The sequence below is a fragment of the Acromyrmex echinatior genome, unplaced genomic scaffold (genome assembly GCF_024713525.1).
Source record: "Acromyrmex echinatior isolate Ae372 unplaced genomic scaffold, ASM2471352v2 Scaffold31, whole genome shotgun sequence".
NCBI lineage: Eukaryota > Metazoa > Arthropoda > Insecta > Hymenoptera > Formicidae > Acromyrmex > Acromyrmex echinatior.
In genome coordinates, this window is record NW_028259065.1 from 8970 (window position 1) to 81058 (window position 72089).

Sequence of the window (72089 nt, forward strand, 5' to 3'; positions counted from 1 at the left end):
TATATTGTATATTAATACGTTATTATATATATATATATATATATATATATATATATTATATATATATATATATACTTTTTTTATATTTTTATTGTACTATATTATTGTATTGTTTATTATATTAATTCAATATTGTAATTATGTTTTTTATTACAAATAATTTTTTTGTAAGAATACTGGTGAGTTTTCTGCAGTTTCCCTTATCTTTTGCAACAAATTAGTATCTATATGATGAATCGGCTGCAGTCGTAATAAAAGGCAAAATTTATTATTATTCATGAACACACTATGTATTTTTAATAAAAACCTTCCTTTTTTTCCTACAACTTTCTTAACATCGTTATTAAGGGTCTTATAATACCATGAAATGTGTACGTTAGTTAAGACTGCTTAGCTTTACGGATGCGCACAAAGTTTCTTAGAGCAGACGAATTCTTGTCACTTCCCATCACTGACTGCGCATCACGGTGATCATCTCATTCCTATTTAATATTGACGAACAACAAGTGTGCAACGATTCGCCACACCATGTCATCTGTGCCTCTTGTTGCAAAGCTCCTGATCCCTTTAACTGCTGCCAAAAATTTGTCAAATATATAGGGTGGTCCAAAAGTCTGGATACACCTAAATATCTTATATAAACGATCTATTTTAGAAAAAAAAGTTTCTTACAATAGTTGTAAGGCTAAAAAAACGTATTCAATGAGAGTAGCATGACTTTGATCTGATCTTGACAACGCCATTCTAAGTTAAATAACGTTGAATGCGTTTTTAAAGCCTTATTAAAACTTTTGTAAGAAACATTTTTTTTCTAAAATGCATCGTTTATGAGATATTTGGATATATCTACACTTTTGCAAGGATGTATCTACCAACTCTATACGCATGCGAAATAAGATCCACACCTGTCCATACATCTAGAATTCCTCTAGTAAATCAAAATAAAGTCTCATGGAGCCAACGTACGGTGTACCACCGTATGACGTAAAGAAACTAGGCTAATCAGGCTTTACGTCCGTTTTTGTTACCCTAGTATAAATTCATGCTGATTTTTTTTAGCATTCCAGCGTTACGTACACACGCGCATATACGTGTATAGAATTACGCATATAGAATTTAGAAAACGATTCAGTTTCTAACCTAATAGAAAAATATTGTGAACAAGAATTAAATATCATGTTGTCTGAAGTTAAATACGTATATCGCAAGCTGATTTGAAGGTAAATGCGAACAGAAATTGGCTCACGAATAAAAAATTGTTTCTGTATATGATGAAACAATCTGCAACAGTTTTTCAAATGTTTCTGGTGTTACTCGAAAATAATTGGAAAATTTTTCTGTCTTCGAAAATCATTTCTTGCAGATTATTGCTAACCCCTTGTGCTATTCGTTTTTCAATAGTAAAAATTGGTCTAACCTAAAATTTTTGAGCATTGCGTCTAATTGCAGAATCTCTTTTGTTCTTTTCAGCTACTCTCAATAATTCAAATATTATATATTATATATTTGAACTAATTTTCGTCTTTCGAATAGTTTCTTTACACGAAGTACTTTCTGAGCATTTATAAATTCTCAAATATTTTATTAAATGGATTATTTCAGAGTTCAACATTTTAGTTGAGATTATGCACATTTGTTTTTACTTCATGTGATGTATGTATTAAAACGTCACGCTTAAAATTTCATCGAGTATCCCATGGGGCATATTTACGCCAGCGTAATGATAAACCAATTACACGCCTTCCTACAAAGTTTATTTCCAAAATGGATATTCAAGGGATCTTGTGATTGACTTATTGATCAGTACGCTGGCGTAAATATGCTCCTGAAACACACGATGTTTGTGCTGGCGTAACGAAAACGGGCATAAAGCTTGTGATTGGCCTAGTTTTTTTATGCCGTACGCTGATTTTACGGGACTTCACCTTCAGAGTATATCCATATAAACTTGCATAGCCACATAAACGTATGCATAAAAAAAAATCCAATCGAATTTCTCTTATAAAGATGCACGTAAATTGTGATTGGATAATTTTCTGTATGCGTACGTTTATGCGACTATGCGAATTTATGTGGATATATCCTTAGGACACTTCTCTTGCACGTATGCGCATCCGAGATTAATATGGGAACATGAGTATGAGATAAAGACTGGGTTTCAAAATTCACTGCCAACGCTGAAAATCTAATTTAACGTAACAATTTACGTTAGGCATGCTATTCATTTTCTAGCAGTGAATTTTGGAACATTACCAAAGTAAGAAACCAACAAATCATTTTTTCTACCTTACTATAGCTCTTTCTTTGTCTTACTATCGCTTTCGTTCCCAGAATATGGTGGACTCATAAAAAAATCATCGATGATTTAACTTATAGGTTCTGCGCACATTAGAAGCATATTAGAATAAAGAATTAGGAATAATGAATAAACGATTGAGAGGATTCTGATAGCCTACAACGCTAATTGGCTAAAGTAAAATAAAATGGATGGGTCCAGTTAGCGCACGGTACGATAGCACATATCCACAAACATCGGCCGATTCCTAGTAAATTTTCATTACTTTAACAATGAGAATATTTTATTTTAAATTAATCAATTACGTGGGCTATTGGAATCCTCCTAATAAATTATTCTTATTAGTAAAGTAGTGAAAAGTTATTAGGAACCGGCCGATATTTATGGATGTGTGCTATCACACCATGCACTAACAGGACCCTCTCTAAACGATTTTAATCTATCAGAAATCAGATACATCAGAATTTTAGGTTTCTGATAGCTTGGAATTGTTTATTCCTTATTCTTAATTCCTTATATCTTCTATTGTGTGCAGATTCTTACTAGAGAAACTCTATTCGTATCCAATCATAAATATACTTGAAGCAATGGTCACGTTCAGAAGATTCAACTATTGTGGAGTGAATCTATGAGAGTTCGGTGCTATTGTTGTTTTCTTCTAGATCATTTAGATCATCGAATAGTAGCGAGCGCTCAGGGATCCGCTCCAAAACAATTCAGTCTGCTAAACGCGACCAACAACAATGAGGCTGGTCATTAGACCTGTTGACATCTCTTTTTTTTTATATGCGATCACGTTTAATTTGTACATAATGGCGAATTCGATTGGAAGCTAGTGTGCACTAGTTAAAACCATTGTACACTGATTTAATTATAAAAGTGTACTTTAGTATACTAGATTATATAAAAAAGTGAAATGTAAACATTTCAAACCATAAAATACATATTTTACCTAATAGATAAATGTAGGGGTGTTTCTCTTCAGGAGTGTTTCAGGATTTAATTACTTTTTATATTTATGTGCGAACACATCTTTATGTTATTTTGGTTGCGTTCAGAAAAGAAAATTAATCAATTAGTGCTTAGCGATTCTTTAATATGATTGCCATTCCTTCTTTGCTAAATCTAAGTGTAGGAATCAATCTATGTGGAGCTCCGTCACACAGCTGCACCAGCGGGAAGAACATTCCGGGAAGTCCTTCTCCCTACCACCATCAACTCATCCCACGACAGAAGCTCAACTTCCTACTCCTACCGCATCAGCATCTAACGAAAATATGAGTGAAAAATCTGTGCAGTATAAAGAAGTGCATTCCGCGCACTACTGAATAATAAGGAGAGTGAGTGAACAACCATTATTAAATAAATAACGAGTAAAATCTATCTTCGAATAAATTGTAATAGTATTACCCTAGATTAATTACAATGGGTATAACACCACATTAAGTGAAAGCGTTAGATTAAGAAATTACACTGTAGATTTATCGACTGATTAAACGTCGAACATGATCCAACGTTTTATTTTTAGGGGGAAAGATGTCACGTTCGTAGCTATCTTAAAAATTTGTCCAAAAAATATTTTCCAAAAATTCACAAGTATATTCATCACTGGCGAGCTGAGTAACACACCCGGATACCGAACTGCCAGAGGCGCATCTGACGCCTCTTCCATTCCCGCCACTGCTTATGGCATGAGCTGATGGTGGGGCACTTTTTGGAATGCCCATGGGCAATATAAATCAGTAGATATAGAGTCAGACAGTTAATTATTTTTCGACCGCCGCGCCGGTCCAAAATCTAAATTTCCAAATCTAAATGTGCGACCCTTTTCAATTTCTAGTAATAAGTTCCGATTCAAACTCCAATCTTAATTCGGCCTCTATCTGACCCGGTAATTCTAGTATAAGATCCATTTTTATTATAAGATCCGAATCTAACTATTAGTTAATGCAAGTAACTTCACTCTTGTGTAATCTAACGAACAAATACATACATATTGGGTCATCTAAAAAGTATCCGCGATTTTTGTCACTAGATGGTGTTGACCATCAACACCATCTAGTGACAAAAATCCGCGGATACTTTTTAGATGACCCAATATATTATATTTGTACTTGGTTTAAATGAACGTACATGTGCATATCTCTTTTAACACCCCACCTTACCTCTTAAAAAGCATTCGTAATATCAAGTTAGTTGAACGCGATCGTATTTACTAATTATTCGCGAAATGGATGTGTGCTGCAAACCAGCGCTAGACCAATTCGCACAGAGAAACCAGGAGGCTGTGCCAATCAGATCCACGAATTCGCATCCCGAGCGCAGCACAGATCGTAACCATTATCCAGGATCTCCGATGACTAAATTGGAGCTGGATAACGTAAGATAAGCGAAATATCATATAAATCCTTTCTCTAGGAAATCAAATCGCAACTAATCGCATAAAGGATATGCCCCATACTTTCCCGCTCGCGCCCATCTATTGACGCTCAAATTTTGGCGATGAACCGACGCTCTACGATTATTTAGTGCATGCTGCGTATCGTTATTCTTTTGGCACAGGGAAAGCGGTATAATCAAGTGCCCGGAATGTTGCAATATCAGGGGGTGTTAAAACATTACATCCATTTAGGCTTTCGGCGATCGTTTCGAATTCTGTAGTGTATATTCCGTACTAATGGCTACTCTGCGTACCCTCGCAATTTGTTCAGAGTACTAGAGAAATTTATCGCGTGTCTAGGCAGAACGGAGGAGCAGCTCCCGTGGAACTATCCGGAATCTATTATCGGAATATCCAGCGCCCGCCTCTAACCAATTACGGAGCTGGACAAATTTAATTAGGCCTCTCCCTCGGTACATAAATCGCGAAAATTTAACCTAACATAAAGTCTCGGGTTAGTTCGAAACCGGAGAACTGGCCGAACTCCCCCTCGGACGTAACAATGGAATGACTGTGATTGGTCAGTTTCATAACTACGAATGTTAAATCCAATTATAACTGCGCACAATAGAACAAATATTAGGAGCAAGAATAAAAAATTTAATCTATCAGATACTAGTTATATCGGAATACACAGATTCTGATAAGTTGAAATTTTAATATTTATTTCTATTCCTAATATTTCTTTTATTGTGCACTAGGCCTAAGGGTGTCGTATTTATTATTTAGTATTTAAACTATGCATTTCTCTTAAACCAGTTCTACATTAGTTGCAAGTTAATCGCAAGTTTGTTGCGACAGCCAATATGACGCATTAATTTCAAAATGCAAGTTTCAGATTGACTGTCGCAACAAATTTGCGATCAGTTTGCAATTAATGTAAAATCGGCTTTATAAAGAAAATGCACGTAAATGGTGATTGTATAATTTTCTTTATGTGTACGTTTATGCAACTATGCGAATTTATGTGGACATATCCTTAGGCATCCGAGATTAATATGGGAACATGAGTATGAGATAAAGACTATATTTCAAAATTCATTGCAACGCTGAAAATCTACAGTTTATGTTACGCATACAATTCATTTTCTGGCAGTGAATTTTGGAACACAGCCAAAGTAAGAAAGCAACAAGCCATTTTCTCTGTCTCATTATAGCTTTTTCTTTATTTTACTATAGCTTTTGTTTCCTGAATATGATAACAAATAAAAAATTATCGATGGTTTAACTCTTAGGTCCTGCGCACAATGGAAGATTACATTACGACTTAGAAGAAGAGATACATATTTGTTATAGATAATCAGAGAATTATATTTGACATTTATCATAAAAAGACGTTCTCGGGAAGATTCCTTAATTGCCATTCAAATCATCCTCTTTACCACAAAGAAGGCACTATAATCAGCTTCATAGACAAAATCATCCTCTTATCACATTCACGGTTCCAACAAAAAAATTTGATAGATACAATTCATATTTTCTTAATCTCTATAATTGAACAAAGATTAAAGTTCCATATGCATAATAAACATATTACATGTAATTTACAAGTTAAAGACAAATATTTCATGATTCCATACGTCAAATCTATTTTGGAAAGTTTCTTTCCTATTTCCAGTATGTTCCATTGTAAACTAGCCTTTTCTATCCCTAACACACTAAAAGGTCTTATTAAAAAAGATAAAGATAAGTTTGATTTTCGAAACCAGAACGTAGTTTATAAGATTTCCTGTGACAATTGTGAGGTGAGCTATGTTGGTCAGACTAAAAAAAGAAAATTAAGTACGAGATTACACAAACATATCTCTGACATTAAAAAGAATACTGGTTCTCCTACTATTATAACTGATTATTGTATCAATTTCAATCACAATTTTAGATGGAACGAAATGAAAATTTTAGATTGCGAGTATTCGTTTAACAAAAGATTAGTATCTGAAATGATTCACATCAAAAGACAGAAACAAGGTCTTTTAATAAAAAGAATGATACTAAATCGTTATCTGAAATTTACTCACAGATTATTCAATCTCTTTCTCCGTCTTAATAGCATTCTTCCTCTTTTTACATCCTCGCTGCCCACTTTCTCTTTCCTCTACTTTATTTTCTCCCTCTTATGTTCCTCTTCCTTTCTAGTTTACCACTTCAACCTTCTTATCTTGATATACGGATTTTATATTGTCTCTGAGCATCTTAGAGTAATGACTATATTTTCAATCTCATTGCATTGCCTAAGAATAGACGATGTTTATATTATATTGACACACAATTAGAAAGTATTTATTTTCATTTGATTTAGCTCTTATTAAATTAAAGATATATGATTTGATTTTGACTGTTCACACAATTACAATTCGTTTTAATGACTTTAATGTACATTTCTCATAATATTAGATTACTTTTTACTTTTTTGTATTCCTTGCTTCTTAGTTTGTATTTCTCTTATTAGATTCTATTACTTATTCCGATTACAATTTTATATTATATTTGTACTTTTTAACAATCTACATACACAATTCAGAGTAATACATGGTTATCGATTACAACATTCCTGTACAACATTTATTTTACATTGAGCAAGATTGATTATTAATATTGCGATCGAGAGTGAATTTTAATTTTTATATATCTAAGCTATGTAATATTTCCACTGTTTTTGTTTACAATGATCCAACAGGGATCGAAACGTTTGTTTTATTTTGTTTGTTACCGGCAAATTAAAGTTTATATTTTAACTAGATGACATATTTATTTATTAACGATTAAAAAATTTTTATTTTATAATGATTAATCTTTGGCTCGTAGCCCTTTGTCTTTATGTTTTTTAAAATAATTTGATAAAAAGTTACTAATTCGTACGTATATCAAGTGCACGATGTAAATTAGACCGATATGTCCAGCCTTCAAAACTCTCTCTCTTTCTACAAATTTTCTGCAAGAGTTGTATCTCCCCATTCATAAATTTTGTTAATTAATAGTTAACAACATTATAATTAAAACTATTTCCCTATAAGCACAATGTAAATGGCAAACACTTCGTCGCCATGTTTGTTAGCCATATATACTAGGTGGGGTGAAAAGTAACCTCCTTGGGAATGAAAAAAATTTTTTTCTTATGCAGAATCTCGCCCAAAATATGGCGTGTTCGCTCAGTACTAATCTTTGTAGCATCTGCTAGCTCGCGCACCTTCACTTTCCGGTCAGCCAACACCATTTCATGTATTTTTTTGACATTTTCCTCGGTAACCGCATCGGAGGGCCTGTCGCTGCGGACTTCATCGGTAGTGGAGTTGCGGCCACCACGAAACTCTCGAAACCAATATTTGACGGTGTAATCTGACGGAGTATTAGCCACATAATATTTATCCAACTTTTCTTTTGTTTCCTTCGCCGTTTTGCCTCTCAAAAAATAATGTTTTATGAGAGAACGAAAATCGTTTTCGCAAACACGTCAACAACAATCAGCTCTCAAAACAAAACTAAGGGCAGTATCGCACTGCTACTTGGCATGTCTGCAACTTTTTTGCAGTAGTGGCGCATTCTGGCGGTCAAGAAGGTTACTTTTCACCCCATCTAGTATTGGCTCCGTCCTCATATCAGATCATCAATACATACAATACCTAATTTTTTAAATTCCATTGTTGACCCATTTATAAAATCTGATGGGTGATTTTTGAAGATGTTTTAATGCTGAATTCGAATCCGCAGCCCATATTTCTCCATCACATCACGTTTATAAATCTAAAAATGTCTAAAATAAACCCTTTTAGAACTTCAACTTCATTAAAATATCTGAGGAATCTAATATGATGGGGAAAGGCTATTTAGTCTTAGCAAAAACCTTTAGGATTACATACTACCATTTTTTGATGAAAAATAAAAAATTTTTTTGTAGACTTGTGTTACTGATATACTTAATTACACATTTTAGAAAACAAGTTTGTAATAACAGAATTTTAAAGTATTAAAAAAAACCCTGCACTATAAATATACAAGGTGCTTCCCAAAATTTTCCGAACTTTTTTTTTCAAATTCAAATTGTTTATTCAAAGTAGTCCCCGTCGGACTCAATACAACGTTTGGCACGATCTAAAAGCATTTCAAATGAGTGTTTTATGTCGTTCAAAGGCACGTCCTTCAGAATAGTGGTACAAGCCCTTTGGATGTCTTCTACGTCCACATACCGCTTTCCTTTCATGGACAAATGCATTTTGCCGAATAGGTAGAAGTCACAAGGTGCCATATCAGGCGAATACGGGGAATGGTTGATTGTTAAAATGTGATTTTTAGTCAAAAAATCAGTGACAAGTGTCGAACGGTGAGATGGCGCATTATCGTGTAACAAGCGCCAACTTCCTCCTTCGCGATATTCTGGCCGAATACGACGAATGCGGTGCACCAAACGCTTCAAAACGCTTACATAGAATACAGCATTAACTGTTTGGCCTGCTGGAACGAATTCTTTGTGCACAATACCCTTGGAATCATAAAAACAAATGAGCATTGTCTTCACTTTCTGGGTTTTGGGTCGTTTCGCGCCTTCCATTCCGCGCTTTGACGCTTGGTTTCTGGATCGTATTGAAAACACCACGTCTCGTCACCAGTAACAATGCTATAAAGGAAGTTTTGGTCCTTTTTTGCTTCCTTAATAATGTCCTTTGAATGTTGAATTCGATGCATTTTTTGGTCGTCAGTCAACTTGTGTGGAACAAATCGTGCACAGACTTTTTGTAGGCCCAAATGTTCGGTCAAAATGCGATAAATCGTTGATTTGGGGATGTTCAATTCCATTTCCATGTATCTCACTGAAGATTTTGGCTCATGCTTGATGAAATTACGCACAACTTCGATGGAATTTTCGTTAATTGTCGATTTTGGGCGACCTGTATGTGCGTCGTCATTTATGTCCTCACGACCGTTCTTGAATCGCGTATACCACTCATAAACACTGGCACGGGCTACACAATTATCACCATAAACTTGTTTCATCAAATTATGGGTTTCGGTAAATGTTTTACCAAGTTTAAAACAAAACTTAATATTGGCTCTTTGTTCGAAGTTCATTCTCGTACCGATATATACAACATACTGACACTTGAGACGCCATAACTTCGTTTCCACTGAACCAAATGTCATGAAATTTTTACTGGAAGTCAGCTAGGGATGTACCTTTCAAACGCGCAATCGAACACACGGATGGCGCCACCCGACCTATCCCTATTGAAAAAGTTCGGAAAATTTTGGGAAGCACCTTGTATATATAATCTTTTATGAAATAGAGTCACGGTAAAATCAAATGGTTTTTATTATATGTTATAGCTTATGCTCTGTTAAACAAAACATATAAGTTTTAGGCAAAAAAATGAATAGTTTTCGTGTTCAATTTATCCACAGTCGCTGACATCTCACCATAAAATACTGAATTATTTTTAAACAGCTGATCTAAAATAGGTAAAATAACATTGTTTTAAAAAGATTTCAACAAGACCTATAAGAAAATGAAAGAAAAAGTAGAGTCTCACTTAAAAAATCCGAGAACTCGCGCACGCACACACACACACACACACACACACACACACACACACACACACACACACACACATCCGACATGTATTGATCTTGGATTACATTACAGAATATTCTGTAACAAAGTATTTTATACATGTATACATATTTGGATATTTTATATATATGATAATATGTAATTACATGTGGAATATTATTATATGGCATCACATATAATCATATAAGGAACATAAAATATTCTGGGACGGCAAAATATCTGGAAAACTATAAGTTTTATAAAAAAATGTTTTAGATAAAAGTTGTAGAGTTTAAGAAGGCCTAGCCGCTGACTTTATCAGTTTGACTTTAGGTGGCGTCAAGATAGGACAAAGTTAATTAAGATTTTTTAATTGAGGCCCCCTTACTTTTTCTTTCATTTTCTTATAGTTCTTGAGATCTTTTCAAAACACTGTAATTTTATCCATTTTAGATCAGCCGTTTAGAAGTTATTGAGTATTTTATGGTGAGATGTCAGCGATTGTAAGTGAATCGAACACAAAAACTGTTCATTTTTTTGTGCTCAAACTTATATGTTTAGTTTAGCAGGTCATAAGCTATATGAGAAACTATTGGATTTCATCGGGACCCAATTTCAGGATTAGTACGGGATCTTTTATTTATTGTTTAATTTATATATATAATAAATATTATATTCCATTAAGTTTCGGTAATCATTACTGGTTTACTATTTTGGTTTACTAATTATTACTTTCAAGTTAAAACTATAAAGAAATGTATCGTGAAATGATTTTATTAAAATTCTGTATTTATTAGGTGTTGGAATTAATTCGTAGCGTTTTTTAATGAAAGAATGTTATTTATTTCACATGAGCATTAAAAAATACATTAATGAAAGTACTTCCCATCACTTGTAAAACGCTACGAATTAATTCCAACACCTAATAATATTAAAATGTTTTGATATTATCAATATTTCTATACGTATCAGTAACATTTTATTATATTCCTTAAACAGGTTTAAATTATTGTGCGGCGAATAGCATCTGATTTACGAAGAAAGAAAGGAAAAACGATATTTTTAGTGATATTCGCATTATATCAAAGACATTATCGACTTCAATGATAATGAAGCGATTGATGTTATTGGGTTTTCTAATCATCATAGTATCATGCCACGAGCCGTTTCAAGTAATTTTTGAATGGAAGTCGATTGACTTCCAATGGCCATCGGACGAAGAGCGGCAATATGCTGTAATGCGAGGCGATTACATACCAGCAAATAATTTCATCACTACTGTGAAATTTTGGAAGGATAAAATGTATCTGACATTACCACGATGGAAAGACGGCGTGCCAGTGACGTTAGGGATGACATCGGCGAAACCAATTAACGGCATTACATCGCCTAAATTGGAGGCCTTCCCCACCTGGGATATGCAGAAATTGGGTGACTGCACGGCATTTCAACTGGTCCATGGCATGGAAATAGATCCTAAAGGTCGCATATGGATACTTGACACTGGTCGACCCACATCTCTCAGAGAATTCAAAGCCAACTGCTCGCCGCGTCTTGTCATTCTTGATCTCGAGAACAATGATAAGATCATTCGTACTTATCAGTTCCCTGAGCATGTAGCTCGCCGCAAAACTGCGTACCTTAATGATATTGTTCTCGATCACGAGGATGGCGGTATGGCATATATTACCGACACTGATATTACTGATCCTGGCATTATTGTGTACTCTTTAAGAGACAACAATTCTTGGAAAATCCGACACGATTCTATGAAAGCAAAATCGGAGGCGGTTGGATTCATGGTAGCAAAGACGCATGTAATCAATCCAGTGCACGTGGATGGCATAGCGCTTTCACCAGCAAGCAGTCGCAACAGGTGAGGTAGACCTTCCGATTACTAACTCCTTTCGCGTAAGATTTCCTTTTTCAAAGTCATTGAAATGTATCTGTTGTAATTTTTTTACATTTTTCATCCTTATTCTAATAACACATTTGCAAAATTAAATTGTTGCATGCTTTGTCTCTTATTCATATCAAATAGCATACAAATACAAAGAATACAGCGCAAGAGGAAAACGTCACTTTATAGAACGATGATACTGTTCTCATAAAATAGAGAATATTACAATATAAAACTTTACAAAATAAATAAGCGGTTGTGATCCGCACGCACGCACGCACACACGCACGCACTCACGCACGCACGCAGAGCCTTGAAATTGTGCAAATTTTCTTCAAATGTTTGTTTTCTTTATGGCATTTCCTTATGGAAATAGCGAAAATAAATCAAAGAACTCATAATATGGGGCTAATAATTTTCTGTCTTGTTTCTTCATGTTTTATTCTTCATGTCTTATTCCTGGTTTTAAAAATAATATGAAAAAACTTAGAAGTATACGGAAATATGAGAAAATATGCGCATATATTATATATACGAAAATTATATATTAGAAGAATTTATTAGTCCTCGTAATATATGATTTTCATTTGGGATGAGACACTCGAAACCCTCGAAGCTTGAAAAAGTTTCCAGTTTTAAAAATTCGAAACTTCGTGCTATTTTTTGCAATTCGAAACTCTTGAAACTTGACGCAGAGATGTTAGTTTTAAGACACAATTGCACATGGAAGGGAGACTCGTGAATCAAGAAGACTGTCGAAATTCTTCATTAACGGGATGAAAAAATTGGTTCATCTTTTGGAAAAATGTATAGCTATATATGAATCTGTGTTGTAAAGTATGCTTTTCTAAGTTGGAAGATAATTGAAGAAACAGATGCAAATAATGATTTATTATCCTAATTCTCAGAAATTCGAGTTTCTCTTTTCCTCCTACGAATACCACTAAGTTGTGGCTATATAAGCGAGACGAATAAAAAGGCCAGCGAAATTATAATTTTTTGACCGATAGTTAAATACAAAGAAGCTCTATCACTTAGGATATCGAACACTGCAAAATATGTTTTTTAATGAGAAAGTACACATATACTTATTATGGTAGTTCATTTTCTTTTTACCCTCCCCCTCCTCTTGCTAAGGAGTCAAATTGCTTGCCCGAAAAGAATGGTTCATTGCTCTTTATAAAAAGAATCAAAAACGCTTGCATAAAACGCTTGATTCATTTCCTTGTATCTGGGAGCGCTTAAACGAAGCGCCTGAGTCATTCTGTCTTGCTTCCAATTCTTACTACTCAATAGACTATTTGCTTTACCATAATCTCATAATTAAGTATTAATTATCTTTGTCTCTCTTAATTCCGCTTACAATATTGAATATCAGTTTTTCATCTCGTGGCAAAAGCATAACTGTTTCCTTTATGACATTTCCAGACAAGATATAGCGAACATGACGCGGGAGATCGCGAGTCAGTTCTTCACCTCTCTAGTTATCCTCTAGGATGTAAACTGATAAAAAATATGCTGTCCGAAAATTGCACGTGGAAAGTTTTTGATTGTGAGATAAATTTTCAATTCTTTCGTTTATCAAAATAAGTTCATATCCTTCCCAGTGAGAATTTCCCAGTCGAATCGACGTCAAATTGGTAATTTCGAAGTCGAATGTTATCAATGTCATAATCTTGAATAATCTCAAGTTTCAGTCGTTGTTGTTCGTTAAAAAGTTTCGTTATTAATAAAAAAGTTTCAAAAATAATGTCTTATTTTTGCATACATACAATTAAGAATTATCCCACACTCTCCCCTGTTTACGTAATGACTGTTCACGCGAAGCGAAGTTCACTCTACTTTCTCCTCTGTCTAGGAGCGCACGACTTTTCATGGCAAGCGATCCTCCTTCCCTGCATCAAACTTTCCATACGCATGAAGTCTACATCCCTTCTTAGAAAGTCAGATGCTTCTAGGCATCAAGGGAAAAGTGGAGTAAAATTCGATTCACGTGGAAAGTCGCCCTTTGGGCGCCCCTTGATAGGGTCAATAAGATGGGATGGAACTCGGTTTGGAAAATCATGGAAAATCATGGAAACATGAAATTTTTTGTAAATATTTACATCTGTACAATACAGAAACATATCTAAATTGTTAGAACATTCTTATCTCCTTTATCTTGTTTTGATATAGAGCATTATGTAAATTATATGACAGAGTATATACGTAAAATATATAGTAAATATATATCTTATGTTCAAAAATTATGTTCTATTTATTAAAAATTGTTATGTTCATAACTTTTTAATGTATAACGATTAAAATCTGTTGGAAGTCATTCAGAGTCATAACCTTGACAACATATATATTAGGTGTTGGAATTAATTCGTAGCGTTTTACAAGTGATGGGAAGTACTTTCATTAATGTATTTTTTAATGCTCATGTGAAATAAATAACATTCTTTCATTAAAAAACGCTACGAATTAATTCCAACACCTAATACGTCAAAGTCATCGGAGTTGGCTGAGGCGAGCCATTGACATATTTATCGAATCAAGAATTTTTAGTATTTCTAGTTACGCAATAATTAATTTCATAATCATATTCAACTTAATAATTATATAAATTATTTATTTCTCAATTAACGTTTTGTCCCTTTAAAATTAAGACTGAGAATACGCTCAATGGTAGCCTCGTGCGTATTCTCATGGGTTTGTCGCTCGCCCTGAGATTTGTCATCTGATCGTATTTCTCTATTTACTTTAAAATAAATGTTCCTACCTTCTTAGATACAATAATTACTGTCAACTTTCTTACGATCCACCACCCGTGTATTTCGCTCTGAATATCGCTCTGAATATTATTTTCCTATCTGGATATCGTTTATTTTCCTATCTGGATTAGACGTTACATGACATTAACAAGTGAGAAAGGATATAATAAAAAGTGATTCTATATTAATATTTAAATGTTTATTATATATATACATATGTTTTAAATAAAGATGTAAGTCCTTCAAACATTTTAAATAAAAAAAATAAGGAGCTTTAACTATGTTATTCTTTAAAATAAAATAAAAATAATAGAATTTCTTGTTATAGTCTCTATAAGAATATTTCAAACTTTGTTTTTCCCTTTTTTGTATACAGTATACAAGTTTGTATAAAGTATACTACAGTATAAAAGTTTGAATAAAGTATACAAATTTGTATAAAAGTTTGAATAAAGAAAGTAAACATAAGAAACTTCATAAAAAATAAAAAATTTGAACAAAGGGAGCTAAATATATGAAATTTCATAAAAAATGTATAATATATGTAAGAGTATATAAAAAATTAAGATTCTGAGAAGAATTAGGACTTCTTTAACTTCTGTCTCTAATTCATCAACCATGTTTTGATGGCAGCAGTTTTATGTTTTAATGTTATTGGGTTTTTTTTAATTAACTCTTGAATGTTGTATAATGATGGCAACTTTTTTTTCGGAATATAACTTCCAAAGGTATCCAATACAATCTTTTTTTCATTACCAAGATATTCTTTTACACTTTCCGTACGATGACGCTAAATAAAATATAGAGAATGTTTAATAAATAGAATAAATAGAAACTATTAAATAATTTCCCAATCGTATTTTTAGTAGATGATGTTTTTGAAGCATCCACAGTTACTTTCTATATAGAAGCTATTTGTTCCGCGAGTTATATCCGTGTCCAGATCCATTATTGGAGTGTCAGCGTTTTGTAAACGTTGCAGTTTGCTTCAGGATGAGAAGCAGCCTGATACAGTAGTTTTCAAGCAAGAACTCGCCCTCTGTATTTTTATGAAGTTATATTAGTAAATAAACATCTTAGTTTTACGTTAAGAACTTACTAGAACGACGTTTCTTTTGAGAGAAATATTTTTCCGATGTCAGTATCACTATCACTTGAATAAGAATTACTCGAAGCTGGAATATTACAATAAGAATATTAGTAATTTTCTAGAATCTAAAATATTATTTTAGTGTGTTAATACCTTTGATACACATAATTGAGTCATTTACGTCTTCAGTGTTGTTTTTTTTCTTAAATTAGGACTTAATTAGGAACACCTCGCTAAAAACCATCGTATATATTAAGGATTAATAATAAGAACTACATAAATTCTAGATCATACAAAATAATTAAAATCATACGTAATTGTGCTATGTCATGATTATCAAGAGATAAATTTTGTTGTACTTTTCTGTCGAGTTTCTTACTTGATCTTCTTTATCTTGCATAGTAATGCTAAATGTTTCTAAAGAAATGTTATATCTAAAGCAGATAAAAATCCAGAAAAACTTGTTGATATTATCAAAACTTATATTAATATAAATTTATTGAAACAATTTTTATTAAGTTTAAAAAATTAATTTATTTATTATATATATATATATTTTATGCATATTTTTCATCTATTTATATACATATATTTATTTTATAAAGTTTTAATTTATCATCATTTTTGTTTGAAAGCTTTTATACAGAATGTCTGACAATTAATGCAAAAGCTCTCGCATAGCGGCAGAATGAACTTTAGTCTCGATTTACCGAATAGAAAAGTCCTCTACCATTTTACAATTTCCGCAATAGTTAACGAGATATTAATTTCTAAATATTGCTGAATAAACGGATAAAATCGACGCATAAAACAATTTTAAAACATCTTTTAATGTTCCTTGTGAAATATTTTGAAGATGTTTCTTAAAGATATCTTAAAATTGTCTTATGTGATTTCAGACATTTTAATTATTGGGTAATTAAAAAAAAATTTTGCGAAAATTGCAAAATGGTAGAGGATTTTTCTACTCACAAGGAAAGGGATCCAATTGTCCCCCTCCGATCATAATAAGCTTTTAATATATTTTTCTCCAAACAAAATAAGAGATTTTTTTCAAAAATAACGTATTTTTTTATAGGTGTGCTAATGCACTTTTAAGGGGTGAAACACCCTTTGAAAAAATCGGTTTTTCTCATTCGGAACGATTATAGCTGAAACTGTAAGATATTTTCTACAATGAAAAAATTTTCTACAATGAAAATTGCATGGATTTATGGTAAGAATACTTTAGAATGGTAATTAAAAAAATTATTTTTTATGAACAAATAATTTTTATTATAAATAATTACAAAATTTCTTTTTAATTATAGTTCTAAAGTATTCTTGAAGCAATTTTCATTCTGGAAATTTTTTTCTCTTATTTTTGTCTAGAGAAAAATATATTGTATTAAAAATTTATTATGATCGGAGGGAGACAGTTGGCTCCTTTTCCTTGTCAGTTTAATCCATTTTGTCTATACGAAAGCTTCGCATTAATTATCAGATACTTTGTATAATATTTTAGATTTTCTATAATTAAATTCTTTAACCCTCAGTTAATGTACGTATTTCACTTACGTCATTATCGTATGGCGGTATAACATATCCTGTCGATGTTAAGTGTTTCTAATTTTTGATAAAATGTAAATCGATTAAAGTAACTATGTATTATAAAACATTTGTTCTAAAGGAAAGCCCCATAAGTTGCCAAAAATTGTAAAAAAAATTAACAATAATTAAAAGTGAATTTTACGAAAGATTATGAAAATTACGAAAAATACTTTTTTCCAATTAATTCAGAGATAAAAATAAAAGAACTAAAGAAATGAACAGTTGAAAATATATAAATTGTAATTTAAAAAAATTTGTCAAAACATTCCCATGCAAGTATTTATTTAAAGTTGCACGATCTTTTATAGAAACAACATTTGATTACTGCTTCTAGGTAGGGAAAAGAATATGTTGAAGAATATACTTAATGTTTTAGATTGATTGTGTTGAAAATCCGAAAGTTATCAGCAATCATGATTGAAATTTAATTAATACATAGTAATATATTATTTGAAACATCTAACTATAACCGTATTTGGCGTTCTTATCATTGTTTGATTTATACATTTTTTCCCCTTCCAAGTCATCTCCTCACATCCCGGTTTCTACAAATGCTGCGCGATTTTCAAACGCTCTACCACTCCAATACGATAACTGAAGATTAAGAATAAAATACTTACTATAACTTGGAGTTACATGGTTTTCAGAAGCAGTATTTACATGATAATCTTCTTCCTCATCATTTAAATTATTTTCCTTTCCACAAGCTTTGCCACTAGCCGATTGTAATAATCTTCGTAGAATCTCTCGATGAACAATTGGCATTCTATAATATTCGCGATGGATTTTTTCCTAGTGTCCCTCGTGTAATAAAATTAACAAAGTTGACAATTTCATTATTCATCAAATTCAAATTGACTTCTAATGTTGCTACATGTAGAGTAGTACCTCGTAAAGTTTCAGATTTATCAGCGCCACATTCGAATACTTACGCATTAGATCACATGCTCGTAGTGTGAATATTCATTATTAATATTTTCACAAGGAGTTCCAAAAACATAAGGATTTTTTTATCTAACGCCGGCTCGTTTTCTGTATTGAAGAATTAATTCTACACATTTCTGCAATTCAGAATCTAATAAAATTGGTACGAGTTTTTCTTTTCACATATCGTAACGTACGTATTCCAATGCTATTTTTTGGCATTCAGATGAAAGTGCATTAAAGCCATCTAAATTTGTCTTTGAATCAATTTTTTCATAACTCTTGTAATCTTTGATAAACATTCTTTCTGTCTCTTCTGGTCTTCGTCTATTAAATAGCTGTATTGATATTAATTACTTTCAGAAAGTTATATCCAATCTTTGAGCGAAACTTTTTGTTAATTATTCTCGAATGCCGTACGTTATATGTAAAAATCTGTCCAATTTTTTAATATCGTCAATAGACGGAAGTATAACGTTTTTTCTTCTTTTTAATTGCTGTTGCATTTCTAAGGCAACTTTATTGACTGTTATATCATATTCATTTTTAACAATTTTAAAAAATTTTCTATCTGTTTTTGTTTTTCAGTATTGTCTTGAAATATTGTCAAAGAAATAACGTTTCTCCTGCAGATTTTAACAATGTGCCTAGTGAAGTTGCTAATGACGGAACTTTGTAAGTCTTTATTAAAATATCAAGATCAGCATTTATGACATCGATGCATATTCCATATTTTGGATGATAAATTGACGATAAATCATCTATCATGACAATGCTGTTTAATTTCTAAAAGAAATCGACCAAGTTATCTCAATCGCTGTTGTATTATGTCATGATGATGTGACGATGGATATTTTAAACAAAGTTTTGTAGACAAAGTTTATTTCCATGTTTCATGATTAATTCATCATAGCAAATAATACGTGTTATTATATCGTCCTTACATCGTGGCAATACTATTTCACGTAACATATTATTAACCTGATTTACGTATCTACCCATGACTTGCCGACTAAAAATAAAACAGAAATTTAGAATCTTTACATTTTTCATTGATGCAATGCTTTGTATGGTATCTTAAATTTAATTTATTAAAGAATCCTTTGCATTTTGGGCAACTGACATAATCCTGCGCAGTATATTAGGTGTTGGAATTAATTCGTAGCGTTTTTTAATGAAAGAATGTTATTTATTTCACATGAGCATTAAAAAATACATTAATGAAAGTACTTCCCATCACTTGTAAAACGCTACGAATTAATTCCAACACCTAATATTTTAATTCTTTAGATCTTCTACAAACTATTAATTTACCAGTATTAACATCAGTATTAACATTGTAATAAAAATTTCCCTCCCTTCCCAGCTTGTCAATCAATCTTTTTCTTTCATTACTTTTTTTGATAAATGAATAAAATTTTTAACTGACTTTTCATTTTTATATTTTCTTTTTAAATGGCGATTAATTTTTGATTGCCATGTTTTGCAAAATATGCAAAAATGTTTCCTAAAAATACGTTTAGAATTTTTTAGAGGAGCTTGTCGAACATACATTTCTTCATGATTTGCCACGAATATTAGTTGTCAATGAAAGATTTAACCCCGAATTATTGGAATTATTGAAAGAAATATTTTTTCTTGGACCATCTGCCAATCTATTGTTTGAGACATTATGTTCATTATGTTCTTCAAATGAATGTTCAAATGGAATATATTCATTGTGTGAGTCACTGTAATCATCATTATTTTGAAAATCTAAAACAATTAAAACATAATTAAAGTCAACATTAATTCAAACTTAAGTGTTTCAATCACATTAAAATTTTAAAAATGTTGATTATTCTTTGATGAAGAATCAACCAACAAATCTTTTTCATATGCTAACTGAGAATCATATAAATTGATTGTTTTGATTTTTTTTTACTGATTCGAGTGTGTCACTCAACATCACTTCATTGCTGAAATTATTATATATATTAATCATATATAAATTAATATATAAAACAAAACGGTTAGTCGTATATTATAAGACAATGTGTTCTCACAAAAATGATTGACTTACCAATCTGACTGAAAAGTTACATTTTTTAATTATTGATCCTCAATATCTTCGCTTTGAGGTATTACTAATATATTGTCATTCTAACACCAATTCAACTCCTCATTTATTAATTCATTTGTAAATGAGATTTGATTTTTCAATAACACGTTATTTAATGATTCCTCTACAATTGACATTTGACTTGTCGTCAACAAACCACTACTGTCACTATTATTAAACAAAACACATAATACTTGCTTAAATCATTATTAATATAAAATTATAAGTATATAATACAGGGTTGTCATAAATTCCTCATCCTAAAATTCCATAACATTTCCATGACATTTTCATTTTCAGACAAAATTTCATGATTTTCCTTGATACTTTCAATAATATTTTGAAATTTTTTATATTTTTATCCTGATTTGGAAACCGTCAAATATTTTATTGAGAGAGCATATTGAACATAACAATGTAAATCACTATTAATATTGATGATACTGTTTTCATTTAATTGTTAAGTTGAATTATAAAACTGCGTAATTGTATATACGCAAATTTATTTAAAGCCAAGAATTTTAACCCTTACCGTATAAGCATGGGTCACAGTGAGCGATTCCCGTTCGTGCAAGTTTCTCGGAAACTTTTGGTAATTATAAATTATATTATACTACATTTTATTATTTTCCAAAATAAAGTTTCAATATTTATTCCAGAAAGTTGAAAGTATGTTAATGAATTTTTTGAGATCTTTAAAAATCATTTTGAATAAATGAAAAAAAACGGATTCTAATGACCCATGTTTGTACAGATAAGGCACGAAATTGTAGCTTGTACGGTCAGGGTTAATTTTTTAGAAAATTTTGCAAAATTCTCTGATTTTTCCTTGATTTCCTTGACCATTTTCAATTTCCCTGAGATTTCCCTGATTTCTATCATTTTTAGTTTTGTCGCAACCCTGTTAACACTAAAACTTTTTATTTATCATTGAAGTCATTCCTTGTACTAAATTAGTTGATAATACCACTATAGAAGTAGAAAATGGATTGCTAATAATTGTAGGTAATTTACGATTTGGAACTTCATCAGATGCATCATATCAGAATTTTCGTTCGACATTTTCTAGAGAACATCAATGACATTATATACATATCTCTTTTGTTTTTAACTTTAAACAACTGATGTTTTAATATATAATTTTGGATAAAATTCATGATAGAAATTAATTTACTTTATATATATAATAGAAAAAAGAAAAGATCCAAGTTTATGTATTATATATATATTGGGTCATTTAAAAAGTATCCGCGATTTTTTGTCACTAGATGTGTGTTGATGGTCATATATCTAGTGACAAAGTACCGCGGATACTTTTTAGATGACCCAATATATTATATATATATATATATATATATGTGCGAGAGCGCACCGCGCGGAAAGATTCGAGTGAGAGAACGGCACAAGGTTGATATGATGCACGACAGTAAAGAGAACTCCGTTTCTTTTAATTTAACAAAAGAATTTTCTTTAATATAATCAGTTACAGAGTCAAAGAATATAATTAATTAAAAATTAGATTAACAAAATATCAAATGCGGTCACCTTTTCCAAAATTGTATTTGGAATCGCGGTGATGGAAAATCTCGGCGATTTTCTCGGAAAGAGTCGTTTTATCGCGATTTCACTAAGCGGTTAGCGCGGCGATTTAACGAAACGGTGTAGTAGCGAGACTAGGATTCTAAGAACTCGAAGAACTTTTAGAAATAAGAACTCTGAGAAGTCTAAGAATTCTAAGCGGTGTAGACGGTATAAGCGGTGTAGACTATTTTAGCAATCTGCGCAATCTGCTCAATCTGCCCAGAGGACCGGCGAGATCGAAGCATTTATTACTTCCGGTCCGGGCCGTCTTCTTGGGAGAAATCCAATTAAATTTAGCCACAATCGTAATTATCACGTGGCATTGGTTGTACACAATTGATTGGCGCTTTCGATTCTTTTCTAGCGACGTTCAACGTAACAGTCATGTGCGACAGAAAATCCGTACGCGGGATTGGTGACAGCGCGTGACGTATTCGTCGGAGCGCGGCGCTCGCGTGCGCGAATCGAATTGTTCTAGAACTTTCGATGTTCCGTTGCCGGTGCCTGTTTGCGTGTACCGAATTGTTTTGAAAAGGCTAAAGAACAATGAATCTCTGACTTTGATGAGACTTAAAGTCAGGCTCGAGATAAAATCACGAGCTCGCCTTGTGCGTGCGTTCAATAACAATTACTGTCGGTCGACCGAAGAAATTCTTACCTTTTTTTTTGAATTACCGATCTTGAACAATATACATATGTGTATTCAAATATTTCAAATGTTTGTAGCATTTAGGCACAAAAAATTGTAAATAATGTTCTGTTACAAATTATAAATTATCTAAAATTGGCATAAAATAGAAATACTAATTGAATGTTTGATTAATATTTCTATTTAATCTTTTTAATATTAAAAGAAATTAATATTAAATATAAAATTATTCAATATTAAATATTAAAGAAATTATTATTTGATTATTAATTATTAATTAAGTCTAAAAAAAGGCAACTGAACAGTCGAATCTGTGAGATATTGGGATGCTTAATAATATTTTATTTAATAATAATTTAAATCTTCAAATTAAAAAAACTTTTTGCAAAAAATATTAGTCTGAACCGACCTAAAGTAATGTTCTTCGCAATAAATTTTTTTTCAGTGTTTTAGACAATCAATTTAATGATATCAATTTGTGATATCATTATTTTATTTAAATGTTTTATGTTTGACATGTAATTGGCGCGCAATTTATGTAAAATTTATGTATATAAAAGATGTATTTAAGAGTACATTAAGCACCAATATTTAATTTCAACCGTTCTTCCCTTATATAGGGTTGGCCATATTCGACGGAAAGATGTTTTTTTTTCAATCATGGGAAACGTCGTTACTCGATCTAACATCTCTTTCCCATGATTGAAAAAAAAAACATCTTTCCGTCGAATATGGCCAACCCTGTACTTATTTGATTTCTTTACATTGCGTTCTTATTTAAATTATATATAATCAGTTTTTTAAATTATTTCGTATAATTAATATAATTTACTTTTATCTGACAGAATCGTATCTTGGGTTATCATTGAAGATGTATTGTTATTTATGTTGTTACTCATGTTGTTCTTTATGTCACAATATACTTTCAAAGCACTACTCTATACTTTTAAAATACAATTTGTAGATGAACGTTTAACCATTTCATAATTTTTTGAAAAGATAATTGAGATTTCTTCAACTTTCCATTACCTTTCGCAGCATTATAACAGTCTGTAGATAAAAAAGAAATTAAAAGTATATATGTAGTAATATTGTAATATTTCTATTATATGAAACACATAATTGTGCGATACGCGCCGAAGTTCTGTACGTACGCTCCCATGCAAGTTTTACGCGGAATCACTTCTCTTCGCGTTCGGGCGTGGTCGAGAATCATGTACTACTCTTCTCTTAGTTTGAACACTGTTTATTTGGCTCTCGGAATATAGCTTACGGTGATGCAGCGGTGCGATCGTTGCGATGATTGTAATGGCGAATAACGAAGTACAAAAAGTATAAGATGGCTCGGGACGCGCGCGCGAAAAATGCTCGTAGTCTCGCGCACCGAACGGTCACGAACGCGCACGAGCGAGCGCACCAATCATGGCATTCAAATGGAGCGAGAGAATTCGCAGCAAAACATGGCGCCAGGCGCCAAAGACAAAATAAAAATTATTATACTTAACACGCTCCCCCCCCCCCTTGAAAGGGCACACTTTCAACAAAGAGAGCGAAGAACCTTTACTCGTAGTTTCGACAAAATAACGCTCGCTAGGATCATAGAGAGAATAGTGCATACAAATTAATGGCCCTTATTATAAAATAATCTTCATATATAAACTTAAAACGCTTTTATATAAGCAATAGAATTAAATTCTTGTAGAGCATATTCGCAACAACAAACCAAGACGCAAGGTAACATATTTTATAGTTTTATGGGTAGTATCGCTAATCTAGAGAGAAGTCTTACCTCTTGATTGTTTGGATAGTGACGATTCGTACAACACCGTCGGAACCGGCGTGAGTCTCTTGAACGCGCCCTAACAGCCATTGCATCGGAGCTAGGCTTTGCTGTTTTACAAGTACGAGCTGCCAGATTTCAACTGCACCCTTGTTGACCTTCCACTTAAGGAATTCTTGCAAGGACTGGAGATATTCAGTGCTTCATCTTTTCCAAAAATGTTGTCTTATCTAGTCAACTCGTTGCTATCTCGTTAATTTTCGTTCACATCGCATAAGTCCCGGCAAGGAAGGCTATTCATAGCCGTTCCGACCAGAAAGTACCCCGGACTGAGATAGAAGAAGTCATTCGGGTTGTTGCTCAATTGCGTAAGCGGGCGCGAATTCAAGATTGCCTCAATCTCAGCAAGCACTGTCTGCAGCTCCTCAAAAGTTAAGTGGGCCCTGGCAATGATTTGCGACATGTGATATTTAGTCGCCTTCACGGCGGCCTCCGAAGTGAGGTGCATTAGGTGGAATAAAGCTCCAAGCAGTCTCTTGCTTGCAAAGGAATTGTTTTATATCTGCCTGTACTTGCTGAGAGTTGAGAAAGTCTCGAATTTCCTTGAGTTGGTTGTGGACCCCTATAAAGGTAGACCTACAGGGTGGGCCATCTATTGGTACGTTTTTAAAAATGCGATCAAATGAGCATACATTGATATTTTTTATTAATTTTTTTTTTGTTGTGAAGCTAAAAGTATCCGCGTCAAGAATGAAAAACGATTTCGTTCATGTGGCTCCCTCTACTGGCCTTACAGTATGCCATTCGGTCACCCCAATTATTAATGACATTTTGGACTACCTCGGCGCCAATTTCACTCAAAACAGTCGTAATATTGTTTTTCAAAGCTGGAATTGTCTCTGGATTATCCGCATAACATCGGTCTTTAACGGCACCCCACAGGAAAAAGTCCAGCGGTGTCAAATCGCAGCTACGCGCAGGCCAATTGACATCTCCTGAACGGCTGATTATGCGGTTGTTGAACTTGGTGCGCAGAAGGTCGATGGTAAGTCGGCTTGTATGGCATGTGGCGCCATCTTGTTGAAACCAAAGGTCGTCCACATTCATAGTGTCGATTTGAGGCCATAAAAAGTTGATCAACATGGCTCTGTAGCGTTCGCCATTGACGGTAACGGCGTTTCCAGCATCATTTTCGAAGAAAAATGGGCCAATTATGCCACCACTCCAAAATCCACACCAAACTGTGACTCTTGGAGGATGCATTGGTCTCTCTACGATTGTGTGTGGCTGTTCCGAGCCCCAAATCCGGCAATTTTGCTTGTTCACATATCCGCCGAGATGGAAATGAGCTTCGTCCGAAAAGATGATTTTTCGACCAAAATCGACGTCATTATTGAGCTGGTCTATAGCCCACACAGCAAACTGATATCGAAGCGGATGGTCATTTGCTTTCAACTCCTGAGTCATCTGGATCTTGTAGGCGAATAATCCGAGGTCTTTGTGCAGTATTCTCCTCAGGCTGGTGCGACTAATGCTCAGTTGCTGCGATCGGCGTCGAGTTGAAGTCGTCGGATTCTGTCTCACACTTTGGGCCACAGCCTCAATATTCTCGGGTGTGCGCACTGTCCGAGCTCTGGGACCACTTCTGTCATCCACTAACATCCCTTTCTCACGAACTTTCCTCACCAATTTGCGTATAGCTCCTTCGGTGGGTGCTCTATCACGACCCATATTTCTTTTCAAAATTCGTACAGTTTCGGCGACACAGCACTGACTTTGAAAATAAGTTTTTAAAATTTCAAAACGCTCTTCAAGAGAAAACATGTTGTTTCGTGCCGCGGACGGTATGACTAATAAACTGTCAAAATTTCGGGTCTGTAGCTCGTTCGGTGTTGCCATACGACGAAATTCAAAAACGTACCAATAGATGGCCCACCCTGTATTATCAGAATACATATATATTGGCTTACCTTTTCGGGAGATAAGACGCCGAAGTGCACCAATGAATGCGCCCGAAGTGAGGTCACTCACTAGTTCGAGGTAAACCGTCTTTGTGGCAAAGCACACGAAAACAGAGATGTACGCCTTACTGTTACGCGCATTTCGTTCCCTCTCTTATTATAATTGGACCAGCGTAGTCCACTTCGCAGTGTGAAAACGGCCTCGACACTGTGACGCGATTGGCCGGCAAGGAGCCCATTATAGTCTCCGATTAAATTGGTTTGACTTTGAAACATGTTATATTGTACAATTTCGAAGTATCTTGCGCGTACTTGATCGCAATGAAACGCAAAAGCGTTGTCTTACGACGGCCATGATAGCCTGCGTACCGGCATGCATATTACGTATATGTTCATGATTTATTAAATTTTGTTAAATTGTGTTCGCGGGGAAGCAATATCAGGTATCATGTCTCGAATAAATCGGAATTTTTCAGTCTATCCCCCACACGAATCCCAATCTCATCTATAAAGGGAGATAGCGAAAGTAGCTTACTGAATGTGTTGATGAATCTATCCTTGCTCACTGCCTTGTATTCCTCAGGAAATGAGGTTTTCTGTACTACTCTACATGCTATATTTAGTGCGTGCGAAATTTCGTTGTGCGAAACAAAACTGGTTGGCGGGTTCGGACGATGTGTCTTGCTAAATCTAAGACAATAAGCTAAAATGTGACATATTTTATTTAAACTGGAAAACTTGCTTGTCAATTCGTCGACCATGGAGCGTACAAGAGGGATTGCGACTGCAGAGATTCCGCGCTTCCGGAATACCGTCTTTGAGTTGAGTGAACCTACCGCTTAGTCATTGATCTTGAGGAGATTGTAAGAAGGCAGGGCCTCGCCATCAATAACGAAGAGCTTATCAACTCGTGAGGATCGAGTCCGCGCGATAACACGTCCGCAGGATTATCAGTGATGAAATGTGGATCCAACTCTCTATTCTTGTCAGACGCTGTATTTCACCGATTCTATTGGCCACGAAGGCTATCTATTTTCGAGAAGATGCAGTCAACCAATTTAAAGTTATCGTCGAGTCCGATCAGAGGAAGACCTTATTGTGCGATATGTCAAACGAATCTCTAACCCTTTCCAATAGTTGGGCTAGCAATAATGCTGCAGATAACTCTAGCCTCGGGAGAGATATCGCCTTGAGAAGTGCAATGCGGAATTTTGAACAGAGGAGTTCTGAACGATACTCATTGATACCTTCCATTCGAATGTATATGCATGCCCCATAGGCGCGTTGACTGGCATTGAAGAACCTGTGTATTTGAATGTGTGAGAATCCGAAGCAAATTTAACGCATCGAGCAATTTGTAATTCGTTTATCTCCGGTAATTGTGATTTGAATCTTAGTCATCGTGATTGTATGACTTGCGGAACGGATTCATCCCACTGATAGCCCGCTTGCCAAAGCTCTTGAAAGATGATTTTTACCATGAGTATAGCAGGTCCTAAAACTCTCAAGAGGTCGAATTATCTAGCGATTTCTGATAATATTGTGCGCTTAGATAACGCGATTTAGTTTCGTATAAAAAGCCTAACTTGTCTTCTGCTTGATTCCACAAAACTCCCAAGACATGCGGATGTGCGTCGCTGCCAATGATGGTCGAGTCACCCTGCGGGCCTCCGATGTTCTCGGGCAACTGTGGACAATTTGATGCCCATTTACTAAATTCGAACAATCCTAACTGTAATATTTGCGTAACCTTCCTTACTATCAATTCGGCATCAATTCTATCCGCTCCTATGAGTATATCATCCATATAAAAGTCCTGTTTAATGCATCTTGATCCCACTGGGAATGTAGACTCACACTACTCCGCCAAATATATCAAGCATCTCGTTGCCAAATATGAGACGGAAGAAGTGCCGTACGTAATTGTCGTCCGAATTGATATTGTCACGCCATAGTATTTCTTGCCATTTCATCTGTGAAGGATCTACTAAAACTTGTCGGTACATTTTTACTATATCGGCTGAAATACTCGTAGCGTAATGATGTGTACAAAATGGCAGTAAAATGGACATTAAATCCTGCTGAACGACAAGTCCCATTGTGAGAGCGTTGTTGAGGGACACTCCTTTTGCACGACGCGTTGAAGATAACGCGAATCTTGGAAGACTGATCGGAGCCCTTGAAAACACAATGATGCGGCAAGTAGAATCCACCTTCATCGGAATACTCTCAACCTTCATATGTCGTGAGGCCGGATACTCGTTCATAAATTCCGTATATCGTAACCTTAGACTAGGATCACGTTCGAAACGTTTTTTTCAAGATTTTGTAGGCGCCTTAAGGCAATGTCTTTAGAGCTACCTATTTTGCCGATCATATGCTCCTTGAAGGGAAACTTCACCATCAACCTACCATCTTGAATCTGAGACATGTTCAGAAAGTGCTGTTCGCACTGAGTTTCCACCAGGGTATAATCAGTTGGATGCCCAATACAACTTTCCTGACGCCAAAAAAGGCTCAGCTGCTCGTGCGTTAGTTATCATCGCGTGAAAAGACCGCACCTTCTGCGGATTGCCAGATGAAAAGCCGATACGACCAGCTAGAATCCATCCCAAGCGCATCTTTTGTAGAGTTGGGTGTCTGAGGAGGACTTCACCTGCCCTACGCACAACAAATCCCAGAAAATTTCAACACGTAGTAATAAATCGACCCTTGAGGATTTATAGAAATGCGGGTCAGCTAGCTCCAAGTTGCGGGGAATGTCAAAGCTGCCGATCGAGGATGAACGCCGGAAGTTTACTTGTCACCTGCTCGGTCACGATACACTCGATATCCGTGGAATAAGAGTTTAAGCGAGACTGAAGTTTCAAATAGATGCTTTGATTAAACATGGTGATTGCGCTATCCACCCCTGAGATGACTACGTTCGTTGATGTTGACGTTAAACTGAACTCGGTTAAGAATTCTCTAAAAATAAAGTTAGCCTGTGAACCGCAATCTAACAATGCACGACACTCGATATGCCTCCCCTGTTTATTACGAACGTGCACGATAGCGGTCGAAAACAAAGTATATTTATTGTCAGGAAGGCTGGATGCGTGCAAGGCCGCCTGAGACGATGATGATGTAGATTTCACGCAATTTTCCTTGTCAGGATCTTGCGTACCTGTAACGGTCATCATGTGCAGTAATGTATTATGTTTTGCCTTGCAACTCTTACAAGTGCCTGAAGGGCATTTACTAGCTACGTGTGTTGTGGAACGAAGGCAATTAATACAAATTTTACGAACTTCTGAATTTCTACGAGGTATTGGAAGTGCTAAAAACTCCTTGCATTTGTAAATTGAGTGATCGCCTTGACAGAAGCTGCATTTGTAACCGATTGTTGCCGTACATGCTGACTGGCATTTCGCCTATAACGAGTTTCGCGGATTGTTACCTTTAATGGAAACAGTAAGCGACTTGCCCATTGCCTCTAAAACTTGACAACAATGTGTTATGAACTCGATAAGTTGCTTTACAGTGGGAAGCTCTGTACCGGCCAAAGAGGACTGCCACTCCCGCAGAGTGATCGTATCGAGCTTAGCACTCAAAACATTCACAAGAAGGTGAGAAGTTGGGTGCTTTAGTGTCTGTAGGGCACGTATATGCTTGGACGTGCCATTTGCTATCTGTCTCAGCTCACTAAAATTGGACATAGAGGGAAGCTCCATGATGGCTCTAATATGAGTGTTCATGATGACTCTTTTATTGTCGTAACGCTCTATCAGTAGTCGCCAGGCAACTTCATAGTTGAGATCTGAGATTTCCAGCGAGCTGACATCACTGGCCTCACTGGAAAGAGAAGAACGTAAGTACTGAAGTTTTTGAACGTTACTAATCGAAATATAATATTCGAATGAATAATTGAATTAAAGACGTCAAAAAAGGGAAACCACTCGTCATATTTGCCGCTGAAGGTCGGAAAGTTAAGTTTCAGTAGTCGCACGTATACCGCGGAATCATAAGTATCGGAAACATTTGATGGCGATGGAGCGGTGATACGCGTCGTCGACACGGAAATGGCTAGTCGCTCTCTAATCTTCGCTGATAACTCATAATATGCTTTCTCGAACCCTGATCGATCGCTAATTTCGCCTTCGTCTAATGTTTCTATTTGAGATTGAACAGTATTATATTCCGATCAACTTTTTTTTTTTTTTTTTTTTGATAACGGAGGGGAAATGCCTGACGCATACCCCGAGCCTCGGGGAAGAGCCCGGGGTTATGTGGGGCTTGCACTCAATAAAACCCCTCCGAGTGTCCTTACCTGGCCTTGCATGAGGGACTCCCAGGAACGCGTGCAGCATACTTCTGGGAGTCCCTCAGGCCAGTCGGCTTATTGCCGACTTCTATTCCCGCCCGGGGATTTTTATGGCGTCGTCTGAGAGACGACGTGACCCCGGGCGGTGCTTGGCACCTTCGACTTTATTCGGGCGCTGGGGGGACACCACCCCCTGCGCCCGCCGCCCCGGTTGGTGTTGGGGGGCGGGAGTTGGGGATCACGGCCCCCGCCGCGATCCCCAGCCCCCCGAGGGGCGCCAATCAGAAGTTTGGCGCCCCTCATGCTTCGGCGCCGCAAGAGGAAGTCTCGCGGCGCACCCCCCGCGCGCGGCGGCGCAGGGCTCCCCGCCCGGTCGCGCATTCGACGCGGCCGGAGGATGATGAGCTACTGCACCCCGCGCACGCGGAGGGTCATCCTGTTTCCGGCGGCGGATCGACCCTAGGGTCGGCGATCCGCCGCCGCTTCACTGCGCCCCGCGTCCGAGACGCGGGGCCGTCACTGATGATGGTGGCGGCGGAGGTGGAGGGTTCACTGACCCCGACACTCCCGCACACCACCCCACCGTCCTCCTCTTCACTCCTCTCATCTATGGGGGAAGGACGTCGCTGTCGTTCTCGCCCCGTGGGGCGGTCCCGGCGGCGGGTACGCGCGAGGGGTGACCCGGGGCGCGAGCGATCCGGTTGGAGCCGGCGCCCGCGTTGACCCCCAACGCCACCATCCCTCGCATCTCCTTCCCCCCCGTCAGCCCCGCCACCCGGAGGCGGCGGGGGCGGGAGAAGGCCCCGACCTCCCAGTGCCCTCTGCCTCTCAGCTTCCTCCTTCTGCGACATCACCCGATCGCAGAAGGAGGAGAAGGCCCTCCAAGCACTCTCCCTGCCGACTATCTCCTTCACGACAGCCGGCAGGGAGAGATCCTCCCCTATCTCACGGACCAGGACACCGCGCTCGCCCGTCCAAGCCGGGCAGGTCTCCAGCGTATGCTGCGCGGTGTCCCGGTCCCCGTCGCAGTGGTGACAACAAGTGGTCGGCTCCTTACCTATGCGACACAGGTACTCCCCGAAACATCCGTGTCCGGTGAGCACCTGCGTCGCGTGGAACGATAGTCCGCCCCATCCCCTGCCTACCCATTCCTCGAGGCAGGGGAGGATGGCCTCCACGGTCCGAGCGCCCGTTGTCGGCGGGTCGTTTTCGAGAGTGGAGCGCTACTCTTCGAAGACCCGCCGACGGACGTTCCTTCTCAGTCGGTCAGTGGTCCTCGGGGTAACGATCCCCCCCCGAAGCCGAATGGCCTTCACCCCGGCGAAGGTTTCCGCCAGGGCGTCGGCCACGTACTCGGCAGGGGGGATCCCCGCGAGGACCATGGCGGCGGCGTACGACACCGTCCTGTAGGCCCTACAGATGCGCAAGGCCAGCCGCCGTTGCACGCTGTGCAACTTCTGCTTTATTCGGCGGCTGGCCAGGGCCTTCCCACTCCATACCGGGGCCCCGTAAAGGGCCCCGGACAGGACGGCGTGCATATAAGCCCGCCTGACCGACCCGTTCGGACCGTGGAGGTTGGGCATGAGGCCGAGCAGAGCGTCTGCTCGGCGGCCCAACCGCGGGGCTAGCTCGTCGAAGTGTTCGACGAAGCCCCAGCGACCATCCACGGTGAGGCCCAGATATTTGATCGTTGGCCTCACCGGGACGCGGACATCGTCCACCACTATATGTGCCTGAGGGGGCACCCCGCTCTTTCCATCGTGGAAGAAAAGAGCTTCCGATTTAGCGGGGGGCCACCCTCAGGCCCAACTCCTTAATGGAGCCGACCACGCACGCCACTGCGACGTTTGCCGTACTGACGGCTCTCCCCCAGGTCGTGGCCCCGACCACCACCAACGTGTCGTCCGCGTAACAAACGACGTGACAGCCGGGGGGTAGGGCCGGGCGGAGAACGTAGTCGTATGCGACGTTCCAGAGTAGGGGTCCCAACACGGACCCCTGTGGAACGCCGCACGACACGTCCCTCCGCTGCTGAAGTCCCGTTTTGTTATGGAACTCCAGCTGCCTGTCCCGGAAATAGTCCTCTATAATAGCGACCAGGTAGGGGGGCAAGAGGTGATGTCCTCTCATCGCCCCCACTACCCGGCCCCATGGGATGCTATTAAAGGCGTTGGCGATGTCAAGAGATACCGCCAACGCCACCTCCCCTCCCGCGGTCATCTGCTCCGTGAGGGTCCTGACTTGCCTGACGGCGTCGATAGTCGATAGACCCTCCCGGAAGCCATACTGACCGCGGGATAGATTGGGACCATCCCGGGACAGGTGCCGGACGATGCGGGCATCGATGACTCGCTCCAGCAATTTCCCCGCATCGTCCAACAGGCATAACGGCCTATAAGCGGAGGGACTCTCCGCTGGTTTGCCCTCTTTACGGAGGAGGACAAGCCTGGCCCTTTTCCACGGCCTGGGAAATATGCCGTCTCTGAGGCAGCTCGTGAAGAGCCGCCTCAGACGGCTGCCCACTATGGGAGCCGCGGCGAGCCAGACCCTTCCGTGTACACCAGAGGGTCCGGGCGCCCGCGGCCTCCCCTTGAGGCGGGCGAAGGCCATCACCATCTCCTCCCGGGTGATGCCCAGCTCCTCCGTCCATTCGGACGGGGGGCCGACCCTCTCCGGTATTTCCCTTTCCCTATTGGGAAAGAGGGCGGCCACCACATCCTTCAGAAACTGAGCGTCCAGGGTTTCCGTTATCGGGGGGGCCACGGACGAAATTGCTTCGTCACAATTTTATAGGGCCTCCCCCACGGATCCCTGTCAAGGGAGGAGACGAGGTCGCGCCAAGCGTCGGCCTTCGCCCTCCTAATGGCCGCTCTAAGGGCGCTCCTAGCTTCACGGAGCGCCTCGGTCCTCGTCGGTGCCCCGTCGTCTGCGGCGGGTGAACCTCCGTCGGGCAGCTACGGCGGCCTGTCGTAGCTCAGCTATCTCCTGGGACCACCAGTAGACTGCCCTCCTCGCCACAGGATGGCAGAGGGGCATCGACGCGTCGCACGCGCGCGACATGGCGTCCCCGAGCCATTCGGCCTCCTCCTCCACCGAGCGGGCCTGGTTGGGTTCCGGCCACGTGGAGGAGAGGAGGCTTACCTCGAATACATACAGTACCTACAACAAGTTATAATCTAAATTAAAATTATGTTTTATATATAAATACAGGGTCCATTATGAAAGTAATGCGCATGATTTTATTGTGACGCAAATATCCATCGCAGCGGGGTAAAATGGGTCGGGAAATGTGGTGGGGGGTCTGCCCTTCCAAGACAGCCGGTCGCCAGTTTGCTCCGAGCAGTCTGAATGAAAAGGCGTGCCTCCGCGTGAAGTGTGTTTTTCGACTTTGTAATACGGCGCGATGGAGCGTTCGCTTGAACAGCGATACGCCATCAAGTTTTGCGTGCGAATTGGAAAGAATGCAACCCAAACATTCCAGATGCCTTCAAGGACGACTGCATTTCAAGGTCACAGTCCGGGAGGTGGCACAAGGCGTTCAAGGAGGGCCGGGAGGAGGTCGCCGACGAACCCCGTTCTGGACGGCCAGAACCGACGAAAACGTGAATCGTGTGTGCGAAGTTTTGCGTTCCGACCGTCGATTGAGCATCCAGTACATCGCTGACACCCTAAACATGTCCACATTTGCGGTACATGGGATAGTGGCGGAGAATCTGCAAATGCGCAAGGTCTGCGCGAAGCATGTGCCGAAAGTGTTGACGGAAGACCAGAAAGAACTTCGAGTTTCGCGTCAAGAATTGTTGGATTTGATTCAAAATGAGCCGTGCGACTTTTTTTTGTTTCCCCGTCTGAAGAGAGCTGAAAGGAAAGCATTGGGAGTCCGTGGAAAACATCCAAAAGCATGTTACAACGTTCCTAAGAGACATTCCCATCGAGGAGTTTCAGCGTGCCTTCCAGGCGTGGCAGACACATCTCCGCAAGTGTATTGATTCAGGGGGAGAGTATTTTAAAGAATTTTGAGCATTTGTATTGCTACGATCAATAAATCTATTTTTCCCAGAAAATGCGCATTACTTTTATAATGGACCCTATAAATAATATCTAAAAGTATTTTTTGAAATAATTTGTCAATATAAAATTGAATTATTTTTTTATGACAAATTCCAAATTTTAATAGTACTATTTAATTAAACTAATAAAAATTTAGAATGTAAGTAATTGATATTTATTTTTATAGAATACAAGTTGTGCTTCTCTAAAACTAATTAAATTAAAAGTTCATGTACAGTGGAAATTAAATTATCCGACATCGTATTATTCCTGGATTATATTCGACCTCGTTATCAAGTTCTCGTGATGATAACATTACGTTCGATTTTTTCAAGAATAACACTTCGTGGATGGAAACTCAATAGCGAGGTCGGCTAATCGAGAGTTGAATAATACGATGTAATCCGTGTTCTACTGATATATTATTAGCTCTTTCAATTTCTTCCAAAAAAGCTATCTTTTTGTTTTATACATACATTAATCATATTTGCAATTTTGTATTTTATTCATAATATATTCTCGTATGAACTCTATATTTATTGCTTATAAAAAATTATATTGTATAAGTTTAAATTATATAAGTCTTTTGCTTTGTTCGCATTGCTTAAACTCCAAAAATTTTTGCACATAAAACGATATAAATATATATTCTGGCATTGAAGAAAGAGAAAGCAAAGTTAAATATAAAAATGCAAGCAATGCGAGCAGAACTTTTATTTCTATATATAATGAATAATTTTAAATAAAAAACTGATGGGAAATGTTTATTAATTCCTTCTCTTTAATATTGATAAAATTAGGCTCATTTGATGTTTGCATAAAAGAATGTAGTAGAAAAAAGTATCACTCTGCTCCACGAACTGAGATATTGGATGCATCCAAAGAATTTGTATAATTTTCTATGCCATCTATGTGACTGATTTCTTAACTTGAATATCTGTCAATTTTAATAATTAATGGGTGCATCCAGAAGCACGACCACTCACTGAGCGCTCAGTGAGTTTTTCTATTATATCTGATTGGCATATTCCATTAGATCTAAAAATATAGACCAAACAGATACAAGAGCTCAGTGAGTGATCGTGCTTCTGGATGCACCCATTAATTATTAAAATTGACAGGTATTCAAGTTAAGAAATCAGTCACATAGATGGCATAAAAAATTACACAAATTCTCTGCTTTAAAAAAACAAATTCTCTGTTTTAAAGACACAAATTATTTCCTACATACCTGATTTTTGTTTTTACAGTAGAAAATTTGTTTTTAAAGCATTCTCTGTTTTAAAACACATTCTCTGTATTTTTAAAGTGGACAAATACCTAATCAAAACAAATTCTCTGCTGTAAAAACAAATGTTATATAGAAAATGATTTGTGTCTTTAAAGCCAAGAATTTGTATAATATTTTTAAAGCAGAGAATTGGTTTTTAAAGCAAGGAATTTGTGTAATTGAAACAGAAAATTGTACTCTAGCCTCACTTACATGTTCTCATGTTCCTCTATGCCATTTTGATGTGACACATTTTTAAATCTGAATAGTCAACTTTAACGCTTAATATCTCTATTTGTGGAGCGACACTTTTTTCTGCAAGATTTTTTTGTTTTACGGACGATCTACAATGAGTTGGTAATCGATAGTTTAAAAGCTAATTCTACAATGTGCTCTTTGTTTCCTGTCTTTTGTTGTTTGTCTCTATTTGTCTCTTGCCTTTTTAGTCAATAAGACAAGAGAAAAAAAAACAGCAAGAAACAGAAAATAAAAAGCACATTGTAGAATTAGCCTTAGAGCTGCTGGCCGATTCAACGATTTCGATCAATCCTGATTCATCGATTCTTTCAGATTTGCTTTCGACTTTCATCAATATTGGAGAGAGAGGGTAGAAATAAACATTTACCAAATTGATTTATATTATAATGAATTTCAATGTCGTTTAACTTAAGATAAACAGCGATAAGTTGCACAATCTCCTTATTGCACCTTTTAACAAATAAATTTTTATTTTGTTTTCTTTGTGATAAATTATTCTTAATTTTCACAAGATTTGTAAACTTGCAAATTTCATATTTACTATTCTTTATTAAAATAATAGCAAATTTTCTTTGATTTTTCATTTTGCACGAGATTTAACTTCTATATTATTTATCTTATAATATGAAGAAAGAATAATTTATTCATCCACACAAGAGTTCCGCTAGCAACTTCTCGTTCGCGGTTCGCACCCATCTTAAAATATAAGCAACAGGATTGCTAGGCAACAGGATTGCATATTTCCTTAAAAAAATTAGATATTAGAGGTTAGGCCTGTTACACAATACGTTGTATGTCGGTATCGTTAGAGAGCCTACAATCAGAGTGACGCCATACGGGTATCACTTGTAATTGGTCCGCCATGTTTTAGCCATTCCCTCCAGTTTTTTAAACGCATTATTTCCTAAATTTTGAATTTATGCTAAAAAATGCTCAAAAATTGTGATAAATTAAAAAATGATAAATAAATATTGTATATATTGGGTCATCTAAAAAGTATCCGCAGTTTTTTGTCACTAGATGTGTGTTGTGGTCATATATTTAGTGACAAAGTACCGCGGATACTTTTTAGATGACCCAATAAAATAATAATATATATAATATTGTATATAAAATAATAAAACTTTTATATATATTATTTATTATAAAATTTCATTTATTTTGTACTATTGCAATATTGTACATTTTGTAATATTGCACATTACTTTATACAAAAACTTATTTATTGCACATTATTTGCGCTATTAAATGCGCTAGTTTATTATCCATACTCTGTTCCTACATTTTAGGAGCAAAATTCATCTGTAATAATATAAAAGAAATCAAAAATTCAGAAAAATATTATATATGTATATACCATTTTATAAAATATTATATATTAAATATCGTAATTATCATATTATTTGATTTAGACTCATAATGCAATGATATATAATTGAAAAGATTATGACAAAAAAGAAAGAATTAAATTTGTAACCAATGTGATGACTATACATATACTTAGTGCCAAGACACTACCGTGTCTTCAGATATTATAATTAATCTGTGTATATTTCATGTTACATTTTTATTTTAATATCTTAAATACATTATTTATAAAGAATAAATTACTTTATCTCACATACAGATGAATTTTTTGACGGTGTCCAATTTTTATATTTGCCATTTATACTCTTTAACCAATTCATGCGGCTTTCGGAATTATTTTCATAACATATTCTTTTTTTAATGAATTGTTACAAAATGGTATTGTACATCCAACCATATTTCTAAAATAATTTCGATAATTTTATTTTTATCAATGTATCTATGCCGTTCAATGCTGTTACATCTAACCCTAAAACTGACAGTGTTGGATAGACTGAGACCGTATATTTCTTTCTCTCTCGCAGAATTTTGCTAAAACATGACGTCATCTCTCCTATGGCGCCACTCTGATTATAGGCTCTCTAGGTGTCGTGAGTCATAATCCGTAAGAATGGACCTATCACAGTTGAATAAGTCTCCTCACATGATTAACTATGATTGATCAATTCTTATGACGTACAGCTCACGGTGCCGACATAAAGCGAATTGTGTAACAGGCCTTATGGCCGGTATTCACAATCAGTTCTTATATTTAAAGCTAACAACACGATGCTTGTTTTCTTGCTGGATTGCCAGCTGGATTAGAATTTTGTCACTGTATTGGCTGCGATGCTGGCACTGTGCCGCTAGCTTAAGACCGTCTTAAGTTCCGTTTTGAGGTGTCACGAATCAATTAGAGGGCTGCATTAACGTCTCAAGAACTTAAGACGATCTTGCAAGAATGTATAATCCGGACTGTAAATCGGATTTCTTTTCATAAAAGAAAGGAAACAAAAGACTTTGATTAGTACATTTTCTTATGCATTACGCACTATTATGTTATGCTTATGCACTATTATGCATTTCATGTGTGATAGGCTTTAAGGCCATCACACACAAAATTACATAAGCTGCATAACTACAGCATAAGACTCCTAGACCAATGAGCATCTTATATAATTCACATGGCGTCTTTATGTTGAATGCTTATTGGTTCAACAAAGATGATTATAAAATGTATGTTACAAGTGTAAATGTACGTAAACTATAGATTAAGAGCCTCTTTCACCCTTCTGATTAAATTAATCCACGATTAATTCGCAGAAATGTCAACAGCAATGTAATATATTAAAACGTCTCCCTCTCTCTTCTTATTTTGAAACAAATACGAACGTTAGCAATCGCGATGATTAAATTAATCGATTAGCATTAATCAGAGTTGGTAAAACAACATAAAGATATGATCAGGGTATCAATCATGGAACTTATTCCCTAGGATAAACAATGAAAAGCGAAAAATTTCTCCATTATTGGTAAAAATTTTCACTTTTCACGTTTTCTTAAGGATAAAGTTTCATGATCGATACTTAGTACAAGGAATAATTTATTTGATGAAAACCTTGTGAAAAAGAAGTTTTTAAGACGCTACATTAGTAAAATATTATGATATTATTTAACTTTACAAAACTCGAAATGTATGCAGCCAAATAAAATGTTAAGTAACAAACAACATATTCAGATATTCGTGCAGTGCTGCATTGACTCAGTTTGCGCTCATAAGCTGAAATGTTTCGAATGCTCTTTTATACAAGTTTTATATGCTAGTGTACACTATAGTGCAATAAATTACAGCAAATTCGTTATTCAAATGGTCGCACTAGTGCGCACTGGTACGTATTATAGCTGTTGTACACTAATTTAATGTGTAAAAGTGAAACGCAAAAATATTTCGAGTTATAAAATACAAATTTTACTTACTAACAATGAAGTGTATTAAATGTCTAGATACAAGATAAATATGGCGGCAATGTTTTGCGAAGTATATGAATGCTAAAACCTATAGTGTATGTATTGTGCATAATGTGAATCATTTAGCAAACATTTTGTCTCCAAATCATTGCCAAATTAGTATAAAATTCTAACGGAATTAAATGCTAAAACCAGAGTCTATTGTGTCCGCATTTGACTAGGGATTTGTTAACAAAGCCTGTTGACAAGCTATGTCAACAGATTGATAGCAGAAATCAAGTAAAGTTTGCTCGAATCAGATTCTGTTCTCAATTTGCTTTCAATCTGCAACACTTTGTTCGATTTCTGCGACTAATTTGCTGGCATAGCATATCTAACAAGCTTTGTCATATTTCTGACAGCAATTCGTTGACAATGTCTGATAATACAAATTCTGTGTACAATTTGTTGTCTTTCTGCAATCAAAAATTGGTAGCAGGCTCTACTCAAAATCTATCTCCGTAGACTGCACTATCAGGGTATAGATTTTCAGTAGTAGTAATGAATAACGGAACATAATCTATGTATATAAGGTGAACCTATATGAGCTTTATGTAATCCATTTATGTAATCCATCTTAGCTATCACCATCATATTTGTCCCAATCGTGAAGACAGATTTTATGTACAAAACTTTTCCTATTCAATGTTATCTAATTTCTTCATATTTTTCAACGTATAACTAAAAAAAATTCTTTCTAATATTTGCCTCAACTAAAAAATTTTCTACCATACGCCACGCCCTCTCGGCTCATGACTTAATACAGCATTGTATATTCGTGTCATAATACACTTAGATTTAAGATGAATGAGGAAGTGTGTGTAATTAAATGCTAAAATGTGAGTACCTTAAAAACATTCCTAATGAAATTTTCGAAAATGAAAATGCTTTATTTTTGTATTGGCATCATGGTGTAACGGCGAGCTACTGAATAAATAATTCTGTAAGTTATCACTGGAATCAGTCACCCATTAAATATTAAGAATTTAAATATTAAGAACGGCCACGATATGTATACTAGTCATAGTACTACCTTTTCCTTTAAGAAAAATTAATTTTTACGATAATTAAAGTGAAGGTGACCTGTGCGTGCGTGCGTGCGGGCGTGCGTGCGTGCGTGCGTGCGTGCGTGTGTGCGTGCGTGCGTGCGTGTTTTAGCATGGACTAAATTATTTACGTCTGTTATAGAAACGTATTATAAATTGTTTTTCCAAAACGTTTTATATTTAATATTTAATATACGTGTCTTCACGTTTAATAAAAATTCTTAAAATCTTCATAAAATTTCATAATTTACGAATCATAATTTGCAAGATTAAATTAGATGGTCCTTATAATATACAGTACATAAAATTAAAAGGATTCTCACAATGTACACTGTGTATAATTATAAAAATGGTCCTTATAATGTATAGTAGTCCATATGAACATTATGAAGACTGGTCTACGTAATATACGTTGCGTAAAAAATATTATGAGGACTGTTCTCACAATGACGTTTGGTCTACATAATATATAATGGTTTAATGAAAATGTCCTCACAATATACAGTTCATATGCATATGTGTATATACAGAGTGATTGTAACATATAGATATTTTTTTATAAATGTCTCAAAAAACATCTCTTAAGAGAGATCACTTAGATATCTTTAATATATATGTCTATTACAAAAAGAAAATATATATATATTTTTTCATCAGGGTGATTGTAACATATTTCGTTACCCATCATGAGCAGATAGAGTGTATCAAACTGAGTCGAAAAGCCATCTACTATTTTACGCAATAATTAACGAGAAATTAATATTTAAAGATAGGCGAATACGTGCTTCCGCCCGGCCTTCTACTACCGGAAGAATAGCCTACCGTCTCCACCGATCGCATAGCGCGCCGGCCGGCTGTTCTTCTGGTAGTAGGCAGACGCACGTATTCGCCTATCTTTAACCATTAATTTCTCGTTAACTATTGCGTAAACTGCAAAATAGTAGATGACTTTTCGACTCAATTTGATTCATTCGATCTACTTATGACGGATAACGAAATATGTTACAATCATCCTGTATTTTATATATATATATATATATATATATATATATATATATATTGTAATAGACATATATATTAAAGATATCTAAATGTCTCTCTTAAAAGATGTTTTTTTAAGACATTTATAAAAAATATCTATTAGACATGTATCTAATTATTAAATATTAATCTCTTTCAAAAGAGATATCTTTCATTTAGATATCTTAAATATATCTATTATAAATATTTTAAAGATATTTTTTAGGATGTCTTTAAAATGTCTATAATAGATATTTTTTAGATATTCTAAAAATGTCTGTAGATATTTTTAAAGAGATATTTGTTAGATATTTATAAGATATTGTTTCTCGTGATTATCCGTTTGCTTGCAGTAACACTTAATCAATACTAATCGCTTCCGTTGAAATCGATTGATATTATGACATAAGATCTCCTTAAAACGTACAACATTGTTCCGAAAAGTTTATTCGGTAACTTTTTTCTCAGTGTTAAATACCACACAATACTATACAAATCAAAGCACAAAAAATATTTTAAAGAGAAAAATATTTTGCAAAGAAGGAAATATCCAAAAAAAGATTAAAAATAGATATTAACACTTTTCCAGCCAACTTCAAATGCTTTAAACCAAAGATCAGCAGATGGGCATTGCTCGCGGGCGCTCAATTGTTCGCGGACAATAGTTGAATGCGTTGGATAAATAGTTGAACGTTTTTGGGCAATTAATGCTATGAAGGAAAATAATAAGGAGTATCACATGGAAAACGCATTTTTTTTCTCTTGTATAATTTCTGTTCATATGTAAATATATAATAGAAAAAAAAAAGATAATTAAAAAAAATAATTAGAAAAATAATTTTTCATAGTTTTTTGTACAAAAAGATAAAATTGTGTCAGATTATATTAGGTGTTGGAATTAATTCGTAGCGTTTTACAAGTGATGGGAAGTACTTTCATTAATGTATTTTTTAATGCTCATGTGAAATAAATAACATTCTTTCATTAAAAAACGCTACGAATTAATTCCAACACCTAATATAATATTCTATATATAGGGTATCCCATTTAAACCGATTATCTCAAATATCTCTTGAACAGTGCATTTTAAGGAAAAATGTTTCAGACAAAAGTTTTGGGACTTTGAGGGGGACACAAGATGGTGCCATTGATTTGATTTTGGATGGCGTCGTCAAGGTCAGGGCAAGGTTTCTTTGAATTTTTTAAACGGAAATCTCCATTTTTCGTTACGTATTCTTCTTTCATTATGTAAAGCACTATAATTAAGTTTATTTTCATTAAGTATTTTTCGAGTTATAAGGCTTGCAAGTTACAATACCGCCGGTATTAGTTAAGATATCCGATCGATGGCTAAATTCTCTTGAATGTTGTTCAGGATCATGACCTGGATAATATTTGTCAAGATCAAGATCATTGCAGATTGTTCCTCTTATTTTTATATTTGCTAAAAATTCATTTCTACATAAAAATGAAAATAAGAGGTACAACCTCCATTGACTTTGAACTTGACAAATGTTATTCAGAACAATTCTAAACAATATTTAAGAGGTTTTACCGTTAGTCGGGCACCTTGCGTACTGCTAATGCCTGCGATGCTGTAACTTGCAAGCCTTATAAACTCAAGTACTCGAAAAGTACTTAATGAAAATGAACTTAATTGCAGTGTTTTGGAAAGCTCTCGAGGTAAGCTACAAGAATACGTAATATAAAATAGGATAATACCAATAACATCATCTTATGTATCCCTCAAAGTCCCAAAACTTTTGTTTAAAACATCTTTTCTTAAAATGCATGTTCAAAAGATATTTGAAGTGATCGATTAAAATGGAATACCCTATATAATTATATATAATATTTATATTTTATAATGATTATGTTATATTTTTCTCATTTTTTAACCTGTAGTATTTATTTAAAAACAAAGCAAAAATTGTTCTTCTAATTATTTTTTAATTCTTCTTAATATTTTCCGAAAATGTCGAACAGCGATTGAAAAAAGAAAGAAAACATATATAGACATTTTATACATGATGCAAAAATATTTCAGATACTGTTTAGGAGAAGTATTAAAAAATATTATTTTTTTAATACAAATTTAGATAATTCAAAATTAGTATGAAATAATAACAATGTGTATGTTTCGAATAAATGTTTCTTATTTATAACAATAATAATTCGTTTTTTACAACTTAATTCGTATTTGATTGATTACAATCTGATATTATTTGTGATATATTAGGTGTTACAGCACAATTTAAACAAAGTATTGTGTATAATGCAAATCTGTTAAAAATCCGCGCAGTCTTGACTTATTTAATTTCATTATAGAAAATAATTTTTCGCATGAATAAGTAGAGCTAAACATACTTATTATTTTTGCAGCGTAAACATGTAATCGGGGAAAACGCTCTTGTGATACATATGAATAAAATTGCATAATATCAATCATTGTGTAGAAACGATTTTTGAGTAAAGTGTCACATCTTAAATCAATTAATTCTAATTGTATATCTACGGGAACAATATTAATATCAACAGTGAAAGGTGTCATAAAGATAAGAAAATTTACTTCTAAAACGTTTTTCCTTGAAGCGATGGTCAAATCCATTATGCAATATTGAAGTGAATTTATATACTTTTCATATTGCTCATCTTTAATATGCGTGGCAACAGATAATAAATTTGAAAAGTGTAATAACTGTCGGGATTGAAATTGATTAACCCATAAATTAAGTTTCATTTTAAACAACTGAAATTGATCGAACATATGACTACTATTAATTTATCTTTGCCTTGTAAATGACAATTTTATGTATTCATTAGCAAATGATTAGTAATATGATTAGTAATATATCCGCAAGAAAAGCAAGATCGGCGATCTAGAAAGGCTATGATGGATTTCAGAAACAGATTTATTTTTTATTTCTAAAAATATAACTATTTCTTTGCGCAAATGAAAGAAACGCTCAAGAGTTTTACCTCGACTAAGCCATCTCGTTTCGCAAAAATAGGGGATATCAGTATAGTCTGACTCTAAAGAAGATAAAATTTTGTGAAATTGACGATTGTTCAATCCTGCAGTCCTAATGAAGTTTACAACTTTAATTACAATTTTCATTACTTTAAAGATTTTGCACACAATGCCTCTTGATGATTATACAAAAAATTGAATGTATTTCTTGTCTTGATTGCCTCATAAATTTAGACTTCAAACGTCCTACGAAGCCCGCATTACGTCCAATTATTGCTGCAGCACCATCAGTAGCAACTGAAGTCAATTTGTCCCAAGACAGATTTATACTTTCCACTGCTTCTTCAACATTAGACAATATGTCTTCTCTTGTTGTATCTTTTAAAGATATGATATTCAAAAATTCCTTGATAACAAACGGATTGCTATCCATACCACGAATAAAAATTGCTAATTGTGCGGTATCAACGATGTTAGTACTTTCGTTAAGAGCTAATGAAAAGGCAATAAAATTCTTTGCTTTATAATAGCAATTGTTGCTCAAGATTTTTATCTAATTTTTCAATGCGACGTGCCACAGTTCGAGGAGACTAATTGATAGACTATTGATTTAAATTTATTAACATTATCCGGACGTTACTGTCTCTGCCACAATTTCAATTATTTAACAATAAATGGATTAATGCTGAATGAGCGCGATTTACGTGCAATAAGATGGGCAATTTTGTAACTAATATATAAAATGGGTTTATTTAAATCTGATTCTTTTTCCTATTAGAAAAATATCTTTATGTAAATATCTTTATATACAATAGAGGAGAAGGTGCTATTATAGAGGAGAATAGAGGAGAAGATGCTTATATGACATCTCATTTATATTTTATACAATAAAAAAAACTATAGATTAATAATAATCAATATTTAAATTTAAAACTTAATGATTACATTCATCAATATGTTATAATAAATTCTGTCTATTGTATGTATATTGATATGTTAGCGTCGTAGTGTAACGACAAACTACTGTACAAATAATTCCATTAGTAATCATTAGAATTTATTATCTAATAAGAGATATTAAGAGGTGTCACTATATATACACTAACCATAATATCACCTTTTCTATATGTCTATATTATATTATTTATTCTATTTTTATTCTATTTCTAGATTATAAATAAAAATTACTTTATTATCGATGACAGCTGATTTTAAATTGTTCAAGAGTTCAACTCGCTCCGATCTTTTTATCTTGTCATATTATAAGTGTTCATGTTTTGCGTTATAATGTCTCTGGATATTATATTTTTTTGGAATTCATTCCACAGATCAACCATTGTGTATAGTTATTAAGTTTAATTATTAACCATTTTTTTTCCTACAGACTCTAAGAACTTACAGTTTTTTTCATACTTTGATTATCCATTATTAATATTAACTGTTATTAACTGAGGCGCCTCCTTTGGATACTTTACATGAAAAATGTATGGTTTATCAACTTGAGTGGCATTGACATTCCCTTAGAGGTTCGATACTTGTTACAACTCGGTGAAAAATTTGGGCTTCTTATCAATAAATATAATAAAGACAGTACCTTGATTAAATTTATAAAATACATTGAAAATAATATAATTGGTCGTCCTAATAATATCATTAACTTTGTTAGGAATAATTCTTTTCCAATACTCAATAGATTCCACAACAATTTTTCTTCTCCTACTTTTACTGACAAACTGGTTTTGGAATGATTACGTATAACAAAAAGATTAATAACCATCCCAATATACTTATCACAAACGCCGATAAGGGTAGTGTTATTGTTGCTCTGGACAAGGACGCCTATGTATCAAAAATGGAGGAGATTCTTTCAGACACTAACACTTACGCTTTCATTAATAAAGATCCAAGTAAAAAATTGACTCAGGACTTACACACTTTGTTGGTGAGATGGAAGCGGGATCATTTTATTGACGAACAAACATATTGTAGATTGCTTACAACAATACTGATGGTGTTATACATAGAGCTTACGGTTTGACTAAAATACATAAGGATGGTAACCCGTTGGGAGTGAGTTGTTTCATCTGTTAACATTATATTATTTTTCTCTTTTTTTGCATAATTTAATTAGTGATAGTATACCAAAAGCCCTTCTAGTTACATTAAAGACAGTCTCCATTTGGTTAAGCATTTAAATGATACTGTTTTTGATCCTGAATATGTTTTGGCTTCGTTGGATGTAGTATCCCTTTTTACTAATATTCCTATTGAGCTAGCATTAAATAGCATCGATAGGAGATGGGTTTACATCTCGGCGAAGACAAGCATCTCAAAAAACGAGTTTATTGTTGCCGTTAGATTTATTTTAGATTCTATCTTTTTTACCTTTAATAATAGAACTTACAGACAGATGTTCGGCACTCTGATGGGTTCATCGTTATCTCCGATAATCGCCGACATTGTAATGCAAGATCTAGAGGAAACAGCACTTAAAAAATTGTCAGTACAGTCAATACTTTGTTTTATTTTAAATATGTAGACGATATTCTTCTCTCGCTTCCATCTGATACTATCGATGACACTTTGAATATTTTTAACTCTTTACATACGAGATTGCAGTTTACTTTGGAGGTTGGTACAAGTGGCAGATTGAGTTTTCTTGATACAATGCTTGTTATAGATAATCAGAGAATTATATTTGACATTTATCATAAAAAGATGTTTTCCGGAAGATTCCTTAATTTCCATTCAAATCATCCTCTTTACCATAAAATAGGTACTATCATCAGTTTCATTGACAAAATTATTTTATTATCACATCCATGGTTCCAACAAAAAAATTTGAGGCTATTCATACTTTTTTAAACAACTATTATCCTCTTCCCTTTATTTTCTCTACAATTGAACATAGATTAAAGTTTCATATACATAAAGATATTACACATTATTCACATGAGAAAGACAAATATTTTACGATTCCTTATGTCAAATCTATTTCTGAAAGTTTCCTTCCCATCTCTAGTATAGTTTCATTGTAAATTAGTTAATTTTTCTATTCCCAACACATTAAAAAGCTTTATAAAGAGAGGAAAAGATAAGCTTGATTTCCTATCCAATCAGAATATTGTTTATAAGATCTCCTGTGATGATTGTGAGGCGAGTTATATTGGTCAGACAAAAAGAAAATTGAGTACAAGACTACGCGAACATAATTATTATAGAAAGAATTCTCCTACTATCATAATTGATCATCGAATTAATTTTGATCATAATTTTAAATGGAACGATGTGAAAATTTTAGACTGCCAATCTTCTTATAATAAGAGATTGATGTCTGAAATGATTTATATTAAAAGACAGAAACAGGGTCTTTTAATAGACAAAATGATATCGAATCTTTACCTGAAACCTACTCACAGATCATCCAATCTCTTTCTCCTTTTTAACTGCTTTCCTTTCCTATCCATCTCTTCTTTCCCTACTTTCTCTCCCCTCTACTTTATTTTCTCTTTCTTATGTTCCCCTTCCTTTTTAGTTTTCCATTTCAACCTTCCTGTCTTTATATGTCGTACTTTACTTTATCTCTTAGCTTCCTAGAGAGATAATGAATTTTGATTCCCATCGCATTGTCTAATCGATAACACATCATTTTGACATACATAATAAGGTATTTATTCTTAATTTATCTGTAAACTCATTATATACAATGAATGACAGCATTTTACTCTTTCTCGATATTAATAATTCTTATGTACATGTCTTATAATATCAAAAATAATTTTTGCCTCTTTTTTTTTTAATTTTAATTTTATTACTTGCGACTTGTTTTGTACCTTTCTTTTTATTATTTACGACTCGATTTGTACTTTTCTTATTATTTTTATTTATTCCTATCGTTAATTTATTATTACAATTTGTATTTGCTAACAGATACATGTTCGTCCTTATGCACACACATAGTTTGGAGGAACACATTGGTGTCAACTACAATCGTTTGTTTGGTTTTCTTTCAATTTGGAGCGAGTTTTATAGTTGATACTGCATCCGAAATTCATTTAATTTCTATATATTTTATCTACGTAACATTTCTATTATTGTCTTGTCGTCACATTGAAAATGATCTAACAGGGATTGAAACGTTTGTTTTTGTTCACTTACTGACTGTCAAATTATATTTTAAGTTTTTTAATTTAATGACATGTTTTATTTCATTTTTTAACTATTTAATACAAATTGTTATTTTATGTTGATTGTTTTAGGTTCGTAGCCCTTTGTCCTTTTTATTTATTTTAATTTATTGATTATTTTTATAATTACTTATTATTTTTATAATAACTTAAACTTATTATTTTTATAATTGATATTAACTAATTTTTGTAGTCTTTCTAAGTTAGACAGCTAGAGATAATTTGACGATTGCCTATCTGTATTGCTACAGTCATTTATCATTTTTTTTTCATTTTGCATGTTCAGCAGAATATTTATTGCTTCTATTTAAAGAATTTAAATAAAATATATTTATTGTTTACGTTAATATTTATTGCTTTTATTTAAAGAATTTACTCGAGACTGAAAACTATAACGCTCATATGTATGTGCGATGCTATTTTTGTGATAAAAAAAGCATAAAATTTCATAAGATATTGGGAGTACAAATTAGTTCGATCCGTTCTTTTGTGTTCAAAAATGCATTTATTTCAAAACAAAATGAATGAACAGATTAATTAAAGTATTGTCCATCGCTGGTTATTACTTCTTCCCCATCTCTCAGGCAATTTTCGAATTCCATCTCGAAAAAATGACTCGTCTTTGGAGGCGATCCAATTTTGGAGAAGTGAACCGGTGACTTGCCAAATCGTGCTGCATCCTTCAGAACAACCAGTAATCAGAAGGAGCAATGTCCGGAGAATACGACGGGTGCGGTAAAACATCTCATTTGAGCGTTTCCAAATATTTTTTTACGACTTTTGCGACATGAGGCCGAGCGTTGTCATAAAGGAAAATAACTTTATCATGTCTTTGCTCGTATTCCGGCCGTTTTTCTCGCAATGCACAGCTCAAACGAATCAGTTTCGGAAAAATTTAAAAAACTTTCACATATGTACGGTTTTAATATAGCTTATAAACCAATGAATAAATTGAATACATTTATTAAGACAGGAAAGGATGCTTTGCCTAAGGATGACCAATGCGGAGTAGTTTATAAAATTAATTGCTTAAACTGTGAATCTTCTTATGTTGGCCAAACCAAAAGGAAATTAAAAACTCGGATTAAAGAACATAAGGCTGATATAAGAAAACCTTCTTCCGAAATTTCTGTGGTCTCACGTCACCGTATGAATGAGATGCATGAATTAGATTGGGATAATATAAGAATTTTAGATAGAGAACAATCTTTAGCGAAAAGAAGAATTTCGGAAATGATACATATAAAAAACAATCAAGTGGTATCAATAAGCAAAGTGACACGGAAGGTTTGCCTGAGGTTTATTTCCTCTTCTAAAAAAGGATGTCTCTTTCTGTTAATAAACAATTCTAGAACTTTCTAAAAATTTTGACTCAGATATATAAACAGTGGTAAAATATATGATAGGACAAATAACAACACATAATGTCACGACAAAATTCTAACTGTGTAAAAGAAATATTCGAGATTCATCGTTTGGTTTTTTTGCTGTAAAACAGGTAATGATTCTTTTTCTTTATATTCTGACTAGAAGATTTTAATATATATAATTTCATTTAGAATCAGGAAATTCTTGTTCTACACTTTTCTTGATATGACAATTGACCGTGTAACATTACTGCATGAAGCATCTTCACATACAAAAGAACATGTTTATTTAATTACAACTCTCGACTGTTGAATTTAATGTCAACTAGATGTAACTCTGCGTTTTAAGAATATTATTGAATTACTGAAGATGGCCAGATTGTGGCCGAAACGTTTAATGTTTTAATGAATGTAATAATAATTAAATATCACAAACTATAACTTGTGCTGTGGTTTTTTATGCTCTTATTTTTTATATGTGTTAATATTAGAACCACGTTAGTTTTAAAATATTTTTCAAACGAATCAATTATAGCCGATACCGATCGCCCATAATGGAATCGCCAGGTTTCAGCAGCTCATAGTAAACAACACCTTTTGATCCTACCAGATACAGAACATGATCTTCGAACTATGAATGTTCGACTGTTCTTCTTTGTGTTGATGTTGAGGTCGATGGCGACGATTGATAGCAATGGGCTTAGCGTAGTATTTTTTCTGCTTGGGGTTGTCGTAGAATATCCACTTCTCATCACCAGTTACAATCCGATGCAAAAAACCTTTTCTTTGTTGTCTTTGAATCAGCTGTTCGCAAGTGAAAAATCGCCTTTCAACGTCTCTCGGTTTCAGTTCATAAGGCACCCAATTTCCTTGTTTTTGAATTATTCCCATGACTCTCAATCGTGCAGAAACGATTTGTTGAGTTACTCCCAATGATTCTGCAAACTCCTCTTGCGTTTGACTCTGATCTTCTTCGAGTAATGCCTCTAATTCTTTGTCTTCGAATTTTTTTGGCTGTCCAGAGCGAGGCTTGTCTTCAACGCTGAAATATCCATCCTTGAAACGTCGAAACCATTCCCCACATGATTTATCAGTTGGAGCAGTGTCACCATAAACTTCAGGTGCACTTTTCTTCCAATTAAAGCAGAAAATTAGAACCTCCCGCAAATGCTGCTTGGTTAACACAAAATTCGACATTTCAAACACAGTAAAAATCAAAGTTTTTGTATGAAACTCAAAGAGATATAAACTGAATATTATTAGCAAATATCTAACCTCTCTGAAAACGCCAAAATTAGCTCTCACTATGAACCATTCACAACAGCCGGATCCATGTTTTGAAAAACGGACCGAACTAATTTATACTACCAATACAAAGAAAATAGAATACGCTTTGTATACGAGTTGTGAATGAAGTTAACCGTAGATATGCACAATAGCCGGACATTCGTGGGCGCCCTTGAGCGCCCGTGTCCAGTTTCAGCATTTTGCCGATCTCTGCTTTAAGCATTCTCGAAAGCATATTATACATACATGATTCAATTACCAGAACCGCGTAAAAGTAATGCGTGAAAATGTGTATTAAAACTGCTCTTTACAAGTTACGGATTTCCGACTTTGAGCATATTCACATAATTTTGAAAAATAAAATGGATTGGCAGTTATCACCCGGCATTGATTAAGTCTTGGATTTTCAAACCGCGTAAAAGTAATACATAGATGAAATGCATATTAAAATATAATCGTATACAAGTAATGCACGGAAATGTATATGAAATCCGAAAACTACCTACCAGGAATTTCCAACCCTCACCGTGTCCACAAATGTAAGAAAGGGTACAATGGATCGCCAGTTTGAACCCACTGTTAAAAAAAAACTTTTTTCGAATATATATATAAATAATGTATGAAATTTGCAAATGGCATCAGATATCTATTCTCACTGTATTTACTTATATACACGCTTATACGTATTGGTCTCTGGAATTCCGTTTATCTATTTTTTTTAATTGAATACAAATTTTCAATTACAGATCAATCTTTTATTAGGAAACTCATAATAACTCATCACTAATTTAAACAAGAAAATACTTACATAAACCGGATTATGTTATTTTCTGTAAATACCAGTAAACTTTATGTCATAAATTCCTTGCATGTCCTAACGTATTTGCAATTATGCATGTCAACAGATAATATTTTTATTAGAGAATCCAACTATGTACAATACCATGAAATGGAAATGCTTATATAACCATATTTAATATTTATTTCGATAGATTTTATGCCAATTAAAAATTGATTTGTCCATGTCCCGATATGAACGTACATACTTTTTATATGGAATATCCACAATTAAAATTTTTAGCAGGGCAGAAATGTTAAAATTATGTTTTAAAATCATGGTTGCATAAACGTTTCTATTGATACAAAGTTTCCTATTGGTTTCTTATGGTTATGGAACTATTATATGTGTTTATAAAACGTGCATGTGCTATCTAGGATGCGATCCTTCACCACTTATTCTTTTCATTCATACCTTATCTTAAAAATCAACGATTTTGAAATATTTGTTAATGGAATTAGTTAAATAACATAGTTATTTAACTTGTTCCTAAAGACTTCAAAAGATTTTAGGTTTATAAAATAACCTTAAATGGTTTTAAAATAAAAATAACTATTCCTAAACATTTTATAAACGTCGTTGTTTTACTTGAGGTTTTTCACATCGACAGCCAGTACAGGCTTATATACTCCTTACTTATAATTATTATTGTGTTATTAAAATCCTTTGTCATTGTAGTATTGTAAACATAACATTTTTCTATATCGAAATTTGAGTATGATTTTCTAACGAACGACAATCGAATTTGTTTCAGACAAATCTACTATTCGCCTTTATCTTCTTTTCATCTGTATTCGGTTCCGGTATTTGCTCTGAAGAACAATTTGTCCAATATCGATCAATACGTGAAGGAACTTGGGCGGAAGACTTCGCAAACGGACGGCATGGCAATGTCATCTACTGGTGTACTTTACTTCGGTTTACTAGCTGACGACGCTATCGCTATGTGGGATACCAAGAATACACCATCCTTTACCGTCGGTCAACGAATTATATCGCGCGATCATGTATTGACACAATGGCCCGACAGTTTCGCATTTGACGAAGATGGCAATTTTTGGTGCGTCACCAATATGCTGCAAAACTTCTTAAATAATCGCATTGATATCAACATGCCCAACTATCGTCTTATTCGATTACACGCAGGCGTTAAAAATTATCAATATTACGAGAATGGCACGGCGCCCGAGTTATCAGATTTTACTGCCGGTGCTGATTCCGTCACATTTGTATTCGTCGCGCTATTGCCTACCATTTTGATATTTATCGCTAAGTAACCGCTTTATGACAAAATCCTGTTAAAGATATTTATGTTGTGAATATGAAGAAACAATTTACGAATTCATGCCAAAAATAGTTAATCATGTATTAATTAAAATGACGCACAAATTTAACTATCAATCAGAGGCATACATAATTAAAAACGTATAATGCGCGATCGTGTAACCAATCAGACGCGATACACGTTACATGAAAAATCTATATTATGTGACCTTTGAACATCGTATCTTTTCTTACAGCTTCGAGAAAGAAACGTAAAATCTAACAATAGACTAAGATTATATAGCGAAATACAGTTTAATTTTATCACATGAAAGTGTGTGATCGATTACCTTACATCATTGCCAAAATCAAAATATTTTACATGATTTAAAAGATTATACTACAGTTTACAGCAAGAAATTACTTTGAACCAGATGAAGTACTTTTTTATAGTTTTATAGACTTCTCAGTATTGAAATTGACACCGAAAGCGAAATTTTTTTTAGCACATGTATAAGGTTTTTAAAATAACTACGATTTAACATACAAGAAATGGTTTTTTTGCGATATTCTTTATAAAAAACATTGACGTTATCTTGACATTCTGATTAGAAGTTATAAATGTATTAATTATTTATTCTCTAAATAAAAGACCATTTTTTATATAAAGATTATGCATTTCGCAGGTTTTCTTCATGTCCAGATCCATTCTTGGAATGTCAACGTTTCGTGAAGGATTTATTATAAATTACAAGAAAAATATAGGAATTCTTAAGAGAGAAAATTTTTTATTTATAATGATGAAATCATGTATATTCATATATTTTAATTTTTGGCTATTGATATATATACGTAGTGTAATTTCTCATAATAGATTTCTAAATATATTTACACACATATATATATATATACATATGCATATGTGTATATACAAGGTGTTCAAAAAAGTTCGTTACGCCGGATTCACTCGACAGGAGAGTTTGTGAAAGAAATTTGTTTCAGACAAAATTTGTAAAGTGATTTATAATTATACAAGGTGACTGATAAAATTTGTAATTATGCAAGATGATCGATCAACGGCAAAAACCATTTAAATGTTATTCAGTATCATGTTTGGATGTCAAGATCAAGGTCATTGGATCTTATACTTCTTATTATCATTCTTACGTAAAAATGAATTTTTAGTGCAAAAAATGAAAATAAGAGGAATAATTTTCAATGGCCTTGATCTTAATAAATGTTATCCTGGACATTAACTTGAACATTCAAGATTTCAGCCGTCACTCGGACATCTTGCGTAATGTGAATGCCGGCGATGTTGTAATCGTCAAGCTTTATAACTCAAAAAATATTTAATAAAAAAAATTCATTACAATGTTTTGAAAAACTTTTGAATACGCTATTGGATTCTAGCATCAAAAACTGGGTGCGTCCCATTTAAAAAATCAATTTAATTTTGACCTTTTTATTCCTTACAACTTTTGTCTGAAACATTTCTGTCAAAAATGTCATCTTCCCGAGTAAATCTGAGGTCCCAACCTTTTTTAAATATCCTGTATATGTATATATATTTAGCGCGCGCGTGTGTGTACATATACTCACATCTCATTTTAATTATTCACATTGACGATTTTGAAATAAGCTTTTTTAAGAAAAATAACATTTTTTAGATAAAATTTGTATGATTTATATATGTGCTTTAATGACTACAAACTAGAAATACAATTTATAGGGTGGACCTAAAATCCGGATACAGTCGAATATCTCTTAAACAAAGCATTCTTGAAAAAAATGTTTCAGGAATTGTAGAGCTTGAACAATGCATCATATGATGAGACTTAGTTGAGTGTAAGTACGGAGGAACTCTCAAGATCAATTTTTTAATTTGGAATAGATATTCCACTTTCTGTTTATTATTCTTATAGCTAATAACGAGATTTTTTCAAAATATTATAATGAAATTCTTTTTAATTAAGTTTTTTTCGGATATGAGTTTAGGTAGATTAAAGTTTAGGAAGGTATCGCCAGTATTAGCAAAATCCAAGGTGTCCGGCCGATGATTAAAATTTTTTCTTATATGTTCAGAATCATGACCTTAATAACATTTGTCTAGATCATTGCAGGATATGTTACTTTTCCATTAAAAATGAAAACGAAGGGATAACTTTTAGCCATCTCGATTTTGACATATGTTATCAAGGTCATGACAAAGGTGTACAATAATTCAAGATTTTAGCCGTTAATCAAACAGTTTGAATAATGTTAATGTTAACATTGGAGTACCTTTAACTTTGTCAACGCATATCCCAAAAAAGATTTTTTAAAACGATTATTACGATAGAATCTATAAGAATTAAAATTAGATTTATAAAAGCGTGTTTAAAAACAAATATAATCCCTGCACATCTTAATAATTTGGTTAAATATACGTTAATTTATATCATCATAATTCTAAAACACGTTTGAACAATATTTGCTTAAAACACGTCAAATCGATATTAACAGAGGCAAATAACACTATTTGTAACGTCGTTATCATTATAAGTTACTTTCTTCGGTAACAAATAGGTAATGACGTTATATTTTCTTCTGACTAACGTCCATAGCAATTAGATTTTTGGAATAATAACGATTTCACTAGTTACTTTAATCGTTATTCTAACTATGTAAAAGTTTAGTTGTAACTAAAGTTCTAAAAAACAGAAATGAAATATTAATAGTCTGATTGACTGTTTAATTACAACGCCTTTTTTTATTATTATATATTCACAATTTACATGTATAAGACTAACTCAGATATAATCCTTACAGCATATTTAATTTCTTAAAATAAAATTTTTTATGTGTCGTATATCATAAATTACGTATATGTATATAATGCAGATTACAAACAATACTATTTTTTTATTATATATAATTTTTTTATTATATATATTATAATTTTACCCTTAGAGTATTCACGATGAGTCATTCGTATCTTATTTTTTTTTCTTTGAATACTGCACCTGGCTAAATAATTCTGTTTATCCTTTCCTTCTTTTTAAATATGCAACTTTATATTTTTTAAAAATGTATTAAAATATATATATATATATATATATATATATATATATATATATATATATATACGGTCATTCCACGTCAACTCTATCACCCCTTGTCCAAAATTGTACTAAATGTAACTTATAGGATATCAAAACTTAGGTTGAAGCTTCTAGTTTTCGATGTGGCGATTTTGAAAAATATCAAGTAGGGGAGACCAGGACTAATAGACTCATTTTTCAGTTTCAAATTTTTACAGACAAAATTAAGAGACTTATCGAAAAAATGAATTCTACACCAGTTACTATATACATTTGACTACCTAATAATATTTTAATAATAAGGGGAAACTGATAACTAATATGAAAAAAATGCATTTTTCTAATGCATTCCATCTGATTCAATTAGCCCCGGGACCGGGGTAATTCAACTAAAATTATTAAAATAAAGATTAATGTATTTTAAGCTACATATTTGGCTACATATTAATAAAACTTTTATAAAAATATATTTTAAACACAAACATTCGCTTTGCAGGGCAAACAATACTTCTTTTCGCAAAATTTGTTCATTTTGTGCGAAAACACGTCGAGTAAGCCTAGTTTTCGAGATTAAACATGAGAGAACTTATGACATTTACTAATGAGGAAAATCTTTTTAAAGGAATAAAATTTTGAGTAAGTATAATATTATAAGAGTCGTCACTAAATAAATCATACAGTTTCATGTTGTGGTTAGTCTACTATCCTCATTCGTTCATTTTTTTAAAAATTAACAATATACGATAACAGAGACACAGGTTTTTTATTCTATTTTTTATTGTTGAAAATATGAATTTAAGAGGATAACCATTACTTAAAAGAGTGCGAATTAAATCAGAGATGTTTTTTTCTTGAAATTTAGGATGGGATAAAAGCAAAATTCTATCGAATTGCCCAATGATTACTCCCCTTTTATGTACTAACGGATGATTCGAAAAATATTATAGTTTAACTATCTCCCAGAATTAGTAGGTTTTTTATAAATATCGAAGATAATACTTCCTTTTTGTCTCATTAATTTTACGTCTAGAAAATTTATGCCGTTTTCATCGCCAAAGTCAACAGTAAATCTAAGCCTTTCATGATATGAGTTTGCCTGATGTTTATCTGCCTCTTCTTAAGAAAGATCTCTCTCTCATTTAATAAATAATTTTAGAACTTTCTAAACTTTTGACTCATATATATAAATAGTGGTAAAATGTATGATATAACAAATACAATGTCACGACAAATTTCTGTGCAAAGGATATACTTGAGATTCATCATTATATTTTTTTGCTGTAAAATAGGTAACGATTCTATTCTTACATATTCAGATTAGAAGATATTAATGATACACAAATTTATTTAAATTAGAATCTGGAAATTCTCGTTCTACACTTTTCGTGATATAACAATTGGCGTTATAACATTATTGTACGAAGCATCTTCACATATGAAAGAACACGTTTACATAATTACAACATACGACGGTTAAATTTAATGTCAACTATATGTAACTTTGCGTTTTAAGAATATGAATTTACTGAAGATGGCCAGATTGTGGCCGAAACGTTTAATGTTTTAATTAATGTAATGACAATTAAATATCACAAACTATACTTGTGCGGTGGTTTTTTATGCTCTTCTTTTTATACGTTTTTATATTTACTTATGTGTACAATTTTTTAAAATAACTTCTATCATAGATGTGTTCGCAACAAGATATTATAGCAGACTTAACGACAGTCGCTGCTGCGTGCTCAAACACATTTACGCATGTTTCGCGTGTTCTGTTTTTAATGTAGCCTCGATTATTCTACTTACCCTTATATTCAACTAATTCGGCCTTAATGACCTTGATTTTATTTGTTAAATAGAAAAGTAATGTTTTTCATTGTTCCAATTTTCACTATTTTTTTGAAAATAAGGTACAATAGTTATTTTCAATGCAATTTTGTATGTTAAATCCAAATCTGAAATTAAAATTAATCAATAATATTTGCGCGAAAAATAGTCAAAAAGAGCAAAATTGCCGTTTTTCGTCATAATCGTATTCTTTCTTCAAATAACATTTAATTTTCATTGGTATTCACTTCTGAGAGTTGTAAGTACCCAGACAGCACAGTAACGTTTTAAAAATATATTTAAAATATACATGTTGGACATATTGAAAACATCCAGATTAGATCCGATATTTTAAAACCGTTTTAAAAACATCCAATGTTATCATTTTGGATTTTTTAAAAACGTTCATTTTAGGTTCCAATGGACTAAAACTAGACTAAATTAATATATTAAACAAATTTTAAACAGCTTAGCATTAATAACTCCTATCTGCAACGTATATACACACATTACATTAGGTGTACAACTTTGCATCCGCCGTTTTTTTTCCGAAATTCGAGGCTTTATTGTAAAAAACTGGTTATACATTTATGATTCAAAGTATTGTCCATCGCTGGCCACTACTTTCTCCCATCTTTCGGGCAGCGTACGAATCCCGCGTCGAAAAAACTGGTCATCTTTTGAGGCGATCCACGAATCGTTCCAATTTTTTATTTCTTCATAAGACCGGACGTGCTGGTCAGTCAGGCCGTGTGTCATTGATCGAAACAAGTGATAGTCAGAGGGAGCAACGTCTGGAGAATACGGCGGGTAGAGTAGGACTTCCCATTTCAACGTTTCCAAGTATATCTTGATCACTTTCACAACATGGGATCGAACATTGTCATGCTGCAAAATCACTTTATCGTGTCTCTCATTGTATTGCGGCCGTTTGTCTTTCAATGCTCGGCTCAAATGCATCAATTGCGTTCGATATTGATCGCCTGTGATTCTTTCAGTCGGTTTTAACAGCTCATAATACACTACGCCGAGATGTCCCATCAAATACAGAGCATGACCTTGGAGCTGTGAATATTCGGTTTAGCGGTCGACGTGAAAGCATGGCCGGGAACTCTCCATGATTTTCTGCGCTTGGGGTTATCGTAATGAACCCATTTTTCGTCCAGTCACAATGCGATGCAGAAATCCCTTCCGCCTTTGCCTTTCAAGCAGCTGTTCACATGCAAACAAACGCCGTTCAACATTTCTCAACTCGTGTGGCACCGAATTTCCTTGCTTCTAAATCATTCTCATGACTTTGAGGCATTTTGAAATGGCTTGTTGAGTCATTCCCAATGATCGTGCCAATTCTTTTTGATTTTGACACGAGTCTTGATCAAGTAATGCCTCCAATTCTTCTTCGAAAACCTTCTCTCTTCCACCGCTATGTCGGTCTTCGACGTCAAAATCACCGTTCTTGAAGCGTTGAAACCACTCACGACACGTTCTTTCATTAATAGTGGCCTCACCATAAGTATTTGAGATCATTCGATGAGCCTCAGCCGCAGATTTCTTCATATTGAAACAGAAAATTAAAACCTCCCGCAAATGACCAGAATTTGGCTCATAAACTGACATTTTCAATCGAGAATAACTTTATGATGCAGACACAAATCGACTAATGTTTCTATGGGGTTATGTTAACAGATGCCCAAGTTTATTGTATGACGTCTTTGACCTATTTATTTCGACCACCACTTACCGCTAAAGCCATCTACATATAGGAAAACGCCGGAAGCAAAATTGTACATCTAATACATATATGCAATATTGTATAATATTGCCTATATGTGTATATTAACATGATTAACTTCTACATCTTTTTATTAAACGTAGCAAAAAATGGAATAGCTACGTATATTATATGTATAATATATCTATGTATAACTAATACATGTTACATCCTGATCTAAAATGACATTGTACGACAGAAAAAATGCTATTAGGGCCATGTGTCAATACGGAAAATCTATAGTTACGTATATTACATATTTTCAGTACTTGCAGTTTCTATTGGTCGTAATATCTTTTTTCTATGACCGATATCATTTTAGGTCAAGAACATGTATTATTGTAATATATAGACACGTGTTGCATATATGTATATATAAAATTTAATTGTAATTCGTGTTCATGAATGTCTTTTTATATAGGTTAGAATTTTGTATATCATTTTATATATGTATATATTAGGTGTTGGAATTAATTCGTAGCGTTTTTTAATGAAAGAATGTTATTTATTTCACATGAGCATTAAAAAATACATTAATGAAAGTATTTCCCATCACTTGTAAAACGCTACGAATTAATTCCAACACCTAATATATATATATATATATATATATATATATATATATATATATTATATGGATATTCATGCAAATATTCTCTATGTCCATTTTTAATATTAAAATTTTATATTATAATATATAATGTGTATAATGACATATAAAATTTAATTCTAACGTTGTATATAAAAAGACATTCATGAATACGAATTACAATTACATTTTATATATATTATAATGTATGTATAATTATCATGATGATTCGCTACGGTACAGATAGAGTTTACTAGCTTACACGCTATAAACTTAGGAAATAAAGATATAATTATTAAGAGATTTAAAAGAGATTTAAAATAAAAGAATAAAAATTACCAAAAAAATTATAAAACTTAAAAAAAATTAAAAAATTAAAAAACCAAGAAAAAGTAATGCGGGCTTTGGAAAGTAAACCAGAGACAGTCTTAACCCTATTCAAAACGCAGAAAACGACAAACCGTTAAAATTCGATATAACAAATGATATAATTATGCGATATATAGTTCATTAATTTCATAGAAATATCGCGTTAAGAAGAGGAAAGCATGGTCTTAAAAATAATGCAACTACTTACAACTCTCAGAAGCGAATACCAATAAAAACTAAATGTTATTTGCAGAAAGAATATGATTATTACGGCAATTTTGCTCTTTTTGACTACTTTTCGCGCAACTCAAATATTATTGGTTAATTTTATAATTTCAGATTTGAATTTACAATAGCATATAAAATTGCATTGAAAATAACTATTGTACCTTATTTAAAAAAAAAACAAGATTGAAGATTTAATAATGAAAAACATTACTTTTCTATTTAACAAAATTAAGGTCATTACTTGATATTTTTTGAAATTGTTACATGGCATCAAAAACTTCAAAATTTAAATTTTGGTACCCTATAAGTTACATTTGCGTACAATTTTGAGCAGAGGGGTGGCAGAGTTGACGTGGAATGCCAATATATATTTATGCCATATTATGGAACCAATATATATTTATATGGGTTAGAAACCACGTATAAAAAATTTATATATATATATATACATATATATATATATATATTGTGACGTGACGTTTTCCGTCCGTCACAAGGGCCGCATGGCCTGACCGAACAGTGCAGTATAGCGTTCTGAATCCTCTCACATTTTGGGGGCGGACGCACTTTTCCTGCGACGTCGTTTGCGTACTTTACGCGTTCCGCGCTGTCGTTTTCGTTTTCCCGTTTCTGTGTACGTGTCTTTCCCGTTTCCCATACCGAGGCCGCCGACTCCCGCGACCTTGGCAGAATAATGAAATGCCACCTCACCGGAGAGAAGAGGAGGAAGAACGACCAGGATTGGGAGACGACCGCTGCTGACAGACCCGCCGGGGGCGCACGACACCTGACTCCGGGTTGAACGCAGGTGATATCCTTCCTTCATTGTTACGCCCTTTTGGTTATCGCAAGGCATTTCTTATCGCACCCTCTTCCAGGCGCAAAGCGGATCGAGAGTTAGGTGCGGCATGACGGAGAAGGTCACTCTACGCCCCAAGGACGGCGAGAGCCCCGGATAGGCACCTCGAGGCCACAAGGCGGCCTGAAAAAGACTCTCGCGATCTTTCGAATTTCGCGCGCCAGGACATGCGACGGGCATGACGCGGTACCCGCGATTAGCGGAGCCGCGGGGCCACGCGCCAATTAGGCGCGATAAGGTCTCCTCGCGAGGATAACGAGCCCTGCGTGCGCCCGGGAGGATTAGCGTCCAGCACTGGAGCTGTGGCCCGCTTGGCGAAAGCACGCGAGAGGACGCAAGACGTCAGCGAATTGAGAACCTTCCAAGGTCAACTAGGACGAGCACCTGCGAGAGAGTCACGGTCCCCCCTGAGAGACAAGCGTCCCCCTGTAAAGTCGCCGGTTTCCACGTCCGGGAGGCGTAGCTTTATCGGATTTCTATCGGCCGTATAATAGTGAGTACACGTGGCATTAACGTGTATCAGAGTTTCGCGGGATTCGAGTACGCGTGTCGCCTCCCGGAACGACTCTTATCGTTGGGATAATTCTAATGCGTCCGCCAAGGCCACAGCCTCGTCACTCGTTGTCGGTTTCTTTTTATCGCGGATCATATGTTGCGTCGAAGTTCCGTGCCGTAGTATTGTGGCGTATCGTCTAAAGCGTCTGTAGCGCAAGATTTGCATGTTTATTCGGTCCTCTGTGTCATAGCCATTAACGACAATTTATAATAGCAATTGTGCGTATTCTGTCGTATTGAGACTGCGTAGTGTCGAGTTTGTACGTATTCGAGCCTTCTCTGCATCTCAGCTGAGCGGCGCGAGACCCCGCGAGCGCGCACGAGGTCACGCCGTGTCCATGCTACAATCGTTGCCGAATTCCTTAGTATTTGCGAGGCGATGAATGGTTCGTATAATTCGCGAGAGTACTCTTGTGTGGCGTGAGCTCGTGTCGCGGGAATTTAACGAAGTTGATACGCCCAGCGTAAAACTCGGGACCTATGTAAATCAGTTATTGCGCTCAAGTAGAGCTTATCGTCTCGATTGTATCGCCAGATGTAAATGTGAGTCGAAGACTCATTTAATATACATGTTACTTTTGTTATTGTTAATTCGTGTGAACTTTATTCTCGCCCCTATTCGCTCCTCCAAACGATTTGCTATCCTCGACCGCCCCCTCTGCCATTTCCGAGGCTGAGCTACCGGTTGAAAACCCGTCGACATTCGCAACACATTAAAAATGGCATAAAGAAAATATCGCGTAATTTCTAGAAAGAGTGGCACGCTCGCTCATGCCTGGCGCCCAACTATTGTTTTGTGACTATGTGCCGCCCTTAAGAGCGGTCGCGTGAAGATGCATTTCTGTCACGTGTTTCGTTTAACACCACCCGATCGCCTACGAGAACCTTAGCTGTGAATGTGCGACGAAGTTGCGCCACGTTCGACAGTGCGATGGCTTTAGTAATCTGTATCACGCGTAGATGAGATACAGATTACTAAAGCCATCTATTGGAAAAATAATGGATTTCTTTTTACTATACCTAATATAAGGGTGGCCGATTTATCTGAAGACATTGAAATATCTCGAGAACTATACATAAGATAAAAAAATGTGTGCAACGAAAGTTGCTCGACACGAAGGGGGGAATCCAATGATACCAAACTCGGCCCCCACCGCTCCCCGGGGGCGGGGTGGGGGTGGGGGACATAAGAAACTTAAATAGGAAACCCCAATTTTTTATTGCAGATTTGGATTCTCCAGGAAAAAGTATGCCAAGTTGACCTACGAACTTTAACATTTTCGTTCACAGGTGGCGCTGTAATCGATAAAAATCCAAATTTATCAGAAGACATTGAAATAACTCGAGAACTATGCATGGGACAAAAAAAGGTGGCTAATGAAACTTGTTCGCTTTAAAAGCTGCCTTCGAATGAAAGCAAACTTGCCCCCCCTCATGGTGGGGGGGGGGGCATAAAGAACTTAAATAGGAAGCTTCTTGATTTGATATTATTGTTGTAATGTTTCATACGTGTAGCAATAATGGAAAGTATCGGGGAAAAAAATCATGGAGTTCATTACAAATTTATCAAAAAATACATTTTGCGTTACCCGGAAACAACGACGTGGACGTAGTATTTTTCTGTTCCCTTCGGGGTGCTAGATTAGCGTGAGTCCCCTTGCCTCTCACGTTTCGAGGTGCTAGATTAGCGTGAGTCCCTTTGCCTCTCACAAATCGGGGTGCTTGCTTTATGTTCACTTAATGGAGTAAGTGTTCGAAATTTCAACCTTTCACTTCAATACATTTGTTGACTCTTTCTTCAAATGACTTTACACAGGACAGTATCATATCTGCGAAAATTTCTGCGCAAGCATTTCTTATGCGTTCTACCACGTTTTCGCGAGTTGTTGGCACTTGTTCATATACCTTACCTTTTAGGTAACTTCACAGGAAGAAATCCGGCGATGTTAAGTCAGGTGACCTAGCAGGCCAATTAATTGGGCCACCTCTACCAATCCACCAACCATTGTAATCACGGTCTAGTATTTCCCTGGCTGCTGCTGAGAAATGTGCTGGGCAACCATCATGCTGAAACCACATTGTCCTACGTCGAACGTCCAAGGCAACATCTTCAAGTAGTAATGGTAGTTCCTGTTCCAGGAAATTTTGATATTTCATTCCATTCAAATTACCTTCAATAAAGTAAGGACCAATTAGTTTATTTCCTATGATTCCACACCAAACGTTCACCGACCAAGAACGTTGATGATTTACTTGTCGTAACCAGTGGGGATTTTCCACACTCCAATAATGCATGTTATGTCTGTTAACACCACCATGGTTCGTGAATGATTCATCTGAAAATAATACATTAAGAAAAAAACTGCGGTTCGCTTGCATTTTTTGAAGTGCCCATTCACAAAACATCACTCGATTACGAAAATCATCGCCATGAAGTTCTTGATGCAGTGATATGTGATATGGATGATATTTATGACGGTGCAATATTCTCTGAATGCTATCTCTGGAGAGGGTATCTCTTAAGTAAGGTCCGGGCCGCATTGCGGACGTAGAATTGGCCAAGGGGAACGAAAACGTCTTATACTATTTTGAGATATCCACTGTAGTTTTCGAATTATAATAAAAAAGGAAACATCTAAGCCAATGTGCATCCGCACCGCGCGAATTCGTAGCACGACCCATCGTGCTTCAGCGCAAGGAGGGTGAAGAGAAGAATAGCGCTTCGTCCCCCCTTCGACTTCACCACACATTGGCTTAGACGTTTTCTTTTTTAATTTGTAAACTATAGCGTATATTTTAAAAGACTTGGTATAAGACTTTCTCGTCCCTCTTAACTCATTCTACGCCCCCAATGCGGTCCGGATTTTTTTTAAGAGACATCCAGTATATGTATTGGGAATACAAATTAGTTCGGTCCGTTTTCTAAAAGATGACTCCGACTGTTGTGAATGGCGACATTACATCCGGTTCAGTGATAGCTGATTTTGACGATTTCAGAGAGATCATCTGCTAATAATATTCAGTTTATATCTCTTTGAGTTTCATACAAAAACCTTGATTTTTACTATGTTTGAAATGTTGAATTTTGTGTTAACCAAGCAGCATTTGCGGAAGGTTCTAATTTTCTGCTTTAATTGAAGAAAAGTGCAGCTGAAGCCCATCGAATGCTTGTCGAAGTTTATGGTGATACTGCTCCAACTGATAAATCATGTAGGGAATAGTTTCGACATTTCAAGGATGGAGACTTCAGCGTTGAAGACAAGCCTCGCTCTGGACAGCTAAAAAAATTCGAAGACAAAGAATTAGAGACATTACTCGAAGAAGATCAGAGTCAAACGCAAGAGGAGCTTGCAGAATCATTGGGAGTAACTCAACAAGCCATTTCTGCACGATTGAGAGCCATGGGAATAATTCAAAAACAAGGAAATTGGGTGCCTTATGAATTGAAACCGAGAGACGTTGAAAGGCGATTTTTCACTTGCGAACAGCTAATTCAAAGACAACAAAGAAAAGTTTTTTGCATCGGATTGTGACTGGAGATGAAAAGTGGATATTCTACGGCAACTCCAAGAAGAAAAAATACTACGCAAAGCTCGGTCAATCGTTGCCATCGACCTCAACATCAACACCAAAGCCGAACATTCATGGTTCGAAGATCATGCTCTGTATCTGGTGGGACCAAAAAGGTGTTGTTTACTATGAGCTGCTGAAACCTGGCAATTCCATTACGGGCGATCGGTATCGGCTACAATTGATTCGTTTGAGCCGTGCATTGCGAGAAAAACGGCCGGAATACTAGCAAAGACATGATAAAGTTATTTTTCTTCATGACAACGCTCGTCCTCATGTCGCAAAAGTCGTAAAAAAATATTTGGAAACGCTCAAATGGGATGTTTTACCGCACCTACTGTATTCTCCGGACATTGCTCCTTCTGATTATTGGTTGTTCCGAAGGATGCAGCACGATTTCATAAGTCATCGGTTCACTTCTTTCGCAGAAATCGAAAATTAGCTCCAAAATTGAATCGCCTCCAAAGACGAGTCATTTTTTCAAGATGGAATTCGAAAATTGCCTGAGAGATGGGAAAAAGTAGTAGCCAGCGATGAACAATACTTTAATTAATCTGTTCATTCATTGTTTTGAAATAAATGCATTTTTGAACACAAAAAAACGGACCGAATTAATTTGTTTCCAATTAGCGATGAAATCATTTAGCTGTTAAAATTAGAAGCATTCGAGTTAAGCAAATGGGCCTCGAACTGCCCTGAACTATTGGAAATAGACAATCTTGATCGTGTGCCAGTCATTATCAGAGATAATGTTGCGGACTCGTGTATTCTTGACATACAGTGGAATCAGTGTCAGGATACGTTCCAATTTCTTTGCAAACTTGAGACAGAAGCCCACGTTGTATCAAAACGGGTCATAATTTCCGGGATCATTAAATTGTTCGATCCTCTGGGCCTTCTGATTCATTGTGATCGCAAAATTCATCCTGCAAGATTCGTGGCAATTAGCCATCCAATGGACGAGTTCGTTCCTCAGGACATCCACACTCGCTGGATCGCTTTTAGAATACAGATGGGTGATTTGAATCAACTAAAAATTCCTCGATGCGTCAAACTCAATGCCCATCAATCGTGGAAGTGCACGGATTTTACGACGCCAATCATCGCGCGTTCGAAGCTTGCATATACCTTCGCATCAAACTCGGCCTCAATGACCATCACTCCGAGTTACTGTGCTCAAAGTCTTGCGTCGCGCCGTTCAAGATCGTCTCGTTACCGCGATTAGAGCTATCGGCCGCCTTACTATTGGCACGCTTAATCAACAAGGTCAGAGAGTCCTTGGAACTCTCGAAATGCCCGACTTATCTTTGGTCGGACTCGACGATCATTACTGAGTAACCTCCCCCTCGCGACGGTGGTCAGTTTTTGTGGCAAATAGGGTGGGTGAAATTCAGCGCCTAACAAAAATCAAACACTGGCATCATGTCGCATCTTCCAATAATCCTACCGATATATTCGCGAGGGCTAAATCCTTGCGTCTTGATCAATGCTGAGAGGTGGTGGAATGGCCCCGAATTTCTAAAATGGGATGAAAAACACTAGTCCCCCAGTATCTTCACGCGATTGGACAATGATTTCCGAACAAAGGAAAATCCGCGTAGCCGTTTCCATTTCACATCCTTGCATCGTCGACGACTTGCTAAATAAGTATTCCACTTTAGATAAAATATGCCGTATCACAGCGTATTGTTTGAGATTATTCAAGGCGCACCGGGAGCACGCGGTATCTGATTTCGTGTCCCCCGTTGAAACATCTACCGCTTTAAATTGTATTTGCAAAACGGTGCAACAGCGAGCATTCTATCGCGAATATCAAGTGCTAGTCAAAAACGAAATTGTAAACGCTTCTAGTAATATCTTATCGTTATCTCCTTTCGTAGATGAAAGCGGACTAATGCGAATTGATGGGAGGTTGAAAAATTCAAATCTCGCGTTGAACGCGTGCCATCGAATTCTCCTGTCATACAAACACATGTTAACTCAGCGTATTATAGAGCGTGAACACATACGAAACTTACACGGGTTTGCAAGCCACAAAGGCTTTCGTGCGCCAGCGCTTTTGACCGCTATCATTGCGATCCACCGTGCGTGGAATAATACAAAAATGTATAACCTGTTTTAGAGCTAAACCTAATCAATCAGAAGTCTTAATAGGCTCATTACTGGCCAGCTGTGTTAACGTCTCTAAACTTTTCTCTCGCTGCGGTATAGACAAGACGGCCGGGCCGTTCTTGTTACGTGAGGGAAAGCATCGAAACACGCGAAGTCACAACTCGTATGTTTTGCTTTTTGTGTGCTTCGTCACGAAGGCGGTCCACCTAGAGTTAGTAAGACTTTATGTCCGAAGCCTTTATTGCCGTTTTTAAGCAATTCATTTCGCGTAGGGGTAGACCCGCGCACATGTATTCGGATAATGGGACCACCTTCGTGGGCGCTCATAGATAAATTCAAGAATTATATGACATATATAATGATCAACAAGTCCAGTCCGAGATTAAGGATTTTCTGCGCGAGTTGGAAATTTCATGGAGCTTTATCCCGCCTAATGCATCCCATTTTGGAGATTTGTGGAAGACAGCCGTAAAATCTGTCAAATACTACATAACTCGGATCGTAGGCAAGGCTCTTTGAGGAATTTGATCTTTGAGGAAATGCAAACGACCCTCTGTGAAATAGAGGCGATCCTCAATTTCCCTCTTATCGTTAAGCGCCGACTCTAACGACCTAGCGTACCTAAGTCCGGGACATTCCTTGGTTGACATGACTTTGAATTCCTTGCGTTGACTTGAGCGACGTCAACAAAAATAGACTGCTGCGGTGGCAACGCGTAGAGCAAACCCGGCAGCATTTTTGGCGCAGATGGAGTAATGAATATCTTCACTCTCTACAAGCACGAATCAAATGAATGGCTATCAAGGGAACTCAGCTGTCAACTAATCAACTTGTGCTCATAAAGTAGCCGAACCTAGCCCCACTTTAGTGGGCAATGTGGGGCGGGTCCAGGAGGTTCATCCCGGTCCCGACGGCATCGCGCGCATTGCAATTATGAAGACTGCCGAGGGTTCCTACGTGAGACCACTGTCTAAGCTATCAATATTACCAATTAAAGATAGATTGAATCAAGCTCGCATAAGCAGAGCATTGTGGAATAACGAAGATATAGAAGATACTCGTTATTCAACAGATCAAATGAGATCTCTATCTACATTATCTTACCAGTTCAGTCCCTTCCAGCATAAAAAATTTATCGCTCTTTCTCGAGATAATCAATAAATTCGATGAAATAAAAAATTAATAAACTTTTTAAAAGGAATTATAAGAATGATTAATAGAAGATACTTTAATTTGCTTAATTAAATATTGTACAATGTGTGTCATTAAAATCCGGATAAATTTCAATTTAACTTTTCTGCTATATTGTACCTTCGCCAACCAGAGGTTGTTGTTGGCGTCCGAGAAAGCCTGATGCTTCTAGTAAACAGTCATATTCTCAAAATGACTGCGATGTGAAACCAAGTGCGGAGTATAATCGAAGAGCCGCGATCATCGAAGGTCTTCTCACTGGGCGCTCAGCGGAAATAATCCGGTTCTTTGGATACCCGAGATCAACTGTTTATGATGTTGTGACAAAATATATAGCGTTAGAACAGTCCAACAAAGTTCCAGTATGTCAGCGAGGAAGAGTCACTTGAAAGAATGCACCGCGAAGTCGCAGTTGTTGAAAAGGCTCAAGTGCTGATTTTGGATGATCCAGGGCAATCGTTGCGCGTTTTAATGGATGTAGTAAAGCTGTGGATGGAAACTGTGGCGTCCGGAAGGTCATATGTTTTTTAGTAGGACGGTGCATCGACTCATACGAGTTCATTTGATTCAAAATTGACTCTCAGACAACGTCGATATGTTTTGGTTCAAGGAATTCTGACCTCTCAACAGATTTAAATCCTTTGGATTACTACGTATGAAGCGTAGTTGAAAGGATCACAAACAAGTCTCGGTATCCTAACGTAACGTCCATTAAGGACCGCTATTGATATAGCATTCGTCGGCATGGACAGCGTGCGTGTGAACGCACGCTTCAGAGAATAGAGGCCGACATTCAAGCTAATGGGGGATATATCGAATAATTGTGTTCTACAGGGATCCCTCAAGTGCCATGTAAAAGGATTTTTTGAATATTTAATTTTTCATTAAAAACATTTTATTTAAAGAAATTGTTCGATTTGTTCGGATTTTGATGACGCACCCTGTAGATATCTCATATGAGAGCTAAACTTAAAGAAAGACAGTCTCAATTAAAGATTAAAAGAATACGCTATCGCTAGTTCACTAAAACAATTCACCTCAGTACATCGCATCTTCCATCGAGTTACGAGGACACTAAAGTCAATATCGATAGAGAAAACGCTGCTACGATCGATTTATAAAATAAAAAATTAGAGTTCAGTGTAGAAATTAATGAGCAATTAATAGAAATTTTAAACCTGAGCCTATCCATAAATCAGGGTAACAATCATTGATGCTGAATTATCAGATATATTGGACATTCGCGTAAATAAAATTCGCAATTAATAACTTTATGCCGTTTTAATCGGTATAACAGTAGATTCACTGGAGAGTCTCTATCATGAGTTAGCTCTGCCAGATGAGTGGATGACTTAATCTATAATTATTTTCCTTCCCAAACTCCACCCCCCCAAAAAATAGAAGAAGTCTAGATGAATAAAATAAAGAATTAAAAGACTTTCTACTCTCATGACCCCCGATATTCCTTAGCGATTAAGATAATTTATATACGAGATAACTTTTAATAAATTTTATATTTTATAAAGTTTAATCAATTGATCCATTTTCCGCTATCTATATCCTGTTGATCTTGAATACTTCAGCTACCGTTTGCGATAATTGGCTTTTGCTCTCATCCTGAGATATTGCCGGCCCAGCAGGTAGTCTCGAAAAGAGAGCAACCGACTTGTCTTGTGGCCGAGGAACGCAGGGAAGGTTAGGATTCAGCGTACAAAACGCAAACAGCGATCCGTGATTAACTCTTGTTATTGTTTCGGTAATCGCGTCGCGATTTGATTTGTTCATGATTTCTGAGTAACAGTACATGTATCATTACATTGTATTGTTTAATGTAGGTTTGACGACAGTGATATTGAAAAATTAATATCTTTTTTAGATAATCTTTAGAATATCATATCTTTTTTAGATAAATAAAATTCTAGATTGGATATACTGTCTGAAAAACTCATTTTTGGAAAAGATAATTATCGCTTTTCTTGAAAATGCAACAGAGTGTAAATTATTACATTCTAATTCAACAAGTTTCTAAATCACGCAAGTAAGTATATAATTTTATACTCTTTTAATTTTTAAACATTTTTTTTTACATCTTGCTTATCTATATTCATCTT

General features: G+C 35.4%; 2 protein-coding genes and 1 pseudogene across 2 annotated transcripts; 1 reads left to right on the forward strand and 2 right to left on the reverse strand.

Moving 5' to 3' along the window:
• Positions 1-11256: 11256 nt before the first annotated feature.
• Positions 11257-54493, forward strand: LOC105144427 (dopaminechrome tautomerase). The gene is made up of 2 exons (XM_011053312.2): positions 11257-12154; positions 53316-54493. The coding sequence occupies exons 1-2, from the start codon at positions 11382-11384 to the stop codon at positions 53836-53838; spliced, it is 1296 nt and encodes a 431-aa protein (XP_011051614.2). The 5' UTR covers positions 11257-11381; the 3' UTR covers positions 53839-54493.
• On the reverse strand, positions 13737-25157 carry LOC147906449 (uncharacterized; annotated as a pseudogene).
• Positions 25333-26579, reverse strand: LOC147906450 (uncharacterized). Its single transcript, XM_087416540.1, has one exon. The coding sequence runs from the start codon at positions 26546-26548 to the stop codon at positions 25394-25396; it is 1155 nt and encodes a 384-aa protein (XP_087272666.1). The 5' UTR covers positions 26549-26579; the 3' UTR covers positions 25333-25393.
• Positions 54494-72089: the final 17596 nt, after the last annotated feature.

Coding starts and splice junctions, on each gene's coding strand:
- LOC105144427 (XM_011053312.2), top strand. CDS start 11,382: ATGATAATGAAGCGATTGATGTTATTGGGTTTTCTAATCATCATAGTA. Junction 12,155..53,315: donor CCAGCAAGCAGTCGCAACAG/GTGAGGTAGACC, acceptor AATTTGTTTCAG/ACAAATCTACTATTCGCCTT.
- LOC147906450 (XM_087416540.1), bottom strand. CDS start 26,548: ATGGCAACACCGAACGAGCTACAGACCCGAAATTTTGACAGTTTATTA.